Below are 72,089 nucleotides of genomic sequence, written 5' to 3'. Positions count from 1 at the left end.
AGGCAGGGGCAGGAAAGAGCTCTGGACTGGGAAACTCAAGCCAGCTGTGTGGCCTGGAAAAAGTCACCTCGCCTCTCTGGGACTCAGAGTCCTCATGCACGAGGTGAAAGGGGAGGACTCGGGATCCCTAAGTCTCTTTCTGAGCTAAGGTTTGGTCAACCAACTTTCTTACTTTTTCTCATGTCTATATAATACATTGAGTTAGTTTTTTCAGAGTTCTGGTACTTTCCTAACTCAAAGTGCCTCCGTATCTATTAGCTACCATCAGCAGGCTGCTGCTTACCAGCCACAAAACCCCTGTGGCATACAAAATTAAGCAATTCTAGCTCACGCAGCTGTGTGGAGTGGCCGGCATAGGCTGGCTCCTCAGGCATCTGAAGATCTGCTGGGGGCTCTCTCTGGGCTTCTCGGCCTGGCACCTTAGCCAGGCGGCTGTGCTCCATGTGTCTCTCATCCTCCTCCTCTCAACAACCAGCAGGCTAGCCCAGGCGTGCTCTTCCCAGGGGGAGAGCCAGAGGGCAAGCAGAAACACGTTGAGGTCCAGGCTGGAAACTACACTACCTCTTTCACCTTATTCTGTTGGCCAAAGCAAGTCACGTGACTAATGCCAGAGTTAAGAAATAAGGAAGTAAAATCCACAAAGTCAGATGGCAAAGGGCATGGATAAGGAGAGACAGAAGAATAGGGGCCTTAATGCAATCGACCACAGCCTCTCTGGAACAAGGAGAGGTACCACCCAGATCAGGCCAGGGGTCCATCCTGAACATGAAGGAGGTCTCAGTGGAATCAGCTGTTTCCTGCAAACATATAGGCTCTCCATCCCCCTGATGGTACGGCCTGGGAGAGAATGCTGGATTCCAGAATCTACCATCCTGCTCTGCCCCAAGTCTCTGGGCCTCCTGGGGGGCTGTGTCCGGGGTGAGAAGGGTCGCCTCATGGGCTGATGGAGCAAGGCGTCAGAACCTGCACAGGCGGCGGCCCTCTGAAGGCTCTCAGTGCACCAGTCGATTGGAACTGAGGATGACAGATCTGATTTGGAGCTGAGAAGGAGGAAGATCCAGAAAGGGAGGGTGGGCATAGTCTCCAGGGGGGCTGCAAGCTCATAAAACACTCCTGTGGCTGGGCGGAGACGGCAAAGGCTTGATCTGAGCATCAGAAAACCCAGCTTCCAATCCTGGTTCTGCCACTAACTAGCTGCGGCAGAAGCTCAGGTGACTCACTCGACCCCTCCAGGGCCTGTTTCCATATCGAGGAAGTGAAGGTGGTAATATATTCCTCATAGACTCAAATTAGGCCGTTTACACAAAATGGGCTTTGCCATGTGCCGCTAACAGTCCTCGAAGTTGTGCGTCACTCACCTCCCCACGGCCCAGCATCACTGCCCACCCTGCTCTGGGGTGGGAGTGACGTTCTCCGTCCCCTCCGGAGACACTGCTGCTCCTTCTGCCCATATAGCCTTCACGCCTAGTGTGGCTGCCCCTGTTTCCAGCCTCCACAGAAGCCCTCTGCACCCACTGGTCCCATTTCAAACATTTGATTGCTGTTTCCAATTTCCCAGCTCCGTGGTTGCCTCCCTGCGAGGCTGTGCCCTTGGCTGCTCCACACCCGACTGGTCTGGATTTGTCATCGGTATCTCTTGGCTTGGTTCTTCTGGTCTGTCCCAGCAGGTTGGCCTCACACGCCCACATTAAAGGTGAGCTCTTGGACGGAATTGTGGCTGAGCAGGGGGAAAAAGCCTCCGAAGCTGACTTCCCTCTCTCTAGCTTCTGAATCATTCTCTTATCCATCGACTCCCAAGAGAGACCCCAGGCCCGAAAACGGGCTGTGACCTGTCACCTCAGACAATGGCATCCTTTAAAATCTCATCTGGACTCATCTCCCTGAGTGATCCCCACCTCCCTTTGAGGTGACAAACCACCAGACCCATCCCGTCAGCCTCGCTGAGTGGCAGTGCTCACACTTGAGGCCTCAGGAAAAGACGGGGCTGGGAGGGGCAGGAGGGGGCCTCCCAAACCGTGTCTTCCCAGCCGTACAAGCAGCTCACCAGCTCCCTACTGGTCTCACCTGGTGCTCACCAGCTCCCTGTTGGTCTTCCTGGACCCGCCAGATGGACGAGGCCGGGGAGGAAGGTGGGAGGAACATGTGTGACTCAGAATGTCTACACAGGGGCCAGAGCACAGAGACAGGAGGAGACCACTCCCTTGTCAGGGGGCCAGCTGACTGACCTGATCCAAAAGTGGCCACCTGTCATCAGGCAGCCTCTCAGATTCAGGTGAACCTCTTGCGACCAAACTCTGAGGGGTGGATCCTGAGCTCTCTTTCACCCCAAGATCAACAAATCAAATACTTCTGTCTTCCAGTTGACAAATATATATCGAACCCCTGCCCCGTGATGAGTAGAAGTGGGAATGGATAATGCAACAGTGAATAAAACACACAGGGTCCACGCCCTCAGAGAACTCACTTGTGGGGAAGACAGATCATAAACAGCTGAAGCAAGCAATAATTAGAATTATTTCAGACTGTGAAACATTCTGTCCAGGAAATAAATAGAGTGCTGTGATACAGTCTGGCAGAGCAGGGGCCTCTTTGTGATGGGTGGTCAAAAAGGCCCTTTGGAGGAGGTGATATTTAAGCAGAGATGTGAGAGAAAAAAAACAGGAGGAAGAACAGACAGTGGGGCTGCACGTGCAAAGGCCCTGAGGCAGGAGCTCTCCTCATGTCCTAGGAAGTATGAGAAGACCCATGTGACTAGAGCAGAGTGCAAGAAGAGGCGGGCAGGAACAGCTGAGGAGGCAGGCAGGGCCAGCTCACCCTGGGTGGGAAGACACGGAAGATGCTTCTGGGTTTCTTTCAATACATTGGAGGAGGCCAACATGCTTAGTGTTTTGAAAAGTTCTCTTTAGTGGTGTGGGGGAAATGCAAATAAACTTTAAATCAGAGCAGAGGAGGCTTAGGGCAGCCAGAAAAGAAGGCTTTCTGATAAACAGGACCAGCTGGAAAGGGACTTGCTAGAAATTTCTGCTTTCTTGCAAGAACTGAAAAATAAGATGGAACCATCTATCTAAAATGGTTTATAATTGTCTTACCTTGGAACAGTGTCTAATTCTGGTTCCTACCTGAGCTGTATCTCAGCTGAAATTTTCAATTATATAAAGCAGAGAAAATATCTACCTGTTCTGCCTCTTTTAATTAAGATAACACATTTTTTTAAACTTTGAAAATATGATAGGTCTTGTTATTCAAATGAACCGACAGAAATGTGTTGAGAAGTTGACTGTGAGCCTTGCTTTTCAGGAAATACAAAGTTCTTTTTGTGAAGGCAGCCCGGCTGCAAGGGGCTTGCACTCTGATTTGGGGAGATATGACAAAATAACATAAAAAGTTAAATAACACTCTGCTACTGAAATTCCAATTTAAGACAAACTACAGAAGAAATATCACAAGGTTGTAATGAGAACTCACTAAATAGATTTTAAATAAAATGCCCAGAACTGTTGGAACAGGGAAGAAATCACGCTTGGCCACACCTAGACAGACAGCTTCAGGTGCGGCTGGCTCAAACCTAGGCTTTGGAGCCACCACAAGGATTGGGAAGGCACTCCCAGAGGGCACTGGGCTGGACAAAGCACCAACAGAGTGTGTTTGGGGGCATCCCGGACACACTCTGTCTGGTCACTGATCCTTGCAAACATATCCTGATTTGGATTAGCATAAGCAGGGACAGATCTGGGCTTTGTGATGCCTGAAATTTATGCAATTTTTGTGCCCTCTGTAAGAAAAAGAACACAAAATAACTAACATAAAATTAGGTATGAAAGAGCACATTTATTTCGAATAAGATAAGATAACAAGTTATTATTGGACTCTTAGAGATTCGGGACCTTTTCTACCACGATCTCTTTAGGCAATTTACCAGAAATGCTCACATAGAAATTCTCCTCTCCACTGAGAACACGCTTCAACTCCTGGTACCTCCCAGAGCCCGGAGCCTCAGCCTCGTAAATTCACAGCCCGTGAGCACAACCAAACAAGAGATTGACTTGGACTCAAGTTCCAGAGGACAGAAGGAGCTGGCACATCTGTGGAGCAGGCTCTGGGGAAGGCCCTCATGCCCCACTGGACAGTGAAATACAGAGGAGAGGTCTGACTACCTTCTTAAGATGGGGGGAGAAAAAACTCACCTCATTCTTTGGCGTCTCTCATGACAGCCAAAACAAAGCATGAATTTATAGATCAGTTAACACCTCAATGGATCATCCAGCCACACCAGTGAAATAAATAAAAGCAGGATTTTTCTGGCAAAGAAGGCCAGTGTCCTATGCCCCCATTATCCACCCTTGTGATCCCTGAGGGTCAGTGGTTTGAAAACTGCTGAGTGCTACAGGCCCCCACCTCCGCCCACACCCTTCCTTCCACAGAGGAGGCAGCTGGAGTGGTTTGCCCAAGGTCAGCCAGCTAATCACACCCCGAGGCGAGCAAGAAGCCACCTTCAGCACTAGCAGGATCCGTCGTTTGATACCCGTTCCTGGACCCCAGCTGGAGCCCCGACCTCCTCAGCAGGCCCCTGAGGAGCTCTCAAAGAAGCAAAGAGAAAGGAGCAGCAGGACTCAGGAGCTGTTCCTCAGCAGCTACCATGGCAAAGAGCCTCCTTGCCCCAATAAATGATGCTTTATTGGGTTTTTTTTTTTTTTTTTTTTTTGTCTGATCCAGGTCTGAGCCTTTCAATTCTGAGCCTGCTGAATAATTGGAGGAGATGGGACCTGAGATGGACATGCTCTCTGCCCCAGCTCACCCAGGAGAGGGCAGATTGAAAGGTGTGCAACTCTCCAGGAATCTGCCAAGCGGAACCCCTCTCCTATAAGCTGTCAGAAACGCCACCCAGGGCTGCAAGACGTTCACTTAACATCAAACATTGTTCCTGGAGGAGAGGAAGGAAGCCGTATCAAGAGACCAATAAAACCGAATATTGGCAGGAGCCGCAGCATCTGAAAATCACCAGTGGGATGTCTGGAATTCTGAATATAAATTCCAGAAAGTCTGAAGCCATCTGGTTAACAGGTATGAATTTAGAAGGAAATAAATATTTTGCTTTTGAGAAAACTGAATCATGAGGAAGCTTTAATGTGGTGAAAGAGTATTAGGACAGTCTACGATATGCCGCAGTAACAAATAAATCCTGAAATTTTCATAAAATTCATCTTAATCCTAAAGGTTTGATATAACAGATTTATTTCTCATTCACAAAATATCTGGTGCATGTTAGGAGGCCTTTCTTCATCTTGAAACTATGTCCTGTGGACACAGGCCTTCAAGATAAGGGAAGAGAGAGAGGGGAAAAAAAGGTACACACATCTTACCTGCCTCAGCGTGGAAATGGCTCCCATCAATGCCACTCACAGCCCATCGGAGGGAACCAGGTTGAGGGCCCCAGTGTAAGTCCAAGGGAAGCCGGCAGATATAGGGAGCTCATGGCTATCTGAAGAACGCCAACTATCCCAGCCACATTAAACTCCCAGCTCTCCGCCCAAACGTCTGATCTTTTTCCTAGTGCACTCAGCTCCCTACCCCCAAAGATTCCATTCATTTCCCTTTTGGCCAGAGCTGTTGTCCAACATGGACTAAAACACATCTCTTGACAGGCTTGTCTCAGCCCAGGTTTCACAGAAGCACAGGCCAGAGCACTGCCGAAGGACAGTGTGACTTGACTTACTCAGGGTCCCTTATGGAAACGGCACATCCAAAAAGACTAGGAAATTGTGATTTGTGACAGTTTGTTCATCCAACAAATGTTTATGGGGCACTCACTAGATGTCCGACATTGTGCTTCGTACTGAAAACACAACAATGACTGAAACAGACACGGTTTCTGCTCTCAGAGAACCTGGAGTCTAGTTGGGGAGGCAGGCACCAGTCGAATTGCTTCACAAATATGTAACTACAAGCTAAGGTAAGTGCTAGGGAGGAAGAGAATAGAGAGCTATGGCAGAATATAAAAGAGGACCCAATCTCACCTGGGTGGGTCAGTGAAGATTTCTCTGAAGAAATGATGTTTAAGCTGAGCTAAGAAGGATGATTAAGGGAACACTATAAGGTTCCCTTAATCTTAATAAATGAGGTACCTACAAGACGAAGGAACAAGTGCTCTAAGGCGAGGGCACAGCATGTGCAAAGGCCCTGAGGAGGGAGGGAACATGGAGTGTTTGAGGAGCTTCAAGGTGGCCAATGTGGCTGAAGCTCAGAGGACAGGAGTGCCACTAGTAGCCACAACCCCAAGGGACACAAGTCATATGGAAAACCATGTGTTTTATTTTTAAACAAGATTCTTGTTTCCTAATTGCTTGAGTGCAGCGTGGTTAGAGTTTGGCATAGGCTCAACAGTGGGGGAAATGTCTGTGGCTCCTTCTTGGTGTTGGCACTAGAGGGTTCATGATCCATGTCCCCTCCCCCCAACTCTCTCATGGCCTTCTCACCAAAGGTAAGGCCCCACCCAGACAAACTCTCAGCAAGATTTCCAAAGAAAATGTGCAGGGAAAAGACACAAACGTACCAGAAGAGAAGACTGTTCAGTTATAAAAGGCCTCCTTCACACTGCCAAATGCCTCGGATGACTCAAGTCCCATAAAGACATCTTCAGGATAAAAAGGGTTAAAAGAGAGAAATTAGGGGTGATCAATTTTATCAGGGGGTCCCAATGTGAAGGGTGCTCCAATAGCCCAGAAGGTGCTGAGGGCCTGAGTGTAACCTACGGGGGCGCTGGGCTGGCTGAAGAGGACCCTGAACTTGAGAGCGCCACCTGTCAGTTAGAATCTGCCACTAGGGGCACCTCACTCTCTGAGGGGTCCCAGCGGCCCTGGTCTCCCTGTCCCCACCCGGCCTTCGAGGCCCACCAGGCCCTGGAGAACTGTCTCCTGCCTAGATTTCGGGCTTCCTCCCGCCCCGCTGCCAGCCCTTTCCCAGCTCCAGCCACCTCAGACCTTCCCACTTCCTCACAGCTTCTCAAAGCCTCCTCCCAGGCCCAGAACATCCCTCCTTCCCCTCTTCCTCCTCCTGCCCCTCAGCTCAGCCTTCTCCTCTTGGGAGAGCTTCCCTGACCCTCAGATGGGGCAGGTCCCTGACTCGGTGCCCCCTGGCATCCTAGCATCCTGCCTTCATCTCATCAAAATACAGTAAGGACCCTTTATTGCTGTCACTTCTCCCCTCTCAGACTGCCGGCTCCCCCAAAGCAAGGCCCACTTCTGCACCGTCCACCACTGTTTTCCCAGTGCCCAGCACAGTACCTGATACACAGCGGGGGCCCAGTCACTATTTCCCAAATGAATGAACAATCCGGCTAGGATTCAGGTTTCTCAGAGCCAGGAGTTTGTCTGATTTATTCGTGGCTACATCCCCAGCACCTAGAACAGATGTTTGTTGAATGAATGGATGACCTTCTGAGCCAGAAGGGGCAACTTAGATACTTTCATTTTACACGTGAAGAAATGGAAACCCAGAGAAACCATAGACCCACCCACATTTCACAGCTCAAACATCCAGGCTGGGCTCCCAGTGCCAATACGTGAGGTCATCAGTAACACTTCGCTTGTCCCTTTTGATGGAGGAAAACACACACAGGTATTGATGCTTTCTGCCCAGAGTATTTATGTGTATATGAGTGTGTTTATCTGTTTATTCCCCACCCTGCTCTAAAAAGAACTAGAGGCAGTTCGCCCACCGCAGCTAGCTCATGTCAATGCTGTATTTTCCAAACTCAAGAACAAAACACGAAGTAAAAACAACCTGTTCAGAAGTAGAGGAGAGAGCACTTCAAGCAGAACCAGTTTCCTGGGCCAGAACAGAAAGGCTCCAACAGAGAGGGTTTCTCTGTAATCAAATTACCAAAATTAGTGAGTAAGAGGAACAGAGCAGATGTGGAAGATTTCAGTTTTGCTGAAGGATCTGGCACAATGTGTCAAGGAACTGAATCTGCAATATTCTTGCGTAAGAACAGGGTCACGTGCAACAAAAATCTGGCTGCGGGACCACAGATGGGGGCGATGCCGACAGCCAAACCCACCGAGTGAAGTCGTGGTCATTGACACAAATCCTATCCTCCTCCTAATCTGCAAGGGGTGGCAGACGGCGCCTTGAGGAAGCTGCAACCACAATGACAACAATAAAACCCTGTTTCTTTCTATACAGCAGTTAACTTTCTAAAGCCCTTTCAGCACACCATTTTATCTGATCCTCACCATCAAAAGTAGAGGTTCAAAAAAGTGCAGCATCTCCCCCGTTCACAGAGCATATGAGTGGCTGAAGCCCAGCTTTGAGGTCGACTGCTTCCCGCCCACTCGCAGTTGTAACAAGGATTGAGGGAGCGGCTTGTTGTGGGAAGGACATTTAACTCTTTCAGGACACAAGGGCACCATATTTTTTAATGCCCACATGGAACTAACTGTCACCCGCTGGATCAATTAGTCCCCCTAAGGAGCGTGTTTTCAGTGACCATTTCTTACAAGGGTCAAGCGGACTCAAGGTGAGGGGCAGAGAGAAGAGAACACAGTGGCTCATCTCTGAAATTAACCACCCCAGGGTTTCCATGAGCAGTGTCCTTCCCAATAGTCCCAGGAAGTAGGTGCAGTCATATTGCAAGCTGAACTCTTGAAGTTTTCCCCCCAAACCTGGCTCCCAACCTTTGTTCTTCACCATGATGGATGCCACCACCCAGTTTAATAAACCAGAAACTTCAAGTCATCCTTGACACCACCCTTTCCCTCACCCCCCAAATCCAATCCATTGTCAAGCCAATCTGACCTCCTAAATACTATCCACATCCACCTTCTTTGCCCCATCTCACTCCCTCCACCTCAGCCCATGCGATCATCAAGTTTTGCCCGAGGTGATTCCAAAAGTTTCCTACTGTGAGCCTCCTTTTCTCTCTTGTTCCCTCCAATCTATACTCCACACTGCAGCCAGAGCGAGCACTTGAAAATGCAAATTTGGACATGTCACTCCCCACCCCATCAAAATGCTTCCATAGCTCCCAATGCACCAAATCTTTAACATGGCCAACCAGGCCCCGTGTGATCTGGCTCCTGCCTGCCTTTCTGGCCTCTCCATAGCTACCTCGCCCCTTCGCTCCCCAACCTCCAGACACACTAGGCTTCTCCTTGCTCCTTGTTGGTGCTACATGCTCCCACTTCAAGGTCTCCGTGTGTCCTGTTTCTGCCATTCTCTGTCGCCACCTACGTCCACCCACCAGATTTCTAGTTATCCTTCAAAGCACAGCTCAAATGCCATGTTCTAAGGAAGCAGCCTTCCTTAGCCCTCACGGCTAGGTCTGCTCCTCCTGACATACACTGCCCTAGGACTGCGTGTTTAGCCTTTACAGCTCCATCACAGTTTAAATCAAACAATCCTCCATGACAAGAGCCCCTGTTCGTTCGTTCACCACTTCATTTCTAGCAACAGGAACATCACCTGGCACATGATCAGAACTCTATAGATGTTTATTGGGAAAAACTTAACGGGTGAAGCATGGACACAGCAGATGGGGAACTGAGTCTCATCGGGATGGAGGACCTTGACAAAGGACGTGAAATCTGCCAGGATTAGGCAGACCAGAGCCATCATCCGACCTCTGGAGATAGATCTGGGGAATATACTCTCCTGAAATTAAGTGAAATGTTTCTATTCAACAGGATTGAAGGGTGGAGGAAGGAAACTCCAAAGCACACACAACATCAGAGCTAGTGGTGAGAGGGCTGGCAAGGAAAGATCCAGATCTCTAACTCTTCTCAATTATCCACCAATTAAGGCTGGGTAGACCATGGAAGAGTCAGAAGCTGGAACATTCAAGAAAGTAGAACAGCAGATTTGGGCCACGGTGGCGTGAAGGAGGGGCCAGGCAAGGCGCAACCCCCTGATCATAGAGTTGGTAGAGCTCTCGAAGCATCATCTGCATTAGGGCCTACCGTGTTCCTGACTGACTGTCTGGATGGAAAGCACCGTCTCTGACCTTAAGGAGCTCAGAGTCTAGAGAGGAAACCGGTCTGTAGCCACTTCACCACAATTTTGTAGTTCAGCGCTACAGCAAAGGTGTGTCCGAGGTGCTGTGGGAGCCCAGAGGAAGGACAACGGACCTCTGGGCAAGTCGGGCAAGACTGCTCAGAGACAGCGCCACTGAGGGCTGCATCTGACTGGGCAAAAAGATGAATCCTGTTCTCAGCATCCTCCCCCCATAGCCCAGAGCAGCTTCTGTTGTCCTGCAGTGACACACGGAAACAAAACACCCAGAAGAGCAATGACTGTCCACAAGGTGGCCCTTCCAGTGGCCAGACCAGACCAGAAGACTATGGTAACTTCTCTTCACATCTAGAGAAGTGAAAATGCCATGCAGAGGAAGAAACTGAGGGCAGAAATCAGGAGAACAGCAAGTCGGAGGACACGTAGCCAGCTAGGTCCAAGGTTGCCAGCCCACATGCTACGCTCGTTGGATAGTGTTCCCCCAAAATTCGTGTCCACCAGCAGTCTTATGTGCCCTTATTTGGAAATAAGGTCTTTGCAGATGTAATCAAGTTAAGACGCAGTCATACTGGCTTAGAGTGGGCCTAATCCAACGCCTAGTGCCCTTACAAAGCAACACACGGACGCACAGGGAGATGGACACACATGTAATGATGGAAGCAGAGATTGGAGTGATGCATCTACAAGTCGAGGAGCGCCAGGGATTGCCGGCAACCATCAGGAGCCAGGAAGAAGCAAGGAAGGATTCGCTCCTAGAGCCTGCAGAGGGAGCCCGGCCTGCCAGCACCCTCATTTCAGACTTCTGACCTCCACAACTGGAAGAGAATAAGTTTCTGTTGTTCTAAGCCACTCATTTGTGGTGATTTGTTGTGGCAGCTCAAAGAAATTAATACACGTGACTAGAGGACAAACTCCGTAAAGCAGTTGAGTGAACCGGCCCGGTGTCAGAAGTGGGCCCCAAAGTGGACCCCAGTGCAGAGCACGCGGCCAACAAAAAGGGGCTGCAGTTACTCACCTCCAGACAATTGCTGCCAAGAGGCAGTGCTGTTACCAAATTTGCCATATTTCTAAAGAAGGAAAAAATCCACACCTCTATAGGAAAACTCTGACTTTTAAATGTTAGCTCAAATGGTTTTTTGGTTTGTTTTGTTCTTGTTTTTGCTTTTTTGAATCCGCGTGGGCCAGGTAAGGCTAGACCACTGTCCCATTTTGCAGATGAAGAAGCTGCAACTCACGAGACAAGGCAATTTATGTCTCACAACTTGTAAGCGACAGCCAGGACTGAAACCCACACTGCCACCCGCTACCCTGCGCACCTGCCATCCACCACAGCACACGCATGGCCTTCCCTCCCCCGGAAGCAGGTGTCAGCTCGCCCTGCTCAAGACACATACTCCTGATGAAAGAAAGGGGCTGACTCCTGGGCCGGAAGGAATAGGCACAGAGCAAAAGATTTTCCCGGGGACGGTGGTGTCCAACCATTCCTGCGAGGCTGGGTTCCTCGGAGGAGGCCATGTGGGCTCACAGCAGAGGAGTCCTCAGCCACAGAGAGAGACAGGGACAGGGTGGGGCCTGGAGAGGCATGGGACATGGGGACAAGAAGGGCGCATTACAAGTGTGGCATCTTTAGGAAGCCATACAGAGAGCCTCCCCTGGCAGCATATGGGATTCCCCAGCAGTAGGGGTTCCCACCAGGGGATGGGGCAGGCCGGCTAGATAGGGAGAGCGCGCGGCGGGGACATCCCAAGCAGCTCCAGCCAGTTATTGCAGGATGCAGTGGCGGCAAAACGGTGCTAATGAGCTGCCAGGGAGGCAGGTCTAGAAGCTCCTCAGAAGTGTGGCGCCAGCTCTTCCCAGAATGCCATGCCTGTTTGGACAGATCTTTGCTTTCCTACACGTGTTCCAAAAGCTCTCAGGAAGGAGGAGAGAGGCCTGTTCAGTTCTGTTTGGACAGGGCCTGGTATGATGCTGAATATCAGTAGCTCCCGCAAGGTAGCTCCTTTGTGCCAAGGAAGATGCCAGAACCACACACTCAGAGACCTCACACCATCACACTCCAGGCAGCGTCTTCTCTTGTGTGATGGAGGAAGCTTCTCGGGAGAACAGGAGAGAAATGAAGATAATGCTTTTTATTTTTTTAATTTTTTTTTTTTTTGTCCTTTGACAAGATGCAAGGGAACCTTTGCTAAAAGTTGTTGATGAAGACCAGAAATGAAATTTACAGCACTGCTTGGATCTCACAAAGACGAAAAATGAGGGTAGGTCTGAAAGGACAGCAGCTCCTGTGTGTTAAAGCATGAGCGATAGGCAGAGGCACGCCTCTCTGCTCAACCCTAATGCCCCCGGCATCTGTGCCCCGCTATTTGCATAAGTAAATGGCAGCTCGTTAAGAACACATTAGGAGCTCTGTAACCATGTAAGGCAAACAACCTCGTGAACCATGAGCCACTGGAGAGTTCTCTAACTCAGTTTTGCAGGCTTGGAGGCGTGAAGCAGAGTCTGTCCTCTGCTGTCTGTCCAGCTAGAAGGGAAAGCATGGACTCTTATGGAAACAGAGAAGAGACTTAATAAATATTTGTTGAAGAATGAATGATGGGAGGCCAGGTTTGCCGAGGGCAAATCTTTCTAAAAATAGAGAAATGTTTGGACCACACTGGTGGGGGAGGCATTTCTCCCTGTGTCTACCGTCCACTGAAGGCTCCAAGACAGCGGGTACAAGTCAGAGTCGTGCATCGAGTCCCCCATTAGCTTCTCCGATGTATCACCGTGTGATGACTCTCATTCAGGAGGCGGCAGACGGGGTCCAGGAATCTGGAGTTTTATTTGCCCCCCTGTTTGGGAACTATTGTCCTTGAGCCTTCCTACACACAGCTGCTGCTCCACAGAAAGGCAACATCTTTTACCGTGTGTAGACCCAGAACGGGGGCTGCTTCCGAAGCACGGGCTGGAAGCCTGCGAATGAGCCTGAGCTCACCTCTCTGCTTCGGTGGATGTCCCTGCAGTGTAGACCGAAAGGAGCAGGGAAGTCCCAGGGTCAGCAAATCCAAGGCTGGCCTGGGCCCAGGCTGGCAGTGACCTAGGACGGCCGCCTCAGCCCTCTGCGGCCACTCAAAGGAGAGCATCTTGTACCATCCCCAGGGCCCTCAGGAGCCGCCCGTGGCTTTAGTTTTCTAGGTAGGCTGCCCAGGAGCGACCGAGCTAATGACTTCTAGTGCGGTCAAACGTCTGCCAGGAGAACAGTCCCCTCCACCTCCTCACATCAGCCCTCACTCATGCCTCCACCCCATGGCCACTCGGGTCATCTGGGCTTTTCTAAGTGCCTTCCCGCTCCCCCGCGGCAGCGCCGCACCCTGTTTGCAAGGATCAGAACTCCGCCTGGGAGGGAAACACAAGGCAGCAGCTCCCGAAACCACGACTGCCAATTGTGGGGGTATTTTTAGCCTGGATCCCTCTGGAAAAGCAGCTCACGAAATCCTCCTCTGTCAGCACTCCCTTCCTGCCTTGTCCCGGGAGGAACGGGCGTTGCCTTGGTAACACGACAATGTGGATCCGCTGCCTTGGGGACACCTGTAACCCACCCTCAGGTAGAGGAACCGAGGGCCTCCTCACCTTCCGGCACTGGCCTCCTTCCCCTGTGCAGCCCCGGGGAACGGGGCCCCAGTGGCTCTGGGGTCAGGAAACCCACACAGACGTCACAGTGGCCTCCCTGGGAGACACTGAGACTCTGGGCTTTCAAAAATGTCTAAGCCGCCATTAACACAGCACGCAGTGCCTCCCTCAGCAACGCTCTTTAAATTTTCATGAAATCTCTGCTTGCTGAAGCTGGGTTTCTCAGCTCGCTGGGGGTTAATTATTCATGTGCGGTGACTCCAGGGGAGCGGGGGTCAGACAGGCATAGGCCCCACCCGTCTCCTCCTCACTCTTTTTTTTTTTTTTTAACAAATACTTTTTCCTTGAAAGGGGCTGGGGCCGAGGGGCCGAGTGTTGCTCTCAGGCCCAGAACGTCTCGGCAGTGGCACTTGCTGCTCCTTCCTTTATTGCTTCTCCACTTTCAATCAGGCGCCTGGTAGGTTTCGGCCATAAGTCTCCAGTTCATTCTCCTTACGGTGTCTCACCTCTGGGCAGTAATGAACTTGGAGGGACGCAGATGGGCTGTTGGTTAAGTTGTAGCACAGAGAGGAAATGCCACCCAGAACATGCTAGAATGAATACTGCCCGAGCTAAGCAACTGCCTTTAGCTGTTGTGAATTTAGCTGTTTGACCAACTGAAGAAGAAATCCTTGCCATCCCCATTCGATTAGCTACAGCTCGTCTCATTTTGGGGGTTGGCCACTTGAGGACGTGGGAACAGAAAACTTGCTAACAGAATGAACCACAAAATCCTCAGGAATCGCATCGATTCTCTTCTCTTCTTCCATGATGAAGATAACTCTATTGGATTTTTTCATGGTTATATAAATAATATCTGCTTCTGGTAAAAAAAAAAAAATTAAACAACACAGAAGCATATTGGGGAGAAAAGTCGGGGTCAGCTGCCTCTAGACGTGACCACTCCCTGCTTTCCATGGCCAGTTTTCACACACTCACACTTCTCACACACATACCTGTGCAATTAATACAGAGACGGAACCGTGTTACACAAGCTGCGGTTTTCTTTCTTTCTTTTTTGTCACAGTTTGTGAATTTATCTTGCTGTCTCCTCCCTAGACCTCCATCCCCGGGTACCCAACGTCAGTAGCCTGTCACATCTGACAGGCTCAGGCAAGTCCCCATGCTCCTATCTCCCTCTCCTACTCCTGGGAACTATCTCACCACACTCCAATAGCTGGGCCCAAACACTGTTTCAGTCTCTCTTCAATATCCCAGAGAAAATGCTCCTGTAAAACCAAAGTCACTTCTCTGATAGAAATGGTCCAAGAGCTTCCCCTGTCTCATCAACATAAAAGCGAAGGCTTTGAAGTGACCTGCAAGGTCCTGCATGATCTACCCCTGTGTCATCTCCAACCAGTCTCCCTTTCGTCCTCTCTGTTCGAGACCTACTGGCCTCCCCTGCCACAGTGCCTTTGCACCTGCCATTCCCTCTGCCTAGTCCACTCTTTCTCTAGATATCCACAAGGCTCATTCCCTCACCTCCTTCAGATCTACATTTTAATATCACCTTCTCAGGGAGGCCTTTATTTACCACTCCATTTAAAACTGTGCAACCTTTTCCCCCTCATTCCTTTCCTGTCCCTTGTTTTCCTCCATACACCTATCTCCAGCCAACATCCCATATGTTTTACTTATTTATGATCTGTGTCACCCCACCAGGAGGGAGGCTCAGGACAATAGGGTTACTGATTCTATTCTGTGCATTGCTGTGTCTCCAGCACCCAGACGGCAACTGCCCAGGTGAGTGTTGACTAAGAATTTGTTGAATGAGTGAATTGTGGCTTTTTCAGGGTTAAGCATGGGGCCTAGATAATCTACAAGTCCTTGTTCAGTAATTGCAAGTTTGCCCTACAGCTACATTTTCAAGGTCAAATGGTTCCACGAGCCTTGCTGTTCACGAGAGCAGGCACATGACTTTTTTTTTTTTTTTTGGCTGAGGAAGATTGGCCCCTGAGCTAATGTCCGTTGCCAATCTTCCTGGTTTTTTTCTTTTTTATGGGCCACTGCCACAGCGTGGCTGCTAACAGATGAGCAGTGTAGGTCCCCGCCTGGGAACTGAACCTGGGCCACCGAAGCAGAGCATGGTGAGCTTAACCACTAGGCCACCAGGGCTGGCTCGATGACTTTTTATTCTTAGGGTACACTCTCTCCTCCTCAGACTCCAGAAGCAACAGGTTGCTCTTCTCCAGCTAAGTTAATAGTGCAGATGCTCTAATATCGGCTCCACACAAAATCTGGGGGTCCCTTGCCTCTGAGGCCTTGGAAGGGTCTCACATGGCCTTCCCCATCAATGTCCCTTAATCGAGGCAATCTTTCAGCTCAGCCTCAGCTGTGGGCTTCTGGCTGGCGGTCCCACATGATGGGCATCCTGGACTCTTGACCAACACTGCAGTTCACTCTGTCCCCTCCTGTTCCCTGACTGGGGAGAGTGATCCAGAAATGTCAGCCTCCCTCCCAGGGCTCGGGGAGGTGACCGCAGCAGGGAGCCTGAGCCTTTGGTCGGTTCGTTGGTCTTTTGTTTTGGTTAGCATCTTTGTCTTACCCTGGATGGTTATTGTGTAATACGGACTGGCTTTTAAAAGCTTATTACCTGGACAATAGATGTAAGGCAACAAATGGAGGAAAATTCAACTTCTCTGGAACTGTAATTTGTTCTACATTTACCTTGTGGAAAGTGGCAGGATGGGGGTGCGGTTGGGGAGACAGCTGATCGAGGGCTCCCCTGCCCCTGGTTTGAGACCTTCTGACATCTGGCCAGAGAGTCTATGAAAGACACACACACACAAAGAGACACACACACAAAGAGACACACACACAGTATTCACAACCCAGATGGCAGGAGTCTGAGTGCCAAGCTCTCTCTGGCAAAAGGCTGTCTGCCTCCACCTCCTACCATATCCAGGATCACAAGCGCAGGGGACTAGAAATTTCTGAATGCTGCCTTTGGCCCTGCTGTTGGAACACTCTCTAGAAGCTAATACATATTCCAGCTGCCCCCCAGGCCAGTCCAACCCACTGGCCCCCATCTCTCCCCCTCCCTTGCCTCCCTGGCGAAGGAAGGGCCAGCCCCTTTTCAAAGCTTTCTACCCTCCTCTTCCAGGGAGAAGCAGCCCAGACTTGTCGACAGCGAGGACAGGAAGGGAAGGAGACCAGGCTGCTCCACCGTGCCCAAGTCCCTGCCAGCCCACAGGCAGATGGCTCCCTCCATCATGGGAAGGGGGGTGACCACGGTGGACATCAGCTCCTCAGTCAGTTCCACATTTGGAGAATTATCTTCTCCCAGGGTTCAGGAGGATTAAGTTTCTAAAAACTAAAATAGCACTGATTTAGGATAAGGTGAAGGTGGGAGCACTAGTGAAATCTTTAGTTCCACGAGCTGTAGAATTTTTTCAATGTAACTATGTCTCTTTCAATTACCATAGAGTAAGACGAACTCCAGGGTAGACATTATACCTAAAACAGCTCATTTAATACTCACAAGCATCTGCAAGGTAAACACGACGATGCCATTTACACTGGTCATTGAACTGAAGTTCAGAGGGTTAGAAGCCCACAGCTGGTAAGTGGTATTCCTGTAAGTATTTACACTGAATTGATCTTGCATGGATGGATGGATGGATGGACAGACAGATGGATGGACGGATGGACGGACGGATGGACAGATGGATGAGCTGGCAGATGGATGGACAGATGAAGAGCAGAAGAAAAGGCCACTAAAACCACATAACTTCCCAGTTAGCTAAACTAATGAAATAGAGGGGCTATTTAAAGGACTGAATTCGACTGATGGGTAATTAGCATTTCCGCAGTTAGGAAAAAGAAAGAGGAGGCCAGGGGAGGGGAAACTGCTATTATGAGAACCTGTGCTCTGGAGCCAGACGGCCGAGATTCACTCCTCAGACCCACCGTTTACCAGCTGGATAACCTCGGGCTGGTTATTTAACCTCTCCGTGTCTCCGTTTCCTTGTCTGTAATATGGGGATATTATAACTCATACAGATGTCGCAAGAATTAAATGTTACATAAAATAACATATAAAGCATTCAGAACTTTGCCCAGCACCTAGCAAGTGCTCAATGAATGTTGCTATTGTCACCCCCACTCTGCAGGAGGAAACTGCCGCCCCAGGAAGGTGAGGATGCTTATTCCGTCATTAGTCCAGTAATGCCACTTTCCATCTTCACTGTGGGCGACCCTTTCGTTCAGTCGTGGCGCTGCAAGAACACTGGAGCCAGCTCTAGCCAAACGATCTTCAACTGTGGTGAGGATCCAGATTTTAGGTAAGATTTTTGAACTATAGCTTTTTAGATAGAGGCAGAGGAAGAGACCTCGCTTCGTCACAGCCTGATACACATTATACCAGTCGCTGTTATAGGAGTTGAGAGAAACTCCACAGGGATTGAGAAAAAGATACAGCTGCATTATATTTAAACTGCTATAAATACTGTTAGGCAAATAAATGTTATCAATTATCAATTATCATATTACTCAAGGCTCCTTATTCAAAGACCATGATAGAGTCAGAACTTGAGGAGTTTATTCCCTCTGGAGAACTTCCTAAAACAGGTCAAAAATCCCAAAAACCCTTGGAGCCAGACGCATTTCCGAATTTAGAATTTTCAGACTTTTGCGAGATACTAGAGTGCAGACACTCTCTACTGTGTGATTTCCCCTGGAGGTCTGGGCCAGCACCTCGTGATTAAACATCCTAATAGCTCTGCGGAGAAGTGTGTATGTGAACTGAATGTTTACACTGAGTGGGACACATAAAGACTAGAACCAGGCCAGCATCAGCTCAGGTCGGGTTTTGCCACCAAATTAGTTACTTGCGAACAAATAGGAAAGCTTTGAGCTCCCAGAGCTTTCTGGCAGTCAGAAGGGCACACTGGGGACTGTGGGCCCGTGGAGAATAATGAGCTGTGCTCCCCTCACCCAGGCCGCTCGGGAGAGCTTGGTTTGTGTCTCACCAAGGTTACTGAGCGCTCACCACACGGGCGCTGTTCTAGGCTGGTTTACTGAAGTGTAGCATGTGGCTCTCCAAACAACTACAAAGGGGAAGCAACCGGCCCAAGGTGCCTCGCCAGTGAGGGTGGCACTGCTACTTAACGTCGGGCATCTGAGAATAGTTGATGAAGGCTCCCAGCCAGGAGGGTATTTCCAGTATTTTTTTCCTTCTTCCCTCACTTTTTATTTTTGGTTCCTATCTTTTAATAATAGCTTTTGACATTCTTTTCTCTGTGTTTTTCACTGAAACTAGTAGGTAGAGGAGGTTTCACAAAATTTTTTTTAATTATCCCATATTTTTTTTTTTTTTTGAGGAAGATTAGCCCTGAGCTAACATCTGCTGCCAGTCCTCCTCTTTTTGCTGAGGAAGACTGGCCCTGAGCTAACATCCAGGCCCATCTTCCTCTACTTTTTTTTTTTTAAAGATTTTATTTTTTTCCTTTTTCTCCCCAAAGCCCCCCGATACATAGTTGTATATTCTTCGTTGTGGGTCCTTCTAGTTGTGGCATGTGGGACGCTGCCTCAGCATTGTTTGATGAGCAGTGCCATGTCCGCGCCCAGGATTTGAACCAACGAAACACTGGGCCGCCTGCAGCGGAGAGCGCGAACTTAACCACTCGGCCACAGGGCCAGCCCCTCTAGTTTTTTTTAATACGTGGGACGCCTACCACAGCATGGCTTGACAAGCAGTGCCATGTCCACACCCAGGATCCAAACCAGTGAACCCCGGGCCACCAAAGCGGAATGTGCGAACTTAACCGCTGTGCTACCAGGCCGGCCCCAATCCCATACTTTTTTACAACACGGGCTTTAAATCTTTCATGAGATTTGGGGGATATAGCAGTCAGCTTTTAACAACCACTGCAAACACTAACAGTGGACTCACCAAGACAACTTCTAAGTGAGTAAAGAGAATCCTACTGAAATGAAAGCACAGACAGGGAGATGAAGAGTTCACTCCCAGGACCTCAGGTGGTTGGAGAAGGTTAAATGCAGGCTCTCTCAGCTCACTTTTGCAAATAAAGGCTCTCTTTTGGTTTTCCCAACCCACCGACCCCCTTTGGCTACATGCTTGTGTAAATAGCACCAACGCCATGAGCGGCACAGTGCAGGATGCAGAGCTGTTACTCTGGAGCTGGGGGCCATGAAGCAGATGGAGAAGGTAAAGGAGGGCGTTCTAGACTAAAGAAATTGCATGGTGTGATTGGAGAACGCAGACGGGTCTGGCGAGGCTGGAGCTGAGCTCACAGGCAGGAGGTGGAAATCAAGGGGCTGCAGAAATAGTCTGGAGCTGATACTGCAGGGCTCCGAACGCCAGACTCAGGGATGTGCTCTTCACCCCCAAGGGCCCTGGAAACCCCCTGGAGGCCGTGGACACAGGCACCCCAAGGACACTCAAGACCTATCTGTCTCGCTCACAGCCATATCCCCAGGAGCTGGCACATAGCTGGGGCTTAGTGTACATTTGTCGAAGGAAGGAATGAAAGGATGAACAAGTGACTAAATTTATGCTGGAGAATGTATTTGAATATAGAGGATGGGGAAGGAAGAGACAGCAGGCCCTGTTAGGAATTCACAGCTAGAGTCCAGGTGTGAACTAACGAGGGAAAGCTGTGGTGACAGCATGGACCGGAGAGGACACAGCCAATCAACAGTGATGGCGCACTCCACAGGACTTGTCAACCAATGGGATAGGGTGTCTAGAGGGCAAGAGGCCTCAGAGACACCTGGCCAAGCATCCTGGTGAAGAAGGGAGAAGGCGGGGAGGACTCTCCTCAATGGCTGCGTGGGAGAAGAAACCTTTCAGGCTTGGAGATGTAAGATGCTCCAGGGCCACCCCGGGGAACAGGATTCGCATGCTCCACTGAGCAGCTGTGTGGGGAGCAGCCAGAGCTGGTGAGAAACGTCCACAGTGGCCAAAGCAAGAACACATTATGGCAGACTCCCACAGAGCTCAGTCTCCCTGCAGCTCTTTCCCCTGGTCACCGTGCTGCCCAGCCCCTCCCTCAGGACGCACCCCTGGAGACAGAGGGGCAGCCAAGAGCAGGAAGGGAAGCAGGGACGGGAGGGGGCTGCAGGCTCTTGAGCAGCAGTGGGTGGTGCCAGGCTGGGGACTGCGGGCAGCCGCAAGGCAACAGGGAACAAAGGAGGTCAGGAGAGCCCGTCTTCCACCAGCGGAGTCCAGAAGCAGGTTCTCAAGCTGCATCAGAGCAGGGGAGGGACTGACCACAGATTCGCTGCTTCCTGGGGAGAGCGTCAGAGGGCTCCTCTTCTCGTGTAGAGTCATGGTTTTTAGGTTTGGGGTGCTGACGTCATTACCTTGGTGTTCCCTCCACCCTGTTCCAGAAACTTTGAGGGACCTGGGGGAGGAACTAAGGGAACCTCCTGGAAGGAGCTCCTCATGGGCATAAAGCAGCCCCCACGTCGACGGGCCTGGGCAAGGGGCTCCAGGTGGCCCAAGGGACACCCTCAGGGTGATCCTTCTGACAACCAGCCCTCAGCTGACACACAGTCCTCAGACTTTGGAAAGCTGAAATCTGATGCAGCAATGCTGGCTCCTCCAGAAAGACCTACGCAGAGGTCAGTGGGTCAGCTCTCCCCAGGCTCACAGAGAAAGCCTAGGCTGAGGGGTGGGTGACTCACCCAGAGTCACAGAAAGAACCAAACAACCCAGAGCCGGACCCCAGGGAAAGGCCCCTTTTTGGAGTGGCCGTTACTCACAGAACATCCCCTCCAGAGGATCTGCTCTCAGAGGGCCATACCTTTGGGTTGAAAGGGACACATTTATTGAGCACTTACCATGTACCAGGCCCTGTGCTGGGCACCGGGGATACAGAGACGAATGTGACATGACCCCTACTTTTAAGTTCACAGTTCATTGGAGAAACAGGCATGAAACCAAATAATTAGAACGAGTAAGGCCATTCTAAGGATTCAGTGAGATAGGCAGGGACAACAGTAAGTCATTTAATCCTCACACCAACACTTGAGGGAGGGATTATTAGCCCATTTTACAGATGAAGAAACTGAAGTTACGAATCACTGGCCTCAGTTCACACAACCAGAGAGAGACACCACCGCCGCCGGTGTGCCAGAGCGTGGTCACTCAGGCTGTGCATCTCCTCACTCAGTCCTCACTCAGTGACATCACACAGGTTACTGAAATCCGCCAACAGAGGCACCACAGAGATTGGCAAACACTACAAACCAGGTGACAGTCTGGATTCAGAAAGTCTGGAACCAAAGACGTTTTCCAGTCTCGCCCAGATTCTTTTCTGGATTGAAGCATCCCCTTTGAAAAAGCCTGCCTCCCCAGGAGAATCACGCCAGCCCATCCAGACAAGGCCAAAGAAGACAACGGACATGATCTGCTTTCTATGTCGCAAGGGGCTTGCAACTAAGTTAACCATCCAGCCCCTTAGTTCTGAGCTAGCATCTTAGTAGACACATTAGGGCCCAGACGTGCCAAGTGGGCCTGGGGTGGGAGAGGATGGGAGCCCAGGAGGAAGAGTGGGGCTAAAGAGGAAAGCAGCACTCCTTTCTCTAGAACGCTAATCTCAGTAAATGTCCTTGGTGGGATTGTTTAACTACTCTCCGTCTCCCCCACTAGCTCCGCAAGGACAAGGACTCCACAAGGACAAGGACTGTGGCGGGTTCTGCTGACTGCTGGAGCCCAGGTGCCTGCCCCAGGTGCCCCAGGCCTGGCAAGCAGGAAGCCCTACATTAACATTTGTTGAATGCATGGATGCAGCAGGAGGGCATCAGAGCTAAACTGTACACAAAGTTGGCACGCCCAGGCCTGCCTCCCCTCCAGCACATTCTATCCGCCCTGTGAGGAAGGTTCCAGCCCTGAGGGGAGGCTGCAAAAGTGCCTGTCAGCCGGCCTGCCAGGGTTGGATCCCATCACCCACTCACCAACCAGGTAAGCTGTGCCGCAGTGTCCTCGCCTGTAAATGAGGTTGTGGGGTTGCTGCATGGGTTCAAGGAGTTAACCTTTGTAAAATGCCTGGCACATGGTAAGCGCTGTGTGTTTGTCAAACAGTGGAGGAACCCCCACGCCCCTCCCCAAATCTGTGTGCAGAGATATTTTCTCCTCCACTCTCCAAATGCAATTTTCCAGCCCATTCTACTCCAGAGAGGGCTTCCCCGAGGAAAAAGAGATCCGAGCAATCCTCCTCCTTGCTCCACCCCTCCCCACTCTACCCTGCCTCACCCGCTAGCAGCCCAAACCACCCACCTCCATCTCTCTTGAAATGACCCTGAGCCTTATTCAGCCCTGCCGACAGCCCGGGAGCCGCCCCCAGGCTCCGGGAAGGTGCCCCCTCCCCTGGCCTCCTCTCTCCTGCGCCCCCAGGAGCCCGGCTCCCAGCTGGGGATCGGGGAAGGCGGAAGGCAGGATGCGCCGCCAGGATGAAGACCGCACAACGCGGGCGGCTGCGACGCCCAGTGGCCACCTGCGGAATCGGCGGTGGCGGCGGTCTGCAGAGCCTGGATGTCCCGAGCCGGCCCTGGTCGCTCCGGCCCCTGCAGGGCAAAAGGAGAGAAGGCAAAAATAAGGGAAAGTTGACGGGTGGAGAGAATATCACCAAAAGGACTGGTAGGCTCTAGGCCACAAGGAATAATTAATTTAGTCGGGAAAGCAGTGATCCCCGGGCAGGGCTGTAGGCAGGGGCCCTTTTCTCCCTGTCCCTTGCACACAGCCCCTCCCCCCCCCATAGGAGAATATTTGCCTGGGGGCTGAGGCTCCTGTCCCCTGATATCCCTGGCTTCCTTATTCCAAGCGTTTTACACCCCACTGCCTGGGCTGATGAAGAGACAAAGGGCCCCTGTGGACCTGAGGCCAGGAGCATCTCCTCCCCCTGTGGTGATGTCCGGGGGTTAGGAACCAGGCAGAGTCCAGATTCTAACCCCAGCTCTGCCCTGGCTCTGCGTGCCTGGTGCCCCGTCAGCCTGTGCCTGGATTTCACCACCTGGGAAAGAGGACGATAAAAATAAACGCCTACCCTACTTCTTGCACAGAGGGATTGTGTGACTCAAATGAGTTAATGCTGAGGAAAGCGTTTGGAAAAACAAAAACCATCACTATGCAAAATCTCTGACCCAAAAGCATTTTGGTAACCATGTGACTATAGGCAAATGCAAATACACTTGCTTAAAGAGCAAGACCCTCAAGTCCTGACTATTAACAGCTCAAAGGAGAGATTTTCATTTGGAGAGGAAAGAAAGGAACATGCAGTTGGGATCCAAAAATACAAAGTTCCATATGGGAAATTTAAATGATCAAGAATGTCTTCAGGATTTTACTATATAGAATTTAGAAGGCAGTTCGCTCTTTAGGAAACCAGAGGAATAGACATTACGATCCCCAAAAACATTTGGAGGATGGAGAAGCCAAAAGAGTTATCTAGGATCCTACTCAGAACCACTTCAAAGGGAGAATCATGGAATCATGGGACGTTACCTTGGCCTATGTCGTCCCTGGCAGCGCAGGCATCTATTCCGAGTTTGCATGAACACCTCCACCAGTCTACCTGCAGAGGCACACTGTCGGTATAGGAACAAACCTACAGCTGACCCAGTTCTGATCTCCTCCGAGGTGGAGCCTGGCCCCCGACCATCAGTGCAGTATCAAAGCTACCCCCTCTTCAGAGTCCAGGACCTGGAACCTCTTGACAGGTTGAGTTGACATCAGAGTGAGGAAGCGAAATAAGCAGCGGGCCTGGCGCCAAGTCTCACCCCAAAACGGAGCATTGAGCCAACCAGCACTTACTCAGTGTGTCTATGCTGTGGGCAGAGCGAGAAGACCTGCTCTAGGAGAGAGGCCTGGGGCACGCTGACCAGAGCCTGGCACCTGGCAGGGCAGACACGAGTTTTGGACTTCAGTTTCCCTGGTTAACATGTCTCTTAACAGTCCCCTTTGATACAGGGTCCCTGGGCAGGTCCTCATGGCCCCACTGCCTCCCTTCCCCTCTTCCTCTCTCCCTCCCCAGAAAGGGTCCATTCGCTCTCATAGCCCTTGTCTTTCCACCTCCCAGTGGTCATGTCATGACTTGTTCTGCATCTCAGGCTTTTCTTCCCCTTGTCCCACATGCTGCCATGCAATTCCTATTTCCCCTGGGATGGTCTCCCAAAGGGTGCCAGAATTTCTGGGTGTGAACCTTGATATACAGCTCTTCTGAATCCTCCAAGCCCAGGGGGTCATCAGCATTAGTTGAGCGTGACTGTGTGTGTACTCACATGGAGGCAGGGAGAGGGGTCACTCTGATGTCACTTCTCATCCTGTCTAGAGGTTCCAGGCCTGGACACTGAAGTGAGGACAGACCCAGACCGTCACCCAGTAGTACTGGGTCCGTCACACCAGAGTACTGGGCTCGGATTAATTCAGCAAGTCCCTGTTGCTCCCACTTCATCTTTAGTGCTATGCAGGGGACTTCAGAGGTAAGGTGAGAGCTCTCAGGACTCCCTCCTTGCAGATGGCAGGACACTGATTGGCCCATATTTGCAGGTGGGTGTGGTCACTGTTGTAAAAGGAGGGCTGGGAGGTGACTGGCCCATTGCTCTCCTCCATTCATGCAGCAGATGCAGTTCACTGGTCCATGCTGATGCTCTCTCCCTTGTCCTTCCAGGTGGCAGAGAGAGCACAGGAAGAGCAGAGATTTGGGGAGAATGAGGCCCCCAGGCTCAGCCCAGCTGACCCGCGTTGGCCATGTGGGGGTGGGGCCCAAGCCCAGCTGCCGTCAAATGTGACTCTTCTTTCCTCGCTGCTCTTCCTCCAGGTCTCCCTCTGGGACGTTATGGGTCGTAGTTGCTGGGTTTAGGTCTGCCAGGGTCTTCTGGCCGTAACACATGTATTAGCCCCTCACTACTGCCAAAGCTTTGATAACAGTCCCCCGTGCTCCAGGAGAGGCCATTCGGCAGGAAAGTTAGAGTTGTGCTGGGATACGAGGTAAGAGCTAAAATAAAGTTTATCAGGGGTTTGGGAAAGGCTTCACAGAGACAGCGGAGTTTAAGATTGGCCTTGAAAGATATACAGGACCCCATAGACATTTGGGGACATGGGGACAGGTATTCCAGGCAGAAGAAACACAGGCATGTTTGGAGAAGAGTAAAGAGTCCAGTTTGGTGCTAAGTGCATGAATATGGACAATGCAAGAAGGTTCTAGAAAGTTAGGTAGAACCTACAGGTTGGGGTCCTGGAATGCTGAGTCAAAAAGTTTTTCTCTGTTTCCCCCATCACCCCAAAGCCCTTGGAGGACAGGGGTTCAGTTTATTCAGCATATGAGCAATGGTGCTCATTGCACCCCTGCTAGGTCCTGCCTCCCAGGTGCTGAGAACACCCCAGGGGAGCAAATGCAGCCCCCACTATCAAGGAATGCTTGGTCCTGGGGGGGAAGGAGGTGACCAAACAGAGACTCTCCACACGACAGGGGGCCGTCTCTTCTTTGACTCTTTCTCCCACCCCAGCAGGACCTGGCACGGAGAAGACTCTCCATGCATGATGAGTGAGTGAAGGGGCGACCTGTTGATTTTGACGCATGGCAGCGCATCCAGAAAGCAGCTGGGAACGGAGCGCTGGAGCCCGGGAGAGATGACCGCAAAAGGGCTGTTTCTGGAATTCTGCCCACTCACCTGTAGGTTAACACGAATTACACTAAACCTGACATGGAGAGTACGGGGGTCCCAGAGCTTACAGGGAACGCAAAGAAAGTGAGGAAGCCTCTGCCCTCTGGACACAGCTTAGATTAACAGGGGACGTGTCCTTGAGCCCAGGGAGGCTGCTCCCACTCAGAACACATCCCACTGAAGGAAGCGGGACATCGAGTCGCCTGCGCCCGAGGGCCAGACATCCGTCAAAGAGAAAACACTTTCGCTATGGAATGTTCCTGTTCCAGGAAGCACAGAGTCGTGGGGAAAAGGGCAGCAGCCTCCGTGCAGTGCCCCAGACAGCAAATCATATCTCCAGGCTCCAGATTGACAAGGATTCTGTTTCTCCTAATTTGATGCAAGACTTCAGCTCCATCTGAATGCCTGTGGCACTGAGCAAATCAAATGCTGATCCCAAAGTGACATCGAAAATGGAAAGAGCCTGTTTGGGCATAGTTTCTGCTGGCCCTACAAAAGAATTATCTGAATTTCCACTCCAGAGTGCCCTTTCTGGCTCCCCCGGGGGAAGCCAGCCCACTGAGGACCCCTTCCCTCCCCCTCCCTCGCCCCTGAAATGCACTTTATCAGTTCTTGTGGACAAATTACTGCTGTCCACGGCTTCTAGTTGTCTGAAAACACTCGCAAGTAAACAAGCCAGCCCCAGTCAAATTGTACGGCTTCGCTTTGGAGGTTTCTGGATGCCCCCTTCTGAGCCCTTCCCCCATACGGCCCACCTCTTTAGTGCCTGTGACCTCCAGCTCATCCACCAACGAAACATCCAGGTTCAGAATCCAGACTGAAAGCTCCAGGAGCGGAGGGGCTGTGTCGTCTGCTCCCTAGTGCGTCCCCAGCATCCAGTACCTCGCCTGGCACACAGTAGGCTCTTTGTAAGTATTTGTTAGGTAGAGTCAACAAACTTTGGCTGAGCCCCTCTCCTGCATAAGATATAAAGATGTACAGGCTGCACTTCCTGCCTTCTGACCCGTCCTTCTTCCTAGGACACAGTGCAGCAAGGGCGGTCAGTGCTCTCCCCAACAAGAGCCCCCTCTGCAGATGAGCCAGGGGGCTCCAGGGAGGTACAGGGGTCAAAGGAGCACCTGCCCAGCCCCTGTGGCTCCCTCTGCCTGAGCATGGCTCTATTCAAGACCCTCTCTTTAAACCTACAATGAATGCAGCCTGGCCTGCCCCCTCCCAACTGTCCTCTTGCCCATCACCCCGGTGCTCCCTGCTCCCTCTGGGATGTTCCCAGGAACGTGTGGCACCATTTCAGAGAGCATGGAATGGCATGGCTTCCTTAGCAACCTGGGACATTTAAGCCACCCAAATTACTTCTGCCTTTGTTTCAGACAACAAAGTAGGAGAGCAGAATTCCTCACCTTCATTAAAAAGCGTTAGTGCCCATTCCCTAGAGACAGACCGAGCAGGTAAGAGGCAGGCTTGATAGCCAGCAGGCTCCGCTCCAATCCTGGCTCTGCCATGTCATTTCTGAGGCTGCTGGGGAAAGTTCATCTCTGTTGGCCTCAGTTTTCTCACCTATACAATGGGGATGATATTAATAGTTCCTACCTCATTGGGATGTTATGAAGATTAAATGAGATAAGCCACGTAAAGCACTTTGAAAAGTGAGTATGCAATAAAAGTTCACTTTTATTACAATTGTTACTGTTACCTTTAATTGCAGGTCAGAAAGGGCCCCACCAGAGGGTGTTTACTCCGATTTACATACACTCTTCCACGCACAGGCTCCCTTTTCTCACTTCAGGGTGGCTAATTAAACCTTACCCCTCTGTCACCAGGGGGCCCCTCCCCACCTCATCACGGAAACAAGCAGCCCCCAAAGCCAAGGGCTCAACCCAGCATAGTCCAATATCGTCAAGAGGAGGGGACATTCTGCTCCACAAAGGCATTGGGGGACCCAGGCCCCTTCCTAGTGGCTCCACCATCTTCCAGGGCCTTGGAGTCCCACCCTGGGTCCCCTGCATCCAACCAGCAAGTGGGAAGAAAGCACAGCGAGGATCGCATGCAGGCTTTAGGAGCACGCTGGGCAGGGTGTTTGTCCCTTTAGCCCCTTCCATTGGCCAGGAGCTCAGCCCCTTGACGCCACCTTACTATAGTGGAAGCTCAAAAACAGCCTTTCCATGTGTCCAAGAGGAAAATAACATCAGTTCGATGAATTCATAGCATTTTTTCTGCTCCCTACTCCTTTTGAAGCAGAGGCTTCTCTAGCAGGAAACTTGAATTTGTTTTCTTTAGGATATTCTCTTAGAAAATAGGCCCACAGCAATGCTCCACGTGTTTCCCCTCAAATCCTGTTGCGGATGATGTCCCATCCCACCTGGGCAGCGGCTGGGGGAGAAGAGGTAATCTTCGGAATGGGGCGGAGCTGGGCCCAGCTCTCAGCTTTGTCCCTCACTCGGCCAGCTCAGCCTTTCTGCGTCAGCGCCTCTTATGAAGTGGAAGTGGAAAACAGGGTGGTTAACCCGAGACAGTACACATAAAGGGCAGCCATGAGTGGAATTTTCTTTGGCCCTCCTCCTCATCTTGTCCTCTCGTCCCCCAACCACACCACACTATCCTCCCCCAGCTAATGTCCTTCCGAGCAACAGACCAAGTAAGAGTCAGGGCCACCGGGAGGGGAAGCGTCCTTCCACCTACCACATGGCAGGCCGGCCTTCCGGTTTGCTTTTCAGCTGGTCAACCTGATGACTCAGCGAGAGAGGCTGGAGGTCAGGATGGTCTGTGAATGCAATTAAGTGAAGGCAAAATGTGGAAACCCAAATCCCTCGGCCCAACCAACGGCAGCTTGATCCTTTCCATTCCTAGACCCCACCCCCAAACCACCCCCACACTCCATGCTCTGATCCAGATGGCCTGTGGATGCGGGAGCCAAACAGTGTGGGGACTTGGTTGTTGCGTAAGTTCCCACGACTCTGTCCCTGATTGCAAACCCGTTTGGGACATATTCTGAAGCAAGAGGTTGTGCACTAACCACTCGTTCCAAAACAAGCAGAAATCAGGGCTTACGCTTTTTCCCTCCTTCTCGCACTCACTGGCTCCTCCTCACACAACTTGCTTTAAAAACAATTAGTTGGGGGAAAAAAAACCAGCGCCCACCTTGTTCACCCCTCGTAACACACAGCAGTCTCCGCTCCACGGCTGGAAGCAGAGTTGTCGCTCTCCTAGCAACACGAAGGGCCCCAGCTGCACATATTCCGCGCTTGGCTTGCAGCAGCCAGCAGCTGGGGGCGTGCGTGTTGCTAGGTGAACCTGAACTTGAGTTTAAATTTGCAGCCTTCCTTCACTGCCACAGCTTTCCTCAGCTGCAAATAGACACATGCTCAACAGCAGGACCCACAGCACTCAGTCCCCCTGGGAAATCCCCAGCTCAGATAAGACAATTGTGCCTCTTTTTTTTTTTTTTTTTCTTTCTCCCTTGATTTTCAAACTGAGCCAACAACCACAGGAATGAACAAGAATGATGAAGAACTATCCTTTGGGCAGGACTGACTGAGTACCTACTACTGCCAGGCACTGTCCTAGGCACTGGGGACACAGCTGTGAAGGAAACAGGCAAGACCCTGCCCTGGAGAGCCTGCATCTTGGCGGCAGTGGGGGTGATAAACAGTAAAGAGATGTCGTATCCGTCAGGGTTCTCCAGACAGAACCAATAGGAAATATCTGTGTGTGTGTTTGTGTGCTTGTGTGTGTGTGTGTGTGTGTGTGTGGATACAGATATGGATATGGAAAAAGAAATTTATTTCAAGGAATTGGCTCATGTGATTGTGGGGACTGGCAAGTCTGAATTCTGTAGGGCAGGCTGGCAGGCTGGAAACTCAGGCAAGTGTTGAGGCTCCAGTTTTGAGGCAGAGTTTCTTCTTCCATAGGAAAACTTTGGTTTTGCAGTTAAGGCCTTTCAACTGATTAGATGAGGCCCACCCAACTATGGTGAGTCATCTCCTTTACTTAAAGTCAACTGATTGTGGTTGTTTGCCACCTCTACAGAAGACCTTCACAGCAGCACGAGGTTAGTGTTTGGTTGAATAACTGGGTGCTCTAGACTAGCCAGGCTGACACAGAAATTCACCAGGACAGCTGTAACTGCCCGTATGGGGTAGTCATAAGTAAGCGCAGTGTGGGAGAGGAAAGCAGGGTGAGGGGGTCAGGGAGCCCTCAGCAGGGGGACAACAGGTGACCCGCCTGTGGGAAATACAGTATGTCATTCGAGACAAACGGGAATGAAAAATAAATAAATGAACATAGCTCGGCACTGCGCTCAAAAAGCACAACTAAAGTCCTCATTTGGTTACACACCTGCTTGATCATGACCGTGCCGCGTGGCAACCAAGATGGGAGAGACGCTGTGTGTATCACTCTCCTTGGGGCTACTTGACACAGCCAAAGCGAGCCTTTCTAGTGTCCGCGTCCTGTTCATTCTGCAGACGTGAATCCCTATTGCCACAGTCTCCCCCCGACTCCCAGCTTCTATGATGCTCTGCCCTCACCCCACCAGGGCTCCCAGGGCGCATGCCTCTTCTCCCCTGACCTCCCCTCCTACCTGCCCCTCTTCCCCCAGCTCCATCCCACTGGCCTCTTGCCGGTTCCCCAACACTCCCACCACTTCTGCCTCAGGGCCATTCCTCTTTCTGCTCCCTTGGCCTGGAAGGGTCTCCCCTCAGCCATCTCCTAGGCTCTCATCCTGCTCAGAGAGGCCGACTGTGACCACCTATAAAATAGCACCTCCTCTCGCTCTCTGTCCCCTTAGCCTGTCTTCTTTGTCCTCACAGCACCTACCTTAAATACGCATTTCTTTGTTAATTGTCACCTCCTCTCACTTCAACGCAGGGGGCTGGGACTCTGCGGTTTTTTTGTGTGTGTAGTAAAATAACATAAAATTTACCATTTTAAAATGTACGATTTAGTGACCTTTAGGACATTCACAATGTTGTGCAACCATCACCCCCACCTACTTCCGGAACATTTTCATCCTCCAGAAGCCTCATACCTGTTAAGCAGTCGCTTCCCATTCCTCCCTCCTCCAACCCCTGGCAACCTCTAACGTGCCGTCTCCATGGATTTGCCTAGTCTGCACATTTCACGCAAATGGAGTCGTACAATGTGTGGCCTTTTGTGTCCGGCTTCGTTCACTTAGCATCACGTTTCTGAGGTTCATCCATGTTGTGGCAGACGGCAGTACTTCGTTCCTTTTATGGCTGAGTAATATTCCACGGCACCGACATGCCGCATTTTGTTTCTCCATCGGTCGGCTGATGGGCATCCCAGCTGTTTGTTCCTTTTGCTATCATGAATCATGCTGCAGTGAGCATCTGCGTCCAAGTGTTTGTCTGAAGGAGCCTCTGTTTGGATCACTCTGCTATCTCTGGCCCATGAACAGACCTGCCCAGGGAAAGGCTCAATAATGAATGGCTGTGGACAGTTTACCCCTCAGACAAATAAATAAAGACAAGGTTCAGGCCTCTAACGTCCTCAGGCTGCAGGCCCCGTCATGCGCCCACTCTACCACAGCCCGGGACCTAGAACGCGTCCTTCCCTTCCCACTCCCACACTCTCAGTGTCCTCAAGCTGCACTGCACCCAGCAGTGGGGCAGGGGTCCGGCCGGGCTCCTCCCCAGCTCCCCACTCCCCAGAGGTAAGCGCCTCCAGGCAGGGGAGAGAAATGGGCCCTTCTGAACTCTCATGCAGTCCCAGGGTCCCCCCAAAAAGCAAAGCAGCACTATCTTCAGGTAATATCTGATTAGTAGGCTAATAGGATGCTGGACATTTCTTTGGATGGGATAAAAATCTCAAATTTCACAATTAGGAATAAGACCCTAAAAAAGGTAATGACTCTGGTGTTGGTTTCCTAGGGCCGCCAGAACAAAGTACCCCAAACTGGTGGCTTAAAACATCCGAAGTTTAGGCTCTCACAGTTCCGGAGCCTAGAAGCCTGAAATCAAGGTGTTGGCAGGACCACGCTCCCTGAGAGCTCTCGTGGAGGATCCTTCCCTGCCTCTTCCTAGCCTCTGGTGGCTTCCAGCAATTCTTTGGCTCACAGCCGCATCACTCGGATCTCTGCCTCCATCTTCACATGGTGTTCTTCCCTGGTATCCTCACACCGTCTTCTTACGAGGACACCAGACATGTTGGATTAAGGGCCCTTCGTGCCCCAGCGTGGCCTGACCTTATCTGATTACATCTGCAATGAATTTATTTCCAAGTCAGGTCTCGTTCTGAAGCACTGGAAATTAGGACTTCGACATATCTTTTGGGGGATACAATCCAACTCATAACCTTGGAGAAGGATATGGAATACATATCCTTGATTTCACTAAATGTAAATGATCGAGAAGGTATTGGGGGCAAGGGACCTCCATGGGAATGAAGAGAGGAGAGGACCATGCAAAGGCAGGTTGCTTCCACTCATGAGGAGAAAGCCGGTGAGAAAGAGGAGGAGGGAGCCACAAAGGCTGGTTTCTTTGTCTTTCTTGTCATTTAGCTGAAGGCCAACCCTGCAGCGGGCCCCGTGGCAGAACAGAGAGAGGGGGCATCACAGGTCTCCTAGAGGAAACCTTCTAATCCTCAAACCAGCTCACTCCTCTGCTCCAAACCCTTCAGGGCCTCCTTTTATCTGGTGGCCTAAAGTCCACGAGGCCCCACACCACACAGCCCCCAACTCTGCACACGCTTCACCTCCATCACTACCCCCGCTCTCTCCGTGCCAGCCTCACCAGGCTCCCTGCTATCCGTGAAAGTGCCCAGCAGTCTCCTGCCCTCAGGCCTCTTTCCTGCTCTCCCCCTTTCTCTGAAGGAATGTTCTTCCTTTAGAGACCTCCGGGATCTAACTTCATCTCCTCAGGCCCTCCCCCACCACCTGCCCCGACTGCCCCCCAGCACTGTCCACGCCCTCACCTTGCTCATTGTTGCCACAGCACTTACCACCCCTGCTACACCAGCATTGCCTATTTCCTGTCTGTTCTCCTCCACCAGACTCTACACAGCACGTGGGCAGGGAACTTGAGTTGTGTTGGTCACCGCCATATGCCAGGCCCCCGAGATGTGCCTGGCATGAATTAGGCGTTCAGTAAAATTTCAGATGAAGGAAACGCTTCTGCCCCACCATGTGCTTAGGTAGTCTTGACGCTACTTAGAGGACCTCTGTGACTATATGGGGCCCCCCTGGATCATCCAGGACAATTTCCCCATTCAAGATCCTTAACTTAATCATATCTGCAAAGTCTCTCTTGCCATGTAAGAACACATTCACAGGTTCCAGGCATGAGGACCTATCTGGGGCCATTCTTCACCTACCACAGGCAGGAAGAGAGGCCGGCTCCTCAATCGTTGTCGTGACGTCCACGGGCTGCCATGCCACTAGTGCTGGGCCACCCACCCCACCCTCCTGAACTGGGGCCCTGCCTCACCAGGTGCTGCCATCAGCCTCTCCCCAACCCCGGTTCAGGCCCTCCCGACCAGATGGCACCCCGCACACATGCTCCCAGCTCTCTCACGGTCCCCGAGCATCTGCGGGCCCTGGCTACAGTCGCCTCTTCCTCCAAAGGCTGAACCAGGCTGGGCAGTCTCAGGACCAGCGTCGCCAAGGCTAGGACAGCGGCACCCTCTTGGACTTGGCTTAGGAGGGTGTAGACACAAGGGGCGGTGAGAGGTACAGCTGGTGCCCCCAGGTTCCTTTGGCACTTTTCTTTCTATTCATTCACCTCCTGCTGCTTCTCTCCTAGGACGCATTCTTTTCTCTCTCTTATTCTCCATCCTCCCCCACCTCAGCTAGTGACACCAGGGACACAGAGCACTTTCCGTACTCAGTGCATCGAGGAGAGAGAGTTCACTGAGCCTTTGCCATTTCTCTCTCTCTCACACACACACACACGTGCACACAGAATCACATTCTGAATCGCATTCTGAACCGTGTTCAACGGTAAAAGAGGCCGAGGGCACGGACCCTGCCCTGCCTCAGCCTGTGTGAGGACAAGAGCTGCAGAGCCAGAGGGCCCGCTCCCGGTGCCAGCATCATCCCTGACTGTCTGTGAGACCTGACCCCATGACGCTCAATGTCCTCACCTGTAAAATGGAGATAATGTCCCTATTGGGATGCCACACCCATTTGTGGTCCCCAAAATCCTGGCATAACTTTAAAAAATATCCTTGATGTGGAAGAAGCTGTAACAACTGAACAAGGAAGAAACAGAGAACACAGCTGCAGGGACCTCAGGAGATTCAATGGGCACCTGGCGTCAGAGGTCGGGGGCATGCACGGTGTCCAGACCAAGCCTTGACCAGATCCAGCTCCAGCTTTCACGCCAGCGTTACACGCTGGAATAGCCTCAGACCTCTCCCCACTCTCCCCTCCTCGGACCCCCACACAGCCCATGGGGGCAGCAGAAGGGGTCTCTGGAGTTCTCTTGTCCTGTTTTACTACACACTGGAAGGTTCGGTATTGCCCTCTGAGGAAACCACTTCCCTAGGTGGTCCAGTCAGTGAAGGCTTTCCACTCGGGACGGTACAGTGCTGTGGATGTCTGACCTCCTTCACACTCTGCCTTGAGATGCCAAGGAGAGACAGGGGGAAGTGAGGAGAGAAGAAAGCATCCTTTTCACATTGATGGTTGTCTGATTATTAGTATAATTGCTCAGCAACTAACCCTCAGGTCGGTTGTATAGGTGTCCTGAGACAATGTGAGGAAAGCACATAACGAGCCCTCAGTAGAAACTAGTTTTTTTCCCCATTTACTGCCTTGTGGGGTGAACTTGTGCAAGTGCCCTGAAATCTCTGAGCCTCGGTCTTGGGTTAAACGGGCTGCCCATTGGCCTACCTACCTCACAAGACCCAAATGCAATAATGTGTGTGAGGGTCACCATGAAATGACAGTAAGACACCATACAAAAGTGTCAATAGGAGAACAACGAGAAATAAAGAAAACAAAACAAAATAATTGGTTAGGTGGTGTATTGGCCTCCTAGGCTGCCATAACAAAATACTACAAACTTAGTGGCTTCAAACAACAGAAATTTATTGTCTCACATTCCAGAGGCCAGAAGTCCAAAATCAAGGTGTTGGCAGGGCCGTGCTCCCTCTGAAGGTGCTAGGGAAGGAACTGTTCCACGCTTTTCTTCCAGCTTCTGGTAGCCTTGAGTGTTCTTTGGCTTACAGATATATCACTTCACTCTTCCGTCTTCACATGGCGCTTTCTCTATGTCTTTATGTTACTTTCCCTCTGAGTGTCTCTGTCTCTGTGTTTTGAAATGTGTCTGTGATTTTGGTTTTATTCAGGTATGGTGAGACCAACAGATCAGGAGACGATTGTCTTTGAAAAGATAGTTTGTTACTCATAGTTCCCACGAGGAGGGGGCACAGCATGCCACGCAGGGCCACACAGGGAAGCAGCAGTGCTGATGAAGAGGCAGAAGGAGCGAGGAGAAAGTGTGGGCAGGAGTCCTTATTGTGGTTTTCATGGGAAGGAAGGAGGAAAACAAGGTGCGCAAGCTGAGCAGGTTTCGGATTGGATGGGTTGAATAATGTCAGCAGGCTCTGGGCTGTGGGGGTGCTCCTAGTGGTCCCATACTGCCCTTGGGTGATTAGGAATATTGCCATTGCCTCCTGGAGCGTAAGAGCCAGACAGAGGAGGTGGTTTGGAGAATGGGCCCCAGATGGGTGAGGATGCATGAAGGGCGTGGTTCTGTGCAAGTCATTTGCTATCTCTAGGGACTGGCTAGCCCTGGGAGGGGCAGTCCCACTCCAGTCACCAAAGACCCAGATGCCAGAGCATCAAAAATGCAGAAAATAAGAAAACATAGCTAATACACTCTGTGTCCAAATTTCCCATTTTTATAAGAACAGTAGTCATATCGGATTTGGGCTCACCCTCATGACCTCATTTTAATGTGATTACTTCTATAACAATGCTATTTCCAAACAAGGCCACATGCTGAGGTACTGGAGATTCAACACATCTTTTTCAGAGGACATAATTCAACCCACACAGACAAGGAACACTAAACTTTTTCAGTCAAGGGCCAGATAGTGAATGTTTTAGACTGGAGGGCCATATTTCCTCTGTCACAACTACTCAGCTGCTGTAGTGCCAGGAAAGCAGCCACAGACCATGTGTAAATGCATGAGAATGGCTGTGTCGCAATAAAACTTTATTTACAAGAACAGGCGGTGGGCCAGATATGGCTCACAGGCCATGGTTTGCCAACTCCTAGGTTAGGAGACAAATTTTCTAAACAAGAAATAAGGGGTTCAGGCAGGCTTTCTGAGAGAGGGGATTCAGCAAGGAAATAGAGCTCAGGAACAAAATTTGAGTCCCAGAAGTGCAAGGGGCGGAGTCAAGGCAAGTTTAGCACAGGGTCTGGGCTCAAGGATGTGGACTCAGAGCTGGTCAAGGCAGGAAATAAACCCACATGGTTTGGTTTGAGGCTGAGTTCATAACCACCAGCCACACACCTCCCAGAGAGGGTCTGGTCACTCCAGATGACAAGGCTGGGTGGCTGGGCATCTAGAGGGCCAGAGCGCCTGGAAAGAAATGATGGAGAGCAGAAATGGGTGGGTCATTAGAGTCCATGGACCTCAGGCTCTCCACTGAAACAGCCCTAGGGAGGGAGCTTTATTAACACCCTGAGAGCTGTACTTGGAGTTAACAAAGCCTCTATGAATTGTGTTAAACATAAATTAATAAATAAGCCTCCAGGGACTCAGTTCACCAGAACTGTAAAGAAACGAAAGCAGAAACGAGGTCAAGATACTAATGGCAAGACGCTAATCGTGCTTGTTTAGCTGCATCATAAAACTTCACCCTTCTTGGCCTGGCATCTTTACACCTCATTGAAAATCCATTAAAACAATGGCAGGGCCATTAACCCTGACGTTCGGGCAGAAGCTTCCCGTGGGTGGTTTTTGACTAGGGTCCCTTCATTAATACTTAGCGTAATTGCTTGTGAGCTAGATAATTGTGATTATATACCACTGTTTAAATATAGAGGGGGAGCACTGAAGACTCAATCTTTTCTTTGCATCCTTTTAATTTTTTAATATGCATGGACTCATCCCCCTCAGGCAAGATAATATATTAAAATTTGAATTTTTAAAACAGAGGGCTGATGACTCAATTTACAAAAGAACTCACTATAGGATTTCTTAAATAATGAGCTCCCAGAGCAATCAAAATTATTTGATTTACGAAAATTCAATTTGCCAGCATCTTTTCCACATTACGACCCAAGCATAAAGGTTATATTTGAAAAAGAAACACAGCTGCTAATGAGTAGCTAGTGAGGCTGAGCGGAAAGCTGAAGGCTTGTGTCTATAAACAGGGTAATGGCCAGAAGACAGATTTTAAGGGTACCCTGAAGATCAGCCTCAAAACCTGGGGTAGGGCTGTGACCTGATAGGACACGCAGTGCAGACCAGCGAGCCAAGGGGAGTGTCAATCAGGGATGAGGGGACCCAGAGACCAGACTGCAATTTGGAGCTACTGCAATAGATGCTCCTTCTGTGTGTGTACAGAGGGGGAAGCCCCTGGCTCACAGAAAGGAGGCTCCTCCCTCTCTGTGCCTCCCCCCGCCCACCCCCCCGCCACATGCAGTGAGGCAAACCTACGCAGCAGCATTTCAGATACACCTGATGTAAAGCCCCGAGGATGTCAAAGACCTTTACCATAGAACAGTGGCATCTCTGTCAGTATGTCATCAGCTTCCATTGTTCTGCATTTAAAACCAGCCACGCGAAATTGCAATGCCGTCTTCCAGGTGCGTGGCATCGAAGTCTTAGGTTCTATTGAGTAGTAATTTGTTGTAATTATTGCTAATAACTGAACTTTGCTAACGATTTACTCTTCTCTTTTAGTTGTGGTCTTTAAATTCCAAGTTACCCCTATATTCACATCATGCTCATTCGCTTGGATTTTCAATGAGGTGTGAAGATTTCCTTGTGCTTTGTGAGACAGAGAGAAAGGTGTAGAGTAGACACTCTGAGAATTGCCCAGTAGCCTCGCCACACAGGCGCATGTCCCATCTGTGACTGTCAATTGTCCAAGCTGGGGGGAAAAGCCGCCTAGCGTGGTGACTTCCAGGATTTGATACATCACACGCCAGCAAAATGTGCATGCAAAGTTCAGGGCCCTGGGGAGAATCATGAATGTTTTATTTGCAAAATAAGAACACTTGATCAATAATCTGTTACCTCTTATGATCGTCATTTCATACAAGAACGAGTATATTAACCCCGACAAAGTCAGAAGGACAACCTCCAAGTATTTCCTCAAACAAGATAGGTGATAATCTCACATTGACCTATATATTAAAAAAACATGGTTCACATTTTTCTCATTTTGCTGCAGATTGGTCAGAATGTTCCTCATGGACCTACAAACAGTGCAATGACAGGGACAGACAGAGTTTGGAACCCACTGCCCTAGACCTTGGCTGTCCAATTCAGTGGCCACTACTTACACAGGGCTGTTGAGCACTAGCACTGTGGCTGGTCTGAACTGAGATGTGCTGTAAGTGTAAAATCCACACCAGATTTCAAAACCTCAGTACAAAAAACAAATGAATGTATAACATCTTCGTCATTTTTATATTTATTACATGTTGAAATGATCATATTTTGGATAAATTAATATATCATTAAAATGAATTCAACATGTTTTTTATTTTTTAAAAAATGAGGCTAATAGAAAAATTTAAATTACTGTCTGGCTCATACTATATTTCTACTGGACAGTGCTGCCTAGATGATCAGCATCAATTGGAGAATGTTAGATGCCACAGAGGTAGATTATAGCTTCTGATTATATTCATATATATCTTATATATTTGGCATTGAAATACCTAGTAAATAGTACTTGAATTTATGTTTGCACGCAGGGCAGGGAAGCCATGACTATGGGAACCTGAATGTGCTCGAGACAACCTCGTCGTGGGGCGTCTTTACTTAGGGTTCCAGATTATACACTTGATGCCCACTATGGCCACTAGAGGGCAGTAGCGTATATAAAAATGTGAGCTTTCGCACACCCCTTGACTGAGAAGACCTCGCAGGCTCGGCTCTTACAAGGAATGCTGTGATGATTGTTACAGCTGATCCTTTTCCCCTCTCTGTTAAGCGCTGTATGCTGTCGGGGGAGGCGGAGACCACAGATGACTGGGCAGAGCCTGAGCTGACCCTTAAACTGTGAGTGAGGCTCAGACAGAGCAGCAAAGCAGGAAAGCCATTCTGAATGAGAAATTGTGTGTAAAGGCAAATGTTCGAACACTCAGGCTGTAGCGTCAGGTTTATTTTCCTGGCTCTGCTACTAATGAAATGTGTGGCCCGAAGCAACTCACTGGGCCTCGGAGTCTTCCTCTGTGACACGAGGAGGTGGAGTGAAGTGAGCTCTAAGGCATCCTACAACCTCAGCATTCTGTACCTTCAAGAGCAAAGCCTGTGAGCCCCCTGTTATCACAGGCTTGATGGGGAGTCAAAGGGAGTAGTAACTATAGGACTTGCAGGCACAGTGGTGCTGTAAATTCATGCTTTAAACCCCCCTCTGCTCCAAACACTTAACAATAACAGATAAAATACAGAAATTAAAGAATTGAAAGTCAAAGACTTGCTCAAAAAGGTCAACATCTCCGAGGATCAGTACAGTAGAGACACAACACTGTAAGCTGGGAAGATGCTGTGGGACTGAGGCTCCAGGGCAGGAAACAGGCAGAGGTAGTGAGGAGCTTTTCTCCTGTGGTGAGATGGGAACTACCAGGTGAGGAGGTGTCCCCAAACCAGGGACTGTGTGGGGCTCTCACATGCAAGAACCAGGGGTATGAAATACATAACAAACCGCTTCCGGGGACTGAGGCTTATACAAAGCTTCTTAACCCCAAATGAGGAGGAACCTGGCCCCCTGGCCCAGGGAGGGGATCAGCAATATCCCCAAATCATGACAGCATGGATACCTGAGCTGACGATAGAAAATCTGGTTCTGTGGAGGCCAAGAGGAAGCAACTGCAAAACCACTAGGTTGGGTGGGGCGAGCACAAGAGAGATTAAAATTACTAACAATAACTCACCTCAGAGAAAGACTAAGAAAGGCAGTCAAAAATTGCAATTAAAATGATGCAATGGCAGGAAGCAAATTCACTTCAGACAAAATGAAAATAGTAAGGTGATCTGATTGACTTTTAAAATAAGAATACATTATTTATTCAGCAAATATTTTAAGTGCCTATAATGTCCTAGATACTGTTTTAAGTGCTGAGGATATAACAATAACCAAAAGAAAGTGCCCACATGGAACTGACATTCTAGTGGAAGAGACAGACAATTTTTTTTAAATTGCATAGTAGGCCAAGTAGTAACAGTGCTATGAACAAATCTTTAGGATCCTTGAAGATATAAAGGAGTGATTAACAGCGATATATAAAAACATAAATTATGAAGCAAAAAATAGGCAAAATTAAACAAAAGCAAGTTATGAGAAAGAACTAATTGAAATGAAAAATATACGCATTGAAATACATAAACTCAGTAGTATTGGATAAATGCTATGAAGTCATAGTGCAAGAGAGATTCATTAATTAGAAGGTGGTATGATACTGAAGAAATCACCCATAATGCAGCACAAAGAGAGAAAATCTATTTTTTAAAAATATGAAAGAGCAATTAAGAGGCATAGAAGGTAGACTGACAGGCACCAACCTAGAGCTAATAGGAATTCCAGAAGAAAAGAATAGAAGGAATGAGAGAGAAGTGATGTCCAGAGAGATAATACCTGAAGTTTTCCAGTATTAAAGTTAGACTTCACCAAGAACTCTAGATATGGAGCTATAGGAACTTGCATTTTTGCTATGATGTATCTAGGTGCCACATATTGTAGTGAACCTGCAAGACACACAAGGATAAAGAAAAATTTATACCCAAGAAAATAAGACTACGTACAAAAGAAGGAAAAACTGATGTTAGCAACAGATGCCAGAAAACATGGAAGGAAGCTTGCAAAGTGCTGAGAGAAATTTACTAATCAACGTAGACTTCTATACCCAGCGAAACTAGCATTCATTCAAGACGGAGAAGAAAATATATATAGTTTTCAAGCATACAATAATTTAGAGAAATTACAGCCCATGAGCCCCAGGTAAAAGAATTACTAAGGAATGAAATCACAGCGGAAATTACAAAAATTTGGAACTGAACAACGAAAGCACAATCTATCTGAACAGTAATAACAATAACGGCCAGGCTATGTTGCTTCCAGCTATGAGCCTGGAATTACATCTCTCTCAGCCCTCAAAGTCAGCTTATAGACTAGGTATTGTTAACTCCTTTGTAAAGATGAGAAAACTTTTTGGTAGAACAAGATAATCATGCTGCTCTGGACTGAATGTTTGGGTCCCCCCCAAATTCTTATGTTGCAGCCCTAAGCCCCCATGTGATGGTATTAGAGGTAGGCCTTTGAGGAACAGTTAGGTTTAGATGAAGTTATGAGGGTGGAGCCCCCACGATGACATTAGTGCCTTTATAAGAAGAGGAAGAGACACCCAAGCTTCCCCTCCCCACCATGTGAGAGTGTAGTAACAAGGCAGCCGTCTGCAAACCAGGAGGAGGGCTCTCCCCAAAACCCAGCCATGCTGGCACCCTGATCTCAGACTTCCCTGCCTCCAGAACTGTGAGAAATACACATCTGTTGCTTAAGCCACCTAGTCTGCAGGATTTTGTTACAGCAGCCCAAGCTAAGACATATGCATAACAGTCTGGGTCTGTACAAAGATAGGGAGCCAATGAAGCAAGAAGGGAGGTGCTGGTGGCATTTTACTGACCCTTAGGGACGAGAACAGGGGGCCTGTGGCAGGGACCAGCAGCTATTCGATGGGGAGGAGCTGGATTTACTCTAACTCAGAAATTCATGCTGGTGATCACCTCTGCCCTTCTCACCTTTCCCCTAGGCCCAGGCTGAGTTTGCCCCAATTTAAACACTATATTATCAGGAACACCTGCCCAGCTGGTAGCCGGAACTGGGTTTTCAAAGCTGTAAATAAAGAGGCATTTATGGGAACCACATATTTGGACTGAGGTTCCCAAATCTGGATGCACCCAGGAACCTCCTGGGGAGCTTTCAGACATACCGATGCCCTCCCCTCAAGATCCATCCTCAGCTGACCTGGGCTGCTACCTGGGCAATAGGATTTTTTAAAGCTCCTGGTGGGGGGGGGGGGGGGTGGGGGGGTTGGGGGGGGGCGGGGATACTGGTGTTCAACCACAGCTGAGGACCTCTGGCCTGGAACTGGGTAGGACAAAGGAAAATGTTCTTGCTGCCCAAAGGGCTGAATCTGGGGACAGAGGGCTGTCAGCCCTTATCCATACCCAGCACCAGCACCTTGCAAACTTCAAAGCCTGCTGTTCTGACAGCTTTGGGAACTGGTTCCCCTTTCCTTGAAGGAAGAGTGTAGGTCTTCTCTGAAATCAGAAAAGAGGAAGCACACAGTACTTGTCAGCAAAGCTAGCAATGCTCCCAGAGTGGGGGAGGGGAGCTTCCTCTTCTCCTGACATGGACAGAGTTAAAGGCCAGCAGCCTAGAATTCAGGGCGGTATGAGGAGGCACTTCAGTTCCCCATGTGCATGGCCTCACGTGGAAATGACCAGACAACATAAGTTCTGTTAAACCTTAAGCCCTCACGTGTAAAAACCACTTCTCCCTTTTTCCCATCTGTCTCTCCCTATCCGTCACCCCCACCTCTCTGTCCCCACTGTTCTCTAAATCCTGGTCCGGCTTGGCTCACTCACACCTCCCAACTCCCTCCTCATCACTGCCCTGCCTGGCACCTGCAGGCACCTGGCCGGTGCTCCTGCCCCCTGCCTCCCCCACACCACCCTTCCCAGCCCTCACCCTGCCACCCCTGCCAGTTCAGGGTCCTGGGTGCTCATTTCCTCGGCCAGGACCCAGGCTAAGGCCTGAGTTTGCAGCAGGCCCTGCAGAGGCTGCCCGCGCTGGTGGCTCCCCACCCCAGACCTTCTCGCGGAAGGTGGAATTGTCTTCCTAAGCCGCCATGTGTTGACTGAGGCATCTTCCTGTGTTCGTGACTCCCAGTTGCTGATTACATAAACCCCACCTCCTCAGCAGAAGCTTCAGGTCTTCCTTTAGCTCCCCGCACCCCTTCCCTCCCCATCGCCTGTGGCTCCTGGGCTTGGGCTCTCCACCCTCACACAGGAGGTTACCAGTGCCCTCCCCTCCTCTCACCACTGGCTTCAAACTTAAAGCTCTGAGCCAAACCCAATTCCTCCTCTCCTCCTTTACGAACCCTCATTGTGTCCCACCCTCCTCATCTCCCATGCCCCAGCCACTCCTGCTCCCCATGCAAGTGTTGTCTAGGTCCTCAGGGCTCTCCTAGGGCGAGGACTGTCTGCCTTGTCACCCTCTTCTCCCTTCTCCCTTGAGTTCATCCTGGGACCCTAAGAAGGAGCAGAAGCTGAAAGAACCATGAGGTGACTGTACTCACTTCATCACCAGACTTGCCCCACTGTGCCCTGTACCTAGCCGGTACCTAGGAAAGGAAATGGTGTGGCCTGAGCAGCCCAGGAGAGAAAGCCGGAGCATCCTGGCCAAGAGGGACTGCCTGCCCACTGGGGCCCGGGGTTCTGGGGCCCTGCTTCCTAACGACAACCTGCTGCTCAGATATTCCCCTAGGACTACACATATCACCCAGCAGCAAAGATCTCGGGGCTTCCTGCCTGCCAGGTAAGTTCTTTCCTTCACTGTCAGAGCACCTGGTGATGCGGGGCCCTGCGCTGGACATAGAGGTACAAAGTTGGAGGACAGGGCCAGCCTTGTCGGGGCTCCCAGGGAAGTGGGTGCACAGACAGGTCAAGAACTGTGACCATACAGTGTGCTGATGATTGCCATGAAGCAGAAGGAGGCGGGGAAGGCACCGAGGAGAAAGGTGACCTCTGCGGGCACATGGACAGCTCGAGCCTCACTCGACAGCCTGACACTCTGGCTTTGGTTCCCCTCTCCTCCCACTCAGCATCACACTCTCACATTCTCTCTTGTGTTGGGAGCTGGGTCCTGGTCCTCTACCGGCCTGTCTGCTTTTCTCTCTGACACTTGTTCACCCACGGTTCCTTCTGCTCTTCCAGCTGTCACCACCCTACCCCACCCCTGGTCATCCTCAGCTTCATGCCACATAGCCAACTGCCTTCGTGACTTCTCCACCCCATGGTCACAATCCCACCTCAAGTGCATCTCCTCTCCCCATAAACTAAGGACCCCTCTGAATGTTTCTGCCCAGTATCCCGACCACCATCTCTTGCAGTGGCCATCCTTGACTCATCCTCCAGAATCCAAGCTGTCGCCAGATCCCGGCTATTCTTCTCCCTGGTCCTTCCTGCCCACCCCTTCCCTACTTTCCTGCTCCCCCTGGGGACACTTGGCCTAAGTCCCAGCCTCTCACTTGGCCTGACCTGTTTACCCCACAACACCCTCAGCATCCTATCACTCCGTCTCACACAGGGCTGCTAAGAAAATCACCCTGAGACCCTGCCCTGCATACGTCACTGCCCACCCCTCTCAAAAACCTTCAGAAGTCTCCATTGCCCACAGGACTCTGCATTCAAAGATGCTCCCCCTCTGACCCCCTCCAGTATCCTTTCTCCTTCCTGCACACAGAAGCCCTCCACCCCTCAGGCTGTTGCCTTCCTGGAGTGCCTTCTCCTCTTTCTCTCTATTAGGTGAGTGGGATCCTTCCTTTGAGAGCCAGAGCAAGCCCCACCTCCTCCAGGAAGCCTTCCTGAGAGCCCCAAGCATCAGTGTGCCCCTTCCCCAGCACTCCCATGGCACTGGCTGTCTGTGATACTCCCTCCCTCAGAGCAGCCGCTGCCTGGAGAGTCTAAATTGTCTCTCTGTGCACAGTCCTGTCTCCTCACACACGGTCGGTCCCTCTCAGGCTGGAACCATGGCTTCCACTGAGCTGAACCACCTGCACAGTGGGCTGCACAGACAGAGAATTTCTCTAAGATCATGCTGAGTACTCAGGGTGTTCTGTTCAACAATTTGCTGTCCCCATCCCCCCTTTTGGAAAGTGGTCTTCAGAAGGCCAGAGACCTGCTCCCTCCCATGACGTGCCAGAGCAAATGGGACACTGGAATGAGAGGAAAGGTGCCTGACTTGTCCTGTCCCCGTCAACCAGAGAGGGCCATGTATGCTCAGAGCTCAGCACCGAGCATCACAAGCATCCCCTCGAAGGAAGACAAGAAGGATGCCCCCTCCTCTAGGGCTTAGAGCCAAGTTGACTTGGCAGTCCTTAAGAGACCACGCCATCCCTCACTGAAGGAGCAGGCACTCGCGTGAGCCAACTTACTGGGTCCAAATTCCCACCCAGCCAGCCCTGCCTGAAGGTCCAGAGGAGTTTCCCAGGTTCCTGGGCCTTGGCTGATCTGGAGGGAGGCTGGGGAAACCTCCTTTTCAGGTCTTAAGTCAGAACCTAACACACAGTTGATAAATGGCGGCTGATGCTGTGGTTGCTACAGGATGCTGTGGTTGTGTGGGGGTTGTGTGGTTCTGCAGATGTGGTTGTTGCTGTTGTGTGCTTGTGTGGTTGCTGCAGTTACAATTATTGCAGTTGTAGCTGTGTGGTCATGTGGTTGTGGTTGATGCCATTGTGGTTGATGCAGTTGTGGTTGCTGTGGAGTTTGTGGTCATGTCAGTTGTGTGGTTCTTGCAGTTGTGGTTGTGCGGCTGTGTGGTTGTGGCAGGTATCCTGGCTCTTCCTTCACAGCCTGAGGAGCAGCCAGCACTCTGGAGGGGTGGCCTCTTGACACCTGACACCGTCTCATCTCAGAGCCAGGCTGTGCTCAGGCAAACAGAAAGGAAATCTCCCGGTGAGCGGATCTTGGAAGCACGAACTTCCCCAGCCCACAGCCCTCTCTCTTTGGCTGTCATTGACTCGCCAGCATGGCTGTGTAGGCCACTCATCCGGAGCTGGAGTGAGGTCCAAGTGCTTGAAACCCTGAGGGTTCTCCTCTGCGCAGCACCATGTCCATTTCCAAGAACACTTTCCCGTGCAGAAACCCATTACCTGCAACCCTAAAAATAGACCCTGCCCAATGCCGCTACCCTGAGATGTGTCAAGCAAGCCTGTCCAGACAGTGCTGATAGTTTGGTGGGGGGCAACGAACAAGCAGGATTCTGCTGGGGGGGGGGGGCGGTGCATGATGGGAAGACATGACTCGCCTCAGGTCATAGCGGAGGCCCAAGTAGAGTGCCCAGCCGGATGCCCACCTCCTTGACCCTGGGCCCAGAGTCAGCATGAGGCAGGCATGAGCATCTCCTTGCCACCTCCACCTATCACTCTTACAAGGGCCCCATGGGTGGATCAGAGCCATGGTGAGACTGAGGTTTCGCCAGCATGGCAGGCAGAGACTCTCGGTTTTTGGTACCCAGGATGGAATTTTATATCTGCCTCAAGAAACCCGGGTCCTGTACAATATATCCCCTTCCTTGAACCGTGCTCCCAATCAGAAATTTGTTTCTTTTAAATGTATTGGTAGATAATACTTCCCATGGTCCAATAATCAAATGTACAAAAGGGAATACAGTGAAATACGCCCTCCCATACCTTTCCCTTAGCCACCCAGAGATAGCTCATGAATATCCAAGCAAAGATGCACATGTATCCATAGGAGGGTACACGGGATGGTGCTAAGAGTAAACTCTGGAGCCAGATTGCCTGAGTTCAAGACCCAGCACTGCCCCTTTCCAGCTGGCACATGACCTTGGGCAACTTCTCTGTGCCCCAGTCACCTCCATCTGCAGAACAGAATACAATCATAGTACCTGCCTCATAGGATTGGAGCGAGGTTAAAAACACGTATGAGCTCTCCCTGTCGCTGATTTTCTGTCTTTCCTGTTTTACAGAAATGATAGCATACTGTTTTGCACATACTGTTCTGCACCCTATTTTTTTCACTTTCAAGTGTATCTGGATGTTCATTAGCCCATTTAGAGCTGTGTTGTATTCCATTGCCTCAATGCACCATAATGTATTTAGCCAGTCCTTTTTGATGGACATTTTGGTGGTTCCAGCCTTTTACGAGCAATACTGCAATGAATAAGTTTGTAAATACTGCATATTTTTTTACACCTCTGTCATACCACATAATTATCATTTTTTTGTGATAAGAACAATTACGATCTAGTCTCTTAGCACCTTTGAAGTTAATACCACAGTATTGTTGTCTATAATTTCTATGCTGTGCATCAGATCTCCAGGACTTATCTATCTACTGGTTGCAAGTTTGCACCCTTAAACATCTCCCCAAATATATTCTATATTTTGACCAAAAGTGCTTAGGATAAATTCCTAGAAGTAGAATGTTGGTCAACAGGTGTGGGCATTTGTTATTTTTGCCTTCCACAGAGGTTGTACAGATTTAATGTTCCATTGGCAACACATGAGTTTCTGTCCCCCATACCTTTACCAACATAGTGTATAAACAAAGTTTTTATCTTTATCAGTTTGGTAAGTGAAAAATGGCAAATACTATCTCTCTGTAGTTTTATTTTTACAATTCCTCTTATTACGGGTAATGAGAAGCATCTTCTTATATGTTTATAAATCATTTGTGTTTCTTTTTCTGTGAACTCTGTTCATGTCGTTTGCCCATTTGCTTATGATACAGTTAGTCATTTTTCTTATGGTTAATAAAGGCCTCTGTGTATTAGAAATATTACCATATTTTTCCTAGTTCGACATTACTCTTTAGAATTTGCTTTTACTAGCTTTTCCATACATAATTTTTAATACAATAGAAGTTATTTTTTTATGGTTTCTGTATTTTGTGTCAAACTTTGAAATGACTTTGAAAGTTCTTCCTTATTCCAAAATAGTCATTTGACAATTTTTTTAGACTCCCATAGTTTCTTCTAGCATTTTTAAAAATGTAAATCACTGATTGTTCCTGGTATGTGTCCTGATATAAGAAATGAGGTATGGATCCAACTTAATTTTTTTCCAGATGGCACCCCGTTGTCTCAACACCATTTATTGAATAATTCATCTTTTTTTTCCAATGATTTGAAATGCCATCATTATCATAAGCTAAATTCCCAATAAGTTTTGTTCTATTTCTGGACTTCCTATTTTGTTCCAACTACAAGATGTCCTACACAATTTTAATTATTCTAGTTTTATAATACACATTATATCTTATAAGGTTAGTTTCCCATTCATTTTTCAGCTTCTTCTTCCATATGAACTGTTAGTTTTATTGGTATTTATTTTCATTTTTAGGTTAACTAAGATAAAACTGACATTGAATATGTCATTGAATACGATGCTGAGTCAGTTTTCGGCGAATTATATTTTCCCAGAAGAGTATCCACCATATCAGGTTTTACAAAGTTAGGGGGTTCCCAAGATGACCCTCAGATTCAATAATTTGCTAGAAGGACTCATAGAACTTGCCAAAAGCTGTTGTACTCATGGTTACAGTTTATTATGGTGAAAGGATATGGTTCACATCAGCTAAGTAAAGACATTCATAGGGCAGAGTCCAGGAAAGTTCCAAGCACAGAGCTTCCAACTGTCCTCTCCCAGTGGAGCCATGGACAACAGACCTTCCCCAGAAACAACATGCAGCAATACACTCAGAGTATTGCCCACCAGGGAAGCTCACCTGAGCCTTGGTGTGCAGAGTTTCGATTGGGGTTCAAACACACAGACCTGACTGACTGCCCACATGGCTGACCTTTAGTCTCCAAATCCTCCAGAGATGGAGGGAACACTGTACGGTCCAAAACTCCCATCATAAATCACATTGTTAAACTGTCAGGTGTGGCCGGAGGCCCGAGGTCAACAAAGACACTCTTATCAGGTGGGATATTCCAAGGGCCTAGAGGTTACCTCCCAGGAGCAGGGACTAAGGCCAGATCTCTCTTTGGGTGAGGTTAATTTTTTTAACTACACAAGTGTTAAAAGTTATTTATATGGAGTTGAGCAAAATAGTTTCTAAGGATTCTTTTAATCCCCTCCATCTGTGGTTATTTCCCCCTCAGCATCTTCCTTCTTTTTTCTTGACAAGGTTAGCTGACAATTTATAAACCTTATTGTTTTTTCAAAGAATTAGCTTTGAATTTATTTATTAGTTGTTTATTACAATTTACTAATTATAAAACTCTTCTTGTCTTACAATTCATCCATTTCTGCTTTAACAGTTATTAATTTCTTCTTTCTACTTTCCTTAGGTTTATTACCTTCTTTCAAACTACTGCAGTTGGATGCATTTGTTTTTCATTCCTGTTTAATTTTTTTTTAATTTATTATAAGACTATGTGTATTAGTCAGGGTTCTCCAGAGAAACAGAATCCATAGGCTATATAAATAAATTTATTATAAGGAACTGGCACATGCAATTATGGAGGCTCAGAATTCCCAAGATCTGCAGACAGCAAGCTGGAGACGCAGGAGAGCCGATGGTGTAAGTTCCAGCTCGAGGCCGAATCCAAAGGCGGAAGAGGACCAATGTCCCAGCTCAAAGACAGTCCAGCAGAGACAAAGAATTCTTTCTTACTCAGCCTTTCATTCTATTCAGGCCTTCAACAGATTGGGTGAGGCCCACCAGCATTGGGAAGGGCCAGGCGCTTCACTCAGTCTGCCAATTCCAATATTAACCCCATCCAGAAACACCCTAACAGACATACCCAGAACAATGCTTCACCAAGTCTCTGGGCACCCTGTGGCCCAATCCAGCTGACACACAAAATGCCACTGTGCATTCTTCTCTGGCACTGCTTGATTCTGATAAGTAATGTTTTCCTTATCAGTTATTTTACAGATAATCAGCCCATCTCGAAAGTGCCTTGTGGCTTACAGCAGGAATGTTTTGCTACTAGATTTTGGCCAGGCAATAAGTACAATGACTTGCCTGTTCAAATAAGGTTGTCCCGATTCGATTCTCGTGAAGCCAATACAAAGGTGAACCAGGACCTCCGCAGGGCCCAGAAGTTGCTTTGAAAGGATTCTCTCAGAACTAGAAAAACTCACTTAAATATCAGTGGAAACATGCACCTACTTGCCTAGATGTGTTTCTTAACAACCAGCATCAAGAGTTCCCCTGTTAATCCTCAAATCTAAGAGGAAAAAAAGAAGCCACCTTTTCTCCCCCATCCAAATGGTCATAAATAACCATATTATTAACAAACATTATAAGGGCTACCCTAATACCATCTCATATGTGTTTCCAGGGCTTTATATGTCATTTTATCTAATTTTGGCATGAGTGATAGAGATATCCTACTCGACATCTTAAAGACGAGAAAACTAAGCCTGAAAGAGTTTACATGACTTACTTAAGATCACACCTCTTTTTAAGCGGAGGAGCAAGGATTTCACACAGGCTCTGTCTGATTTAAAGCCTATGCATTTTGGGGGGGATGCCTCTCTTGTCTTTCCTCTGCCCCAACTTGCAGCAATAAGATGGTTCTGCCTCCCTTGACAAAATTTACCTTCCAGGCAGAGAGAGTAGGTCTGCCACAGTCCACTCTTGATTAGGGAGAAGTCCAGCCCGGAATTCTGGAACTGAGATGCAGCAGGCACCAGCCGTGGAAAGCCTTGGCCTGCAGAAGCCATATGGATGAAGAAGACTCTGAGCCAAGCACTAATGAAGAGAAAGAGGAGGGAAATCAGGGCAGGGGCTGAGAGAGTAGAGGGCAGGCACAACTGCTTCAGGAGGGGGACACTGACCACAGGGCCTGCATGTGCCGGACCCAGCCGTCACCCATGCCAAGCCCATGGAGTTCATCTCAGCCATCTGGCAACTGCCCTCTAATAAAACGAGCACAGGACTTCCTATATTGAAGGTTTCAGTTGGTGTCGTAGCCAAGCCTCAGCGGGAACAGGAGAAGATGACCACATGGGGGCTGGAGGCCCCGATAGCAGTAGCCAGAGCCCACCGGCACATCTCAGAGCGCCTGCCAACTGGGCAGATTATCAGAACCCTGCTGCAAAGAGATAAGGAACGACCCGATCGGCCCTCGGAGGGCAGGGCTTTATTTAGCAGCCTGAGTAGGCTGCGAGGGAATGTCCTGGCTGGAGGCCTCGCTCAAGCCCCAGCAGAGAGGGCAGTGGGCGGTTGAGAAGAGGATGCTTTAGAAATAACCCCATGTGTGCTGATCTGCTCAGCAGCCTTGTCCTGGCAAGGCCCAAGAGCTCAGGGAGGACGGGTCATTTAGAAATAATTTTTATTTTCCTTATGCTTCTCTATTTTTTCCAAGTTTTCTGCAATGAACGTAAACTCCTTTTATCATCAGCAAACGTGAGTACAATTTTAAGAAAAGAAAGGCACGAAAGGAATTCCTTTGGTTGGGAATTCTAGTGATTGTCTTCACCCTGCTCACTGGTCCCCAGTCCTGACTGGTCCTCTCCCCGCTTCGCTGGTCTCTCCCTGGGGAGCCCTCCAAGTGAGGCACGGGTTCTCTCAGCTTCTCTGGGCTTCCTGCATTCCCCATACCCTCCCCGCCCCCACAGGCTCAAAGAACGCTGTTCTTGGCTTTGTTGTCTTTGGATAAGGCGACCACGCCCCTCATCTCTGCTGGGGTGCAGAAGGGTCACTCAGGTGCGTCGGTCCTGCCTGCTTTCTGGCCCCCTGATGCTAGCTTAGTAATGGGAAAAAAGCCATGGAGTCCCCGTACAGAGTGTGTTTTGCACTCTTTGTGCCTCAGGCTCCTTATCTATGAAGTGGGTATAATAACAGCACGTGCCTCAGAGAGGTGCTATTAAGATTAAAATAAGACAGAGGATATAGAATGCGTGACACACTGGAAATGCCCAATTAAACATTAACTGATTGTCAGTCCACTGTGCCTCCTCCACTCCCACCCGCCCCCTGAATGACCATATCTACCAAACTTGGCCAAGACGGCTTTCATTGTTTCCAAAAATAACTCGTTCCAGGAGGTGTGAGGATTCACCGCCCGACTCTGGCACTGATTCAAAGCAGCAGTTTCAGAAATGCTCTGAGAGGTGACAGGCTCCTTGGAACACAAGCCTTCAAAGTGCCTCCTTATAAGGCGGCTGTCCTCATTTGGACCGTGAGTCACCGCAGGGCCGCTGGAGAAACAGATACAGGAATAAACACGTTCCTTCGTAGTAATGACCTCACGGCGGCTGAGTTCAGCTCATGATTCTGGGGCAGGTTTCAGGAGACACAAGTAGGTGAAATAGCAGTCAATCCCTATTTTTCAAGCAAGTGTTATGTGCAAAAAGGCACTGTGCTAAGATTCAAAACCGGAACATAAAAACAAAAGATGGAAGTCTCTGTTGAGGAAGCAAAATGCAGGTACAGAAATGGAGAGCTCACCCAGCACAGCAGGACGCGATCCACGCAGGTGATAAGGTGGAGGGCTTGGAAGACGGTTTCTGCTGGGTTCTAGAGGTCAAAGCAGGCCTCGTGGAGGAAACGAATGTCATAATCAGTGGGCATCAGGGCTTGTAGTATCCTGGCGAGGTCAGCATAGTCTGAGAGAAAGGGTCTCACATGTGGATGCCGACAAGGCACCGTGCTGTACACACCCAGTACATCGTCTTCTTTGGTCCTGACAACAGTGTTGTGTGGGGTTCTCATTCCCATTGCACAGATTGGAAAACAGTGGCTCAGAGAAGCTCAGAGAGGTGAAGTTCTATGCCCCAAGTCACACAGCAGAGGCAGAATTCAAACCAAGTTCTACCTGCCCCACAGTCCCTGTTCTTGCTTCTATCACCTGGCACTGCTAAGACCTCCCTTAAATCTGGCTCCCAGAACAGACCTGGGCTGTCTGTGACCGGGAATGGGGCTGTGGACTTCCAACAGGGAGGATGCTGCCCAGCGTGGCTGGCAAATTCTTTGGAGATATATTGACCTCATTTTGCCTGCCAGTTTCATGGGATAAGATGGGATGACTTCTAAAGCCTCGATCAAAGTAACAATTTTGACAGTTTTAAATATTTAAGCCCCTCCTTCCACTTTGTAGTATTTTTCCCAGTTCAGCAACTCACCCATTTTATCACCACAACAACCCGTAACAAGCAGCAGGGACTTTTCAGAAATGACACAGGAATAATTTTCCAAAGGTGACCTTTGCCTCCAGCTTTAAATCATTCCAACCTGGAGGATTTTTTTTTTTTTTGATGCAATAAACAGCACCTGCCGGTTAGCACTGGGAAAGTCCCCAGATGCATGTAGGTGTGGCTGACACTGGCACCAAGATATTGCCCATGACCTTGGTGTCATGGGCAAAGTCCACCGACACCAATATTACACAAAACCTAAGCATCACCCCCTGAAGGCATCAACCAGCAATTATTGAGCACCAAGCTCATGGCTCTCAAAACCAGTTTGAAATTACAATCCAGTAACCATTAATTTAATCCCAGCTCAGACTGTATAACTATATGCTAATCATGAAAGGAGACTGGGAAGCTCTTTAGAAGAACAGTGTTATGGACTGAATTGTGTCCCCTAAAATCCATATGTTGAAGCCCTAACCCCCAACGTGACTGTATTTGGAGACAGGGCCTTTCGGGAGGTAATTAAGGTTAAATGAGGTCGTAAGGTGGGGCCCTAATCCGACAGGCCTGGGTTCCTCTAAGAAGAGGAAGAGCTCCAGGAGACGGTTCTGTGTCTCTGCACGTGCGCAGAAAAGAGGCCGCATGAGGAGGGCTCAGCGAGAAGGCAGCTGTCTGTGAGCCAAGAAGAGGCCTGCCCAGAAACCAACCCCAGTGGCACCTGGATCTTGGACTTCCAGCCTCCAGAGCTGTGAGAAAATAAACTTCTGTTGTTAAGCCATCCCGTATTCAGATATAGCAGCCGGAGCTGACTAATACAAACAGGAACTCAGGCCGTCATGGAGCCATGAAACTGCTACCCAGGAAACAGGGCAGGGTAGGACAGGCCATGACGAGCTGGTTAGACCTTTGCTCTCCCTCTGGGAGCCCAGTGTGGGGAGAGGCAGAAAGAGATACCATCCCTCTTTCATGAGTTTATTAATAATAAACCTGATTCCGGGGCTGAGACTTAGGCCCGCAGTACCAGTGGGCTTCCTCACCCTGCCTCTCGGGTGAGGCACACGCCCTCCCAGGTGCTGGCGCGGCTGCATCACTGCAGGTCTCCCACTGCAGGGCAGGCCCCGTGGAGCTGGGCTCCCAGCTGACAGCTGATGATAACCTACGTTCCCTGGAGGCAGCAGATCCTAAGAGAGAGTGAGGAAGGGACTGAGCCAGGTACTCTCAGCTGCTTTTTGTAAGCTCACTAAGCAGTTAAACTACTGGCGAGAATAGAGCAAGGGACAGAGAGAAGCCAGGAGTGTTCCCCTAATCAAACTCCCTCCATATGGAAACGTGAAGAGAGGGGAAAGAAAGTTCCTCCCAACACTCATGCCAATTCCATTCCAGGCATACACACATCCCTCTTGAAGCCTCTCCAGTATAGTATTATGTGTGTCTGGCTTCAAATGGACAATAAAATTCACAGCTGGCATCAAATTTCCTGTTATTACACACATACACATACCTACACAATCTTGGGGCATATCCCACATGGACGGTAAAAATGTCCAGTTGCTGAAGATGAGTGAGCTCGTTTGGGGCCCTGTTTCAGAAGGGGACAGTAAACATTTACTGAGCCTGGCTTGCAGTCTGAATCCAGTCACTTCCTCCTTTGCTGGAAGATGGGTCCATTCATTCATTGCTCATTCAACAAATATTTGCTGAATGCTTACTGTGTACCACACATCGTGTTAAACTGATTGACCAAGAAACTAAAAATCCAGAGATGCTGGCAAACAGCAGGCCTGAACCAGCTATTTACCCAGGCCAGACACTTGCCCATCATCCTTGACTCCTCCCCATCCCTCAAGCCCCTTATCCAGCCAATCACCAAGTCCTGATATTCCATCCTTCTGCATCTGAAATCCCTCTATTTCTTCCCACCCCCTCTGCCGTTCCTTGGTCTAGGCCACCGTGTTCTCTTCCTTGGATGTCTACAGCAACCACCTAATTGCTTTGCCTGCCTCCAGACTTGCTCTCATTCAGTCTAATTGCCATACCACAGTGCATGGTAAGAAATATGGCCTCACCTAAAGAGAGATCTGGCCTTTGTCAGGGCTCCTTGGAGGTAACCTCTAAACTCTTGCAGTTTCCACAGTGAGAAGAGTTCAGTATGGTTTCAAAGTGAACCTCTCATTTACCTAATGAGATGAGCCTGGGTGGGGGCTGGCCATTCCAGAAAGACCAACCATGTAATTGTGGTTGGGGCTTTAGACCACGTATATCAGCCTGACCATGAGAGAGGGGTGGGGGCCTGGACACTGAGTTCAGCCATGGGGGCAATTATTCAATCCATCATGCCCGTAAGGAAGGCTCAATAAAACCTCTGGACACTGAAGCGTGGGTGAACTTCTCTGGTTGGCAGTCCTCCTGTGTACTGTCGCCCTGCAATGCTGGGAGGCAGTGCATCCTGAGGATACAGAAGCTTCATGTTTGGAATCCTCTCAGTTGCCACCCTACTGATTGCAACTGTATCTTTGACTGACTCCAATTTGTATCTTTTTATTATAATAAAATTATGCTCCTAAATATAACACTTTCCTAAATTTCATGAGTTGTTCTAACAAATTATCAAATCCAAGGGTAGTCATGGGAACCCCTGAATTTGTAGATGGCTGCCCTGAAGTGAAGGTGATCCTGGGGACTCCCAAATGTAGGTCTGGTGTGTGAAGTGACAGCAGGCTTGTGGGAACTGTGCTCTTAACCTCAAGCTTGGCTAACTCATTATACACAGCCAGAGGGGTTTTCAAAAATGGAACTATGATCATATCACACGTCTGCCTAAAACACTCGAGGGACGTGTTACTCTCCCTAGGATGAAGCCCAAATGCCTAAATATGCTTCCTAGACCTCTCATGATTCAGCCCCTGCAGAGCTTTCCAGTCTCGCATCCCCCCATTCCCCTTGAATTTGACATCCCAGTCACACTGAGCCACTTGCCACTCCCTGAGTGCTCCATGCTCTCTCATTTTTCCAGATCTTGGAACACGTGGCCACTCATCCTATAATATTCTCTCCTCTCTACCTTTCTCCCCCACCTCTTCTCTTGGCTGACTCCCACTAGTCCTTGAGGCCCCAGCTTAGATGGCACCTCTTCTGGGAATTCTTTCCATACACACCACACCAAGTCAGAGCTGGGTGCTCACTCCTCTCAGGGCACTTAGCACATGTATTGAAATGGCCTGGTTACTGGTCTGTCCCTCCGACCAGACTATGAACTTTGTGAATATGAGGTCAGTGTTTTTCCCCCATTATTTCCCCACAGTGCTTAGCAGACTAACACATAATTCCAAAGAGAGAAATGATAACTTTACTGGGGACAAACCTGGCAGACACCAATGTGACTAGTGTTGAATGAAGGAACAACTGCACAGGTAGGTTTTGGAAGGCTCTCCAGTCTCCTTGATGGAGATTTGAAAGCACCCTGGTTGTATCCAATAGCCAATTACAAGTCATCTTTCCAGATGGTTCCACCCACAAGTGGTTGATCTCATCCATTTGGGGCTGATTTCTGTTGGCTTCAACTTCAAAGGATAAATTTTTTTTTACTTTGTCTGCAAAAATTCTGAGATGTATCCCTGTCAATTGTCCTTTAGACATTTCTTCAACTGTTTCACTACTATTTTATATTCCCTATCCCACCACCTACAAGGTCTTATGGCATTTATGAAGACAGGTACATCAATAACGTATTATATTGTAAACATAAGTAATTGGATAATTTATTAAAACAATATTCATTACCAATTCATACATGCATGTGCATCTATCCATACTTTCTTATTAATCAATACTTGATCAAGCACCTGCTGGCTAGGTGAAATGGCACCTCCTTCTCCTTCCTTTTAGCTTTCAGTTAAAACAATCTACATAGCCTTCCTCTTTCTTCCTTTGCTCTTCCCTTTCTTTCTTCTTCTCTTCCCTTCCCTTCCCAGCACGGAAGAGTCAGCACTGGGTCCCCATGGGGTACTAACAGGGAGAGAGGGCTGCCATATGGAGGTGGTTGATGGTGTACCATTGGCACCCAAGGATGCTGGAGACAAAAGGGACAGGAAGTGGAGGTGAAAGGAGACACAGCTGGTGTGATTGGGAAACTGATCACATTAAGCAAATAAGTAAACTTATTGAGCAAATAGGTACGGTCATGCACCACTGAATGAAAAGGACGTGTTCTGAGAAATGAGTCGTTAGGTGATTCCGTCATTGTGCAAACATCGCAGAGCGCACTTACACAGGCCTAGATGGCATAGGCTACGACACACCTGAGCTCTACGGTGCTAATCTGATGGGACCACCATTGTATAAGGCATCTGTCATTGACCAAAACATCATTGTGCAGCACTTGAATGTACACATATTAAGGATAATGAGAGCCAGGTTGGAGAAAGGAGTTGCAAATATGGAGAGGGAGAGAGCTATAAAAAACTTGGAAGTGGGGGCTGGCCTGGTGGCATGGCAGTTAAGTTCACATGCTCCACTTTGGTGGCCCCGGGTTCACTGGTTCAGATCCTGGGCACGGACCTAGCACCACTTACCAAGCCATGGTGTGGCAGGCATCCCACATATAAAATAGAAGAAGATGGGCGCGGATGTTAGCTCAGGGCCAATCTTCTTCAGGAAAAAGGGGAGGATTTGCGTCACATGTTAGCTCAGGGCTAATCTTTCTCAAAAAGAAAAAAAGGAAAAAAACTTGAAGGTGGATTGGAATTAGAGGTATAAGTAATAACTCATGGGGTTTTTTTAATGTATAAACATAGGTAGAGATAGAAATAGTTATAGATTTAAGTGTGTGTGTGTGTGCATATGCATACATATATTTCCTAGCTCTCTGCACTAAAGGGCCTAGGAGGAATGACACTCCAGTAAGAATAAACACACTAAGTGCCCAGATCTTGGTTTCTAAATACCACCCTCCACTGAAAGGAAGCAGGGCTCCTTGGAGAAAGGGCTAATTCCAGGCTGGAGCAGGAAAAGTACAAGATGAACCTGGAACACAATGTCATGCCAGAAAGTAAGAAAGTGCTGGGAGAGATGGGGACCTGCCAGAAGGATGCAGGAGCCACTTTAAAGGACCACTGGCCACAACTGGGACAATTTGAACATTAAAACAAACAAGGATAGCAATGTCATACAAGCTATTGAATAAAATGAGTCCTTCCTGAAATAAATATATAAACAAACATGGAAAATGGGAAAGCTCTTTTTTACAGTAGTCTGACAACTAAGAAAAGGAGAAAGGTTGATGAAAATAGAAAACAATCATGTGGCAACTGTCAGAGTGGTGGTTGATTCCAATAGGAGACATCAGTGGATGCTAAGACTGTGGATGAACGTTTGATAAAGAAGAGGAATATCTCCCTTCAAAATGCCAATCCGTATAAAAGGGAGAAATGATGACTTTACATGACAGAAACCTGATAGACACCAACATGACAAGTGATCGAGATCAATATCAGCAAACAGGTGAAGCTGGTCAAAAGGTACAAACGCAAAGCTAAGTATCACCAGTTGTAGGATGGGCTGACATCATGTGTTCCCCCCGCCCACCCTCAGGTAATTCGCTGAGAAAAGCACAGCCTCATTTCTGTGGTATTCTTATCTACAAAGCATGACTCAAGCCTGGTCGTGAGAGACATCAGACTGACCCAGGGACATCCTACAGAATGAAAAGCCCGTACTCGTCACAAGAGTTGAGGACATGAAAGACAAGGAAAACCTAAGGAACTGCTCCAGATTGGAGAGACTGAAGAGGCACAAGGACAGTGCAAAATGTGTGTTCCTGGGTGTGATCCTGGACCAGAAATGAGGAGACATGTGGCACAGCCCAGAAATGGTGAATGGGGGTGTCCGCAGATTGGAGAGTAGTGATTATCAAAGCTCGTTCCCTGACTTGGAGGGTTGTGTGGTGAGTACATAGGAGAATACCCTTGTTTGGGTGAGGATACCCTCTTTTGGAGGAAATATACACTGGAGTATTTAGAAGTGATAGTACATGGTATCTGCTCTCAAATGGTTCAGAAAAGACGAACGAGTACATATATACACACACACAGAGACATATATATACATGTACATATATACACATTGTGCGGGCGCATACAGAAAGAGAGAGAGGTCAATAGGACAAATGGGGTAAAATGTTAACAGCTGGAAAATTTGAGTGTGGGCTCCATGAGACCACAGACTAGGTGCTTAAACAACAGAGACTTACTTCTTGCAGCTCAGGAGACTGGAAGTTCAAGATCAAAGTGTCAGCAGGGCTGGTTTCTCCTGAGGCCTCCCTCCTCGCCTTGCTGATGGCCACCTTCTCCTTGAATCCTCACACGGTCTTTCCTCTGTACCCACACATCCCTGATGTCTCTTGTGATGCAAATTTTCTCTTCTTATAAGGACACCACTCAGGTTAGATTAGGGCCCACCCTAGCGGGCTCCTTTTAAACTGATCACCTCCTTAAAGGCCCTTTCTCTGAATACAGTCATATTCTGAGGCACTGGAGGTTGCAGCTTCAACACATGAATTTGGGGGGACACAATTCAGCTCATCACATGCTGTATGCCAGACATCACACCGGGTGGTGGGGTATAAAGATGGCTAGACAAGGGCGCTGTTCTCAAGCGGCTCATAATCTAGCCAAGGCTGCTATGAGAACAACCATGATCCATAGATTGATGGAATGAGCAGAGGGAAGAGCAGCTCCAAGGAGCCTCACAGAGGAAGTCATTAACCGTGTCTGGAGAGTCAGGAAAGGCTTCATCCTCAGCGTAGTGCCCTCTGAACTGGCTCTTGGAAGAATAGGCTTTCGCCAGACAGGAAAGGTCATTCTCTGCAGATTAAGGAGAACCGGAAGACTTCAGTTCTAGTTTTGTCATAAATGATTAACGCTTCGCCAAGTTCCAAGGGACAAATTTCTCCAGCCCTGAATACTCTTTGCAATATTCTATCGCTTCACACAGCGGGCTTCTGTCCTCATATTCTTTAAGGTAATTATATACTTGAAACATCTTCTCCCTCTGTTTAGTTGCCGATAATATCCGTAACTCCAGCATCATGTCAGAGCTCCAGCATCTTCATTCTCCTTTTGTCTTTCAGTCTATCGCTAAGAATTTATATTCTTCTTGACCTGCTGCTTCCTGTTTTCCTAACTTCCGGGGCTTTTTGTTCATTGGGGGGAGCAAGGTTTTATTCTGCCTTGAAGCACTCTTCCCATTAGTGGGGGGTATTTTTTGACAAGAAAGGTGTATCTAAGCCCATTTTCTATAAAATCTGTCATTGCCTAAGTGGTACCCTGCTGCTTGAATCCTCACTCGTCTCCATGGCAATGTTCTGAAACTATTCTGCTTGTGTAAGTTCAAGGCCCGTCAGATAATTTATCATAACAGAGCCAGCGTAGCCCACCAATGTGCACGCATACACATTCAGTGCATCACAGTTACATTCACAAATGCAGCCATGGTTTGTTTTGTATTCATTTCAAAATCAGCAGCACACCCTTTGAAATGGATAGCTCACTCATCAGCTGACTTCATTTACTCATTCATTCATTTACACATCCCGGCCCAGTAGCCGAGACAGAGACATAAAAACTTGCCTCCTCCATGGGGCTGAGGGTGGGAATCAGGAATGGCTTTACTGTGGAGTGGTCAGTGGACCACTGAAGGGAAAGGGCTTTCCTAACAAAAATAAAGCATGGGTAAAGGCACAGAGAAGTGAACAAACATTGGAGATAACAAAGGAAAAACGTCAGATAAGGCTGGGAAATGGGATGGAGGAGGGTGAACGAGGGAGATCCAGAGGGGAGACAAAGAGAGTTTGCCTAGAGAGAGGGGTAGCAATGAAGTCCTGAGGGACCTGTATGAAACACTAAGGAGTCTGTACCCCTCAAGCAATGAGGAGGATCTTAAGAGGAAATGCAGCATGATCAGATTTATATTCCAGAAAGCTCTCTTCCACCACTGCCCTGGGGTTTGATTAAATGGTGAAGGCCCAGAGCCAGAAAGAAGCCAGGGACAAGCTGATAAGGGCCTGGGAGGACCAGACACCAGAAGTGCACACGGCGAAGATTCGAGCACCACTTATAAGGCAGGCCAGGCAGGACTTGATGACCAGTTAGACGGAGCAGTGAAGGATAACTTGATTTCTGGGCCCATGTGAGGTCAAAGAAAGGAACAAGGTTGGGGAGGGGATGAAGCGTTGAGTTTGGGACTTTTTCAGTTTGAAGAGTCTCCAGGACGTCCAGGAACAAAATCAGAGACACCCCTCCACCGCCACCCCCCCACCCCACCCCATCCTCGCCAACCATCCTAGCAATCTGACAAGCTAATCCCCCCTGGCATCGAATAAAGACAGAAGGCTTAACCTGTGACTCTCCCTTAGGAACCATATTTCCAGTTAACAAGAGGGTACCACCTAGCCAATGGTCATCAAACTTCCCATAATGAAGTTCCAGGCCATGTGATGGGCAAGTTGGGGGCATATTTTCAGTTAGGGAGGTCTTCCCAGCATCCCTAAAATCACACACAGAGGCTATAGCTAAACTCCCTTAGTGATTGATATTTCACCTTCATTCCAAAGAATCCTGTTCACACCATAGATAAAGGGATCTTCCTCCTAGGCAGGATTCTGCTCTCTTAGCTGGCGTAATGAGACATGGATGTCACCGAGCTCTGGGGGTCTCTGAGCTCAAGTCCTGGCTCTACCAATTACTTGCTGTACAGCCTTGGCACCTTAGTTAACCTTTCTTTTTTTTTCTTTTTTTTTTTTGAGGAAGATTAGCCCTGAGCTAACATTCATGCCCATCTTCCTCTACTTTATACTTGGGACGCCTATCACAGCATGGCTTTTAGCCAAGCGGTGCCACGTCCGCACCTGGGATCCGAGCCAGTGAATCCCGGGCCTCCCAGAAGCACAACGTGCGAACTTAATCGCTGCGCCACCAGGCCGGCCCCTTTAGTTAACCTTTCTAAGACTCGATCCCATCATTCACTAAAGAAGGGCTCAGACGGCCTCTCCGGGTTGTTGTGAGCTTTGATTTAAATGAGATGGTCATAGCAAACATTGGTTTCTTCTGCTGCCGCCTTCCCACACCCTCCATCTCATTCCAGATTTAAATCTCCATCAGTCATTCTCACTGCCTCCACCGTTTATCTCAGTGTCTTTCAACACGCAATTCACTTACAGAAGCCTGATTTTCTCCCTTTTCATGCGCTATTAGATGCTCTTACAACTTTTAGGCGATAAAAAGCCCCCACTCGGGCGGCACAGGCCCAGAGCTGGCAAGCCCGGGAGTGAGGGCTGTGCCCTCGAACCGCCTGCAGGGGGCAGCATCGGGCAGCGTAAGGCAAGCGGGGACTCCCCCTGAAAAACGCTGGAGCGAGTCTGGGAAGGACCCCAGAGGACGTTTGAATTCAGACTCCAGCTGACAAAGGACCTGTTTTACTCCACGTGGGTCTGACACGCGACCTCCCAGGGAGTCGGGTCTTTGGCTGACAAGGGAGCAGGGAGTGGTTTTCTGAAAGCACCCCTGGCCCCAACAAGTCCAGCCAGGTTTTCCCCAAACCCACACGGGGACTATTGTTACCTTTCAAAATAGCGCTGATGAAAAGGAATCTCCTTCTTACCTATCTATAGGGCCCTTGTTGCAGATGCCTCCTCCCCCCATGAAGTATAATGGGAGAGAGCGCCTGACAAGGACAAGATGGGGAGCAGACCCCCACCCCCAGCATTTTGTTTCCCGGCACCATCAGCCCCGTGGGGGAGTCCTGGAGGAGACAAAAGAAATAAAGGGACACGGCTCCCGGGTCCCCACTCTTAGGAGCTGTTAACAATGTTGAAAAGACATGCAGATGTGAAACTGGAGAAAGACACAAAAATACAAATTATCACTACCAGGTGTTCTGTTTTTGCTCAAGTGTGGCGACTCCGTGTTCCCAGAACCCCAGGACGGAAGGTCAGACCTGGGGTGATTTCTATGATTTGTGAATTTGTTTACATGGAAAAATAAAGGGCAGAATGTTTAAAATCAATCAAGACTGCCCAGAATGTGAGGTCACTGTACAGACAGATGATCCTAGCTGCGGGAATTTGGAGAAGGGAGCTGTTAAGGTACGTGGCGTTAAGATCCAGGGGACTTGGTCACTCCTAAGACAGCCTCAGGCATCGCTGCCAATGAGAAACACTCGCCCGGGAGGGGAATCGCTATGTCACCGTGATGTCACCACCTTCCAGGAATCACTGAGTCAGCTTCAGGCCGCAGGCGGGACCCACTCACTTCCTCCAACCAGGCAGAGGGGGGAGCACGCCCCCAACCCCAGCAAAGCTGTGTGCCTGTTTTTTCACCACTGTCCACCAGGACTCAAGACAGTCAAGCCCTGGCCCAGAGTATCAGCTTTGCAAAGAGACACACCAGGGTGGGGGCAGCTGTGCCTTCTCCTCACCCCACCCCCACCCCACCCCATCGTCTCACGCGGGGGAAGGGAGGCTCCCAGTGGAGGCTCACGCCTGGCTTGGGGTTGAAGCACAAGTGTCCTGGGAGGAGAGGGGACACTGTTAGCTTTGCCGTCACTCAGACCTCCCTGTGACCAAGATGTGCTGTTTCTAAGGGGAAAACTTGTGACGGCGGAATTAGGAGGGATTAAGTAAGAGGGAGTTGGGGCTGGGGGGGGAGTAAATACAGAAGGCCGAGGCAGAGAAGGCAAAGAGAAAACCTGTGCCCACTTCACAACTGAAAGTTGCTCCGTGTGGTGCCACACGGACAGTCAGTTTGGGCGGGAAGGGGCCTTGTCCAGGCCCACTATTCTCCCAGAGAGGGTGGGTACTGTGTTACACAGCCAGACTCAGCCCGTGGCCAGAAACCCAGGCACAGGACCAGAGGGTGTCTGTTGGTAGCTGTCAGAGGATGGCTTTCTCTTGCCCCTTCCCCAGCATAGTCATAGGTGCCTCCCCCTCCTCCGCGTGTCAGACCCTTCCCTTCCCTGTTAAGAGGATTCAAACCAGGATCTGTCCACACTACATCAGAGTCTGTTCCATCTTTTCACTAAACCTGATGCTCTGGAAACCAGTCTTATGAAGAAGGAAATTAACCAGTAAGTATTGTGATTTTGTAGCACTGCAAAGGGCCAGTACTCTCCCTGCTTGCACACACACACACACACACACCACTCATACGCACCACACACACACACACCACTCATACACACCACACACACACACACACACACACACGTAATCTTCTGTATTTTGATCTTTTATTATATTGTTTCACTAATGCCAACAAAACCCTGCCAGGTAAATATCGCCGTCTTACAGATGAGAAAACTGAGATTCAGAAAGGTAAACGAAGTTCCCCCAGGTCACACACAGCTCGTGAGTGACAGAGCCAGTCTCAGAAGTCATATCTGTCTGACTCTAAGGAGCTGGGATCTTCCCACTCGGATATTCTGACTCAAAGTAAGAGTCTCCTCTGAGTCAGAAATTATAAAATTAGAATTTCATTCAGCAATTCACAAAATCTTAAGGCTGGAAGACGGTTTGAAGGTTGTTCAGGTCTAGGACCTGGGCAGATGTCTGAATCTCCTGCATAACGGCCTGGCTGCTACCAACGTAGGAAGTGCATTTTGTCGCGATTCAGCCCCTGCCTGCTTAGGGTTATTGGACAGTCCTTTTGGGTTTAGAGCTGAAATATCTCTCCCCATAGTGTCCACACATTGAGTCTGTCCTTGGGAACACAGAACCCAAGCAGTGTATCCCTCCTGAGTTGTCTTTCTCCAGACTACACCTTCTCCCTTCCTTCCAACCTTCTCCCAGATGGCAGCTTCTCACCGCTCTCCTCTGCGTGGGCTCTGGTTCAGCCTCGCGGTGAGAGCCCAGCATGACTCCAGTGCTCCAGAAGTGAGCTGACCGGCCCAGGGAAGAATAGGACCAGACTATAACCCCTTCATTTATTTCACAGGTTAATATGCTGGGACTCATTTTGATCATCATGAATGATAACCCTTAAGTTCCTTTCCCATGTGCTGTTCCTAAGCCACATCCTCTCCCGCCCCTTGTCCAGCTGGGCTTGGGATGTTCATGACCTTTCTCTTCATGTAGGCAATACCTAACAAGAGCTCCTGGGCAGTCTGGCCATTCCCCTGCCACGTGGGGCCACTCCTCAGTGCTCCCTGGCACCACTGACCCACTAGGGATCAGCCACATGCTCCCTCTGACCTCTGCTCTGGATGTCCACTCTGAGACTCTGCCAAGGAGTCCCCCTGACTCAGTCGCCCTTCACCAGGCATGCTGGCTCTTCACTCCCAGATTCCTTATGCCCCCCAGGTGTCACCTGGGAAGGTCTCAACACACCCTCATACAGGCCATGTAGAAGCAAGGGCCGCTGTCTTAGACACTCCCTTTGCTGAAACACAACTTGCCAGTGTTTCCACCTTGCCATGACACTCCTGTATAGATACCCGCAAAGGATTCTCTTCCCAGTGATCCAGATGTGAAGTGAAGCACTTTCCACTTCTTGTCACCATATCTGGGCTTTTCTACCACCTTGCCCACCCCCAGCCTGAGTCCATGGGCAGTAGGCGGGGCACACAGCTTCTTACCCTGACTCCTTGCCCCTCTGAGTCTCACTCCACACTTCTCCAAGCACCAGATGGATCTTTCTTCCTTCCTGTGGGGCACTTCTTTGTGTCGAACTCTCTGTTCTCTACACAACGGCTTGACACATCACTCTGTGCTCAGATCCCTAAGCTTTGCCCCAGATACAGAAAAGGGATCTTCTTGGAAAATAGAAAAACTTCTCCCTCTCAACAGCCAGTTTCTCAAGATTACTGATTACTAGCTTGCTATGGACTTTCAGAAATCTAATTTGAAATGCAAAACTGAGCAAGACTTCTTCGTTCCAGGATGTGAGGTCTCCCCTAAACCACAAACCTATTGATTCAGTGAGTAGGAGCATCTTCTTGATTACTGAGAGTGAAAACTCATTATTCTAATATCTCAGAAATAATATCTAATTTCTTTCTCATGGCCCAAGACAAACATCTAAAAGATCTTATGGCTTTTCCTCCCATCCCTATACACTTCTCTCCTCCCACCAAATCCTCCATACGTCCTGATTCTGCTTCCCCAGAACTCTACTTGACTCTCCATAAATACATCTGTGAGTTATCATTTGGGGTTCTGCTTCACTCACTAGTCAGCCCACCTTGTGGCATGAAGGTCACACCCCCAAAGATGTGCTGGCATCTGCTCACATCACTGTGTTTTCAACACAGGCATTAGCATATTTCAAACCAATGGAACTGTGATTATTTTCACCCAGCGATATCACTCTCCACTTAGTATGGATGGGAAAGTGGGGCTTGTTTGTGTTTAAACCACATAGCCCAAATTTTTATAAGCCTAGATGCAACGAGGTCGAAACCAGTGGCCACCATACCTCCCCGTCACCTTCCAGAAGCATCAGGCCTACAGCACCCCCATCCAGCACTGACCCCAGGGTCTCTGCTTCTAAACCTCATCCTCACCCAACCCTGCAGATGCCCTGCAACCAATAAGGCCTCCCACAGGTCTGCCTTGACCTTGATTTTGAGCTAGTCCCCAGTCAGCAGGATGCTGCGGGTTTACATGGCGTCCATGGCTCAAATCCCTTCATGTTCTGTAGAATTTCCCTGTCATGGGAACTGTTTTTCATTTGTTCTCTTAAATGAATTTTAGGTTCATTCGTTCATTCACCAAGCAAGCATTTATGAACACCTGCACTGTCAGGCACTGTTCTGGGCATTGCAGCTATGCGGATCAACAGGCTGGACAAAGTCAGGCTTTCGAAATCCATTCTGGTGGAGACACACAATGGACCAGGACACAGGTAAACAAGCAAGAGCACTACAGAGTGATTGCATTCTGTTCTCCGAAGGGAATAAGTAGTTAGCGTAAGGGAACACAAAAGGACACACTTTAGAGAGGGAGACCAAGGAAGACTTCTCGGAGGAGGGGACTAATATTAAATTGACACGTGCCAGATCAAAAGAGGCAGCAGAGAGGAAAAGCATTCCAGACTGAGAGGAAAACAAGAGCAAAAGCCAGAGCCAGGGCTGAGCCTCATGTCTTCCAGCAATCAGGGGAATGGGGGCTGAGAAAAGAGAAAGGCGTTGAGCTAGGCAGGGAGACCACGTGGGCCTGGCACGTCAGGGAAAGAGCTGGATTTCACTGTACGTACCGGCAGGAGACACGAACCGTGAACGCTTTCAAAGCCCGCTCTGGCTACGGTGTGGAAAATGGAACAGGGGATGGGACAGGGGAGGGACCGGGAAGGAAAGAAGCCGGTGAGGCTCTCCCACTTGTCCCCACCGGAAATGATGACCAGGATGTTGGTAATGAAGACGGAAGGCAGTGGGAGGGTGGAGATGCAATTTGGAGGGGGGATAATTCAGAGGGAGGTCTGCCCTTTGTCATGTTGCTGTTGTCAGACTTTGGGAAAGTGCATGAAGGAGCATCGCGCACCCTGGGAGTCAGACAGACAGAGGTGAGGAGTGAGGGATGTGTGTCAGACAGAGGCGGGAGGACTGGGAGACAGATTCTGCTGTGTGTGTGTGTTTGCACACGTGTACACACATGCAAATGATTTGGGGGAGAACTGAAAGCCTTCTAGAAAGATCCAGTAGGGGTGGGGATGGAAAGAGGCAGAGGTGGGCCAAATACCAACAACCTGGAAATTGAAAGGAGCTGTGCTTCTGGCCATGCCATCATCGCCCCCCTCATGAAGTATCCCGGTCATGACAAAGGCATGGTGAAAATTAACTGCACATCAGAACTAAATTGCTTTCTCCTATTGTTTCCTCATAAATATGGGGTTTTGAGCCACAGGTGGGCATCTCCAGCCTCCCTGCAGCACTTTGCCTCCATTTGTAACAGTGATTCTTTGAAGGAACTGGTTCCACGTTCCTGGTTCCTGACGAGGGGCCTGTGAATAAACCCTGGGAGGACAACTCCCAGGACAGTCACCCTACCTGAGGCAGGGCGGCTAACTCACGCCCTTTTCGCACATGGCACCGCCACAAATCAGCTTTTTCCTACAAATCAGTATCTCTGCTGCTCACTCATGGGCAGCTTGTGGCCAGCTACGACACTCCAGGATTTATTTTCTTCTGTAGTTTTGCCCAGAAGTGTCTAAGCTGTTCATTTTTGTGCCAACTCAAAGTAGAATGGCCCAGAGGAGTCATAGGAGGAAGCATTTTTAAGAGGGTCTTTTAAAGAGAGCCATACCTCCTTATGAGCAAAAGCTAAAGAAAGTATATTAGAGTCAAAGGTGAAAATGAAGCCGGTACCTGAGGGGTACTGTAGATATTTAATCAATTTGCTGTTTTCCTGTTTAACTTGAGGAGTGACTCAGGGGTCTCGAGGATTTGTGAGCCTGTTTTCCAGAAGATTTGCGAGCTTGTTTTGCAGGAGAAAGAGAATGCCCTCGGGGAGGTTGCCTTCACCAAGAATGGCCGGCCCTCAGCAGTTGAAGCCCAGAGGTCAGATTGCCCAGGGGCTTAACGGGAGTGACCTCTTTGCTTGCCCGAAGCTCCTCCTGCAAAGCCCCTTAGCTCTATAAACCACACCCTCCCCTGCTCTCTGTTCTTGGGGGCATGGATTTGAGCGAACCCAGGCTCCCAACAACTCATTTTGGCCAATTGGAATAAATCTTTCTCCATCTCCAAGCACGGATGTCTCCGTGTTTGGCTTGCACAGGAATTTGAGATTAAAGGATTCAGTATCCAAAAAATGCTCATTTTTAAAGACCTATAAATGTAACCCAAGATTTCCCAGATCCTGCCAGTCTGAGCCACAAGAACTATAGGAACCCATTATTGGATGGTTCTGAGCCACACCTGCTCTAGGCACCCCCTGTGACACCCCACCCGTATTTCTGGATGTCTCCAGAAGGGCTCTTGAGAAGGTCTCAGAGAGGACTGTGGTCAGGAGCTCAGGCAGATGGGAGCTCCGCCCATGACTGGAGGTGTGAGCCTCAGTTTCCTCATCTGTAAACTATGAAATGTACAATCTGAAAGTGGGGATTAGTCTCGCCTCCAGGTATGATGAAATGATCTAATTCCTGTAAAGGACCAAAGCACGGTGCTCAGGTCTAGGAAGTGCTCAAAAATGATACTTCCACCACCAATCACATCATTATCATCATCAATACACATCCCTCCGCAGCCCCCTCCCCTGACTAGGGCGTTCTTCCCAAGCCTAGTTTACCACGCCTCCGAGTCCAGTCTCGGCTCCAGGGATCCTGCTGTCTTCATGCAAGTGGCGTCCTCACCAGCCTGCCCCACCAGACATGCCCAGGCATGCCTCCTCACCCTGAGCCTCGGGCTGGGCTGCTGTCACAGAAATGCAGAAGTCTGGAGATGCACGGCCAGAAACACACCGCTAGCAATCCTGCTGCTCCCTGTCCCTGGCTGCCCCCTCCTGCAAGGCGTGCCACCCCCGGGCCAGGCCAAGGCTCTGAAGAAACTAGCTCCTGGCAGGGGTCACAAATAAAACAGGAGCATTCCCAAGAGTCCCTGAAATTATCGGCAGGCCCTGGGAGAGGTCAGTGGTGAAAGCCATGGATGAATCATCCATGATAAAATCAGGCAAATGGGAGAAAGTGGCTGGGGCACAAAGAAACTTGGAGGTGCCGACGAGGAAAGGTGGGAACAACACAGCAGCTTCCCCAGTCCCTCCCCCCACCGTGCAAGTCCAGCATTGTCAACACAAAGCCAGAAAAACACTTGAGGCAGCATTCCCCAGTCTGAGACTTAAATGCCAACTCTGTCATTTATAGAGTGACCTTTGACAAGTCGCTCATCTTCTGGGGGAACCACAATTTCCTCATTTAACACCAGAAGAGCGGCCTAAACTGCTTGTCCATCTGCAGCGAGCCCATTGCCATCATCTTCACCTCAGCTACGCTCAGCGGACTGATCTTTGTCTTCCCTGCACACCTGATGTGTGCTGAAGGGCAGCAGAACGCGCCAGCCCAAAATACGCCACTTGGGCATAAGGACTGTTTTGAGCTGAAGGCAATGGAAAAGAAAACACAAGAAAAGCTCTCTGCCCTTCCTCTATTTGCTCTGAAGCAGGGCACAAATGTGTAAAGATGTTCCCCCCCTTGTCTAGCAGGAAGGTCAGAAGTTAATCACCAGAGACAACGCTAGATGCTTATCAGCCCAGAGGTGGCCCCAGAGGAACCTACATCACAAACTCGACTAACCAGCACTGTCTTCCACTAGCCTCCCCCATATATTTGCCTTCCCACAGGTTGCTGCCTTTGGAAGCCTACAACCCTTTCCCTTTGTGTTGTCACTTTTCTACAGATCTATTGCTCTTTTGTTCAAATGCTGCATCAGTGCAAGTTCTCACCACCGCTTTGAGTCACTCATCACTGAATGTCCCCATGTGTACGCGTGATGCGTACTAAGCTTCTGCTGGTTTTGCTCTTGTTCATCTGTCTTTTGTTAGTCTAATTTGCAGGGCCCAGTCATTCAGCTCAGGTGTATAGAGGAAAAAGAATACTTTTTCCTCCCCTCCAGGAGCACAGGCTGGTGGTTGCCCGAGGAGTCTCCTTCTGGGAGCGGACTGGGGCGGGGGTTGGAGGAGTGGGGGAGCGTCATCATTCCCACGCTGGGCTGCAAGTACTCCAGCGGTGGGTCAGTGGTCCTCAGCCCTGACTGCAAGTGAGAATCATCTAGGGCAGTTTTAAAATACCAATGCCCGAGCCTTTCTCCAGACCCATGAAATCAGAACCTCTGGGGGTGCTCCGCTGTTCCCATTTTGCAGAAGCTTCCCCTCCTCCTCCACCAGACAGTTTCCTCCTTGCCTCCCGAGTTAGCTGAAACCTTCTCTGCGAGGACCCCTGATTCCTCCGATTCTGGGTTCTGGGCCTCTTCTGAGCTGTCCTTGCTGGTTTGCGCACCGGTGCTCCCCAACTCTTAGCTCCTCACAGGCAGGGACTTCAGCTGACCTATCCTTTATCTGACCTAGAGTAGACACTAGATACATACTGATTGGATGAAGAGAATGAATGAATGGATCTCATTTAGATTATAGTTTGCCTCTTCCTAGAGTTCTACCTTGGGGCCGGCCCGGTGGCGCAGAGGTTAAGTTCGCACATTCTGCTTCGGCGGCCTGGGGTTCGCCGGTTCGGATCCCAAGTGTGGACCTACACACCGCTTGTCAAGCCGTGCTGTGGCAGGCATCCCACATATAAAGTAGAGGAAGATGGGCATGGATGTTAGCTCAGGGCCAATCTTCCTCAGCAAAAAGAGGAGGATTGGCAGCAGTTAGCTCAGGGCTAATCTTCCTCAAATAAATAAATAAATAAAATAGAGCTCTACCTTCTCACTAAGAACTGGGATTAACCCAAGTCCAAAATTTGGGTTCAGAAGGTTTTTCCCCTGTGCAGGTGGAGTGTTTAAGAAGAGGCGGAGAACTGGTGAAATGAGCTGACAGCCAGGACAGCGGCTCCCGCCCTCTCCTGCTGAGCACAGGCAGCAGAAGGAAGCTGTCTCTTCCCTCCTCGTTGCCATGGTCCCTTGAGCCAAAACGACCCCCACCCTCCATCGTTGGCCTCTGTGTTCCCACCGCTGGGGTCCAGGCAGGGCTGCTCTTGCCCCAACAGGGTCTAGAGCTGAGAAGGTGGAGGAGGTCTTCCTGGGGAAAACAGAGGGAGGAGGCCTGGCAGGAACAGTCCCCCAGGGAAATTC

This window comes from Equus quagga, chromosome 13, assembly GCF_021613505.1.
Source record: "Equus quagga isolate Etosha38 chromosome 13, UCLA_HA_Equagga_1.0, whole genome shotgun sequence".
Lineage (NCBI taxonomy): Eukaryota > Metazoa > Chordata > Mammalia > Perissodactyla > Equidae > Equus > Equus quagga.
Note: the sequence above shows the minus strand (reverse complement) of the source record.